The sequence below is a fragment of the Tiliqua scincoides genome, chromosome 2, assembly GCF_035046505.1.
Source record: "Tiliqua scincoides isolate rTilSci1 chromosome 2, rTilSci1.hap2, whole genome shotgun sequence".
Lineage (NCBI taxonomy): Eukaryota > Metazoa > Chordata > Lepidosauria > Squamata > Scincidae > Tiliqua > Tiliqua scincoides.
In genome coordinates this window covers 214,142,866-214,203,813 of record NC_089822.1, presented here as the reverse complement: position 1 = coordinate 214,203,813, position 60,948 = coordinate 214,142,866, and the positions used below count along the sequence as shown (strand labels likewise).

Sequence of the window (60,948 nt, the reverse complement as noted above, 5' to 3'; positions counted from 1 at the left end):
GTTTGGGGAGATCGGCCGCGGGGAAGGAACGGTAAGTGCCGGTTGCTCCGAGGACACCTTTCCCGTTGGAGACGGCTGATGTAGTGCAGCGTTTCTCAGCGTTTGTCCCCTGCTGGGCCACTTCACACGGTCCGCCTGTCTGAAGTCCCACTGGAAGGAACTGGTGATGACATCATCACCAGTTCCTTCTGGGGTGGGAGGCCAGATGTGACGTGACGAACACCAGTAAGAGGCTCAGGGGGGGCTTTTTGGAGCTCTGCCCGCCGGTCCGAGCCTCCTGCCGCTGCTTGCTGTATGGCGGTCCAGGCCTGGCTGCTGGGCAGCAGGTGCCCAGCGGTACCACAGAGACCCTTCAGGTAGCACTGGGGCAGTGCACGTAGGAGGCCAGACTCCCTCTCGGCCGGGGTGACTGCCCCCGGTCGTGAGCGGCCCCTTCTGCCTGCGGCCAGCAGGAGGTCAGAGCCACGCAGAGCAGAGCAGGGCCGGCCCGAGACGCGCCTCCACACCGCCGCCCCCGCCTTTCCTCCAGGGGGCGCCGGCGCTCGACCCGCACCGCGCAGTCCCGGCTCCGGCCAGCGGGGGCGCGCCTTCCCCCGGAGGCGGCCCACTGTGGCGTCATCGCGGCGCGCCGGCCGTGTGAGGGCGACGCCGAGGGACCCGCGGACGGCCATGAGTGGGCTCGCTGTGCTGCTCCGCCTGGGGCGCGCCGCTCTTCCCGCCGGGGTCCGGCAGCTGCGCACCGGCTGCTCGCGGCCCGCCTTCGCCAAGGAGCTCTTCTTGGGGAAGCTGCAGAAGGTGAGGCTGCGCGGGGGCTGCCGCTCTGCTGGGGCGGGCGGGCGGGGAGGCAGGTGAGGCAGAGCCTCCGCTGGAGTCCTTGGAAGGGCAGTGCCGCCGTGGGAGGCGCCGGCACCACAGCCCGCTCCCTCCCTCACCGCATGCCTTCGTGGGAAGGCACAATACTCAGCACGGGCGCGCAGTGGGTGGGGAGGCATGGGAGGCAGCTGAGGGCAGAGCCTCCCCTCCCCACCTTTGAAAAGCACCACCCTGTGAGGCACCCACAGCCCATGCGCTCTGCACTCCCTCCCTCCTCGTTCTGCGCATAGGTTGTGGGTGCCTCACATGGAAGCAGTGCTTTTCAAAGGACTGCAGTGGGGAGGCTCTGCCTCACCTGCCTCCCCGCCCACCACACGTCCCTGCACGCAGCCCTCTTCCTGACACGCCCTCAGAGTCGCCTGGCCGCTGGTTTTCACTTGTGCGATTGGTTGCTATAAATGTCAAAGGGACATTTTCCCCCTTCCAGTCTTTAAAGGTGTGCAGCCGTTACCTGGGAACAAATCCTATGTAGAACTCAGTAGGATTTGCTTCTGAGTAAATGCGCATAGAGTTGCACTGCACGGCTGGGAAACTACCTTTTGTCTCTTGCTCCTGAGATCATAACCTAGATTTTGAAGGTGACAAGACGTACTCTTTTTCCAGGATATGTACTCTTTTTTTTTTTTTAACCTCATGTCCTGGAAAAGAACTCAAATGTCCTTTAAGTTCTGGAACTGGAATGCAGAGGACTTGAAGAGACTTATTGAATGTTAACAGGAAGTGGGTACTTTCTGTTCCAATCTTTCAAATTACTCAGTAAAATAACAATAAAAATGTTATTGTACAAAAATAATAAAAATTTGTTAGAGTTGCATGATACTCATATCCCCTGGTTAGCATCCTTGCAAATGAAATGGGATTTGTCCTTTTTCCTTCTGTGCCCTTCTTAAGTGCACTAAGTTCCAAAGAAGGAATAGGTCAGGTACATTACTCTGGTAATATGTGTAAAGGCAGTCACAGCTGCTTTTAATATAATATTGTTTAGCTATGTAAATTGCTTTATAAACTATTTTTTGTTGAAAAGTTCTATATAAATATTCTTAATATAACTAATGAATATGCTAACTATTATCTAAAGTCTTTGTTAATATAATAATGATATAGTTAATATGGGAATAGAGTGAAATGTGGATATTGCATTAAAGTGATAGATTCTTGTGACTATACAGGTGGGGCCTCCATATCCGCAGATCCTGTATCCACAGATACGCAGATCCCGGACTTGCATTGAGCCAGACTTAGGCCCCACCTGGACCTTCCGACTTGGTCCCCCCCTTACAGCTTTCTGAAGCCCGCAGAGGCAGCGTTTGTCTGCCCACTTCCCTCCCCAAGGGAAACCAGAAATGCAATTTTTATGCCTTTTAAGACATTTTGAGGCCCAAAGTGGAGGGCTTTCCTGGGCCTCAGAATGCCTTAAAAGGTATAAAAACATCACTTCTGGTTTCCCTTGGGAAACCAGAAGTGGCATTTTTTTCACCTCCATGAGCCTTTCTGACGCCAACAGAGGCAGCAGGCAGACACGCGCTGCCTCTGTGGGTTTCAGAAAGCCCTCTGGAGCGGACCCGGTGTGCAGCTCCATAAGGGGCCCAAAATAGTGGGTTCACTTATCTGCAATTTTCTGTATCTGTGGCAGGTCTGATAATGGATCCTCCACAGATACAGAGGCCCCGCTTGTACGATACAAGCGGATACAGAGGATCCAGATACACTGATACAGAGGCCCCGCTCGTATTTTTTCTTAACATGAAAGCAATAAGTTTGTTCAGTTTTCCCTTTCTCTAAATGTGTTGCACAGTATTGTCTGCTTTTTCAGAGATCTGAAACATTAGAAACAGCTCCCCTGGAATCTGCATTAAAATAACTGAGATTTAATAGTGTGCCTCCCAAAAACCCCTATGGATTAAATTCAGTGCCAGAGCAAACCTGTTCAGAAAACAAACAGCAAGGGTCTATGTGAGAATCCTCTGAAAATCTGTCATTCTAGGAGGAGGTTTTCCCCTATCCTGAGATTAGCAATGAAGAATTGGAAGAAATCAACCAGTTTATTGGACCAGTAGAGAAATTCTTCAATGAAGAAGGTATCACTTATGTTCATTTCATATAGGTTTTTCTATAAAGCAGCAATCAAACAATAGGGAGTTTGGCCTGTTGCTATCTACATATGGTTGGGTTCCCAACATAGATTTAGCTGGCAAAAAGAGAGCAGCTGCATGTAGTGTAATTACACAAAAGTGGTTTACTGTTGAGTTTAAACAGAAATTTTTTTTTCTACTGTTCTATTATTGAGAATCATTGTGACACTAATGAATCCGTATTATATCCAAAACCTGGATGCCTTACAGTCACGGAAATAATTTGAAAAATGTGGCATCTTTGCAAAAGCAACATTTTATTTTGCTGTTGGGATGTGTATTTAGTCTTTCATTCCATGGAACTTAACTCAGTAACTTATTGGGGGGAGGGTATCTGCTATTCAGGTCCACATCTCATCTCTCCTATAGGGGGGAAAAATCACGTTTGCCATAGTAGTTTGAACTTGCTCCTGAATAGCAGCAACATGAAACATGAATTTTTTAGAATTGAACCCCCAATCAGGCTTTTGCTAGAATGGACTGAATGGGTCTGTACTGTCTTTGACCAGTAATTTTGCACATCAATAATTTTCAGTGGATTCTACAAAAATTGACCAAGATGCTAAAATTCCAGAAGAAACCCTTACTGGACTGAAGAACCTGGGGCTCTTTGGCATACAGATTCCAGAGGAATATGGTAAGTAAAAGTGTATGGAGATTAGGGCTTCACTGTTCATTCTTTTGGTATAAGACACCTTGAGGTATTGCATGTACTTCATTCATGTACTCAAACACAAGTCTGCTGCCTACCAGACAGATGAACAAATGTTAATTGTATCTCTCAGCCCAGCAAATTTTACGAATGATTTCATCGAAGAATTGAATGGACAGATTTCCTTGCACACAATTTATAGTGATGCTATTTTAAAGGGGGGGAGGAGAAATGAAGTCACTCATTCACTCACTCTCCCCTGCATTATAGTGAGGAATACTGACTCTGTCAGAAGGACTGAATAGCAGAACTTATCATAAGGTAATATTTCCTTTCTTGAATTGGCATGAGTCAGTGTATTGGGTACTTTTAGTAAGGAGAGAATTGAGTGATTGAGAAGTGGTTCTTTGGGGGGGGATTTAAAGATGGGCTCAGAAAAGTGATCTGAGAGCTTTAGAACTTTTCTGTGTTAAACATCTTCCAAAAATGTTTGCTCTGATCTGAGTGTGGGAGAGTTCATTCATGTCTCATAAAAATATTATCATAGATGCATTTGGCCTCTCCTGATTTGACAGAATATGAATTGATCTTAAAGGACTTGGGGGGGGGGGGCAGAGAGCAGGATTTTGAAGGAAGTATTGGCCATGACATTTGTCCTTGTGTGGTAGAAAGGTGTTTTAATGAACTTTATGTTGGTATCAGTCTGAACCAGATGTCAGTTCTTTTATTTTTTTCCCTACTTCACAAGGACCAACAGTTTCACATTCAAAATAGCAGAAGCTGTTTGTCAAATATTTAAACAGTTGTGTGTAAACATAGAGCATCAAGAACTGTCTGATGCTGGTGGCTACCTTAGCAGCATGTTTTTGATTTCTGATGGACAGCATGCTAACTCACACATTAGGTTCTTCCTCTGTAGGAGACTTGTCCCAATCAAGGCAGCCCTTCCTCAGAGGACTTGCAGAAACCTAGGCATATAATTTATGGTGCTTCCACCCATTCTCAATTTCTTTATATCAGTGCTTCTTCAAAGACATCCCTCCCCGTTTCATTTTTGACATCAAAATTCAGTCATAATCCAAAGATTTCAATGGAGAGAGAGAGAGAGAGAATGTGTGTGTAGAGAGTGTGTGTGTAGAGGTATTACAACAATGAAATGTTTGGTGACTATTTTTTTACAGGTGGCCTTGGACTTTCAAATACAACATATGCACGTTTAGGAGAAATTACTTCTCAAGATGGAGCTATTGCAGTTACGCTGGCAGCACACCAGGCTATAGGACTAAAGGTAATTTTCCCATTAGTGAAGTGCTGTTCATACTAAGAGTCTGCCGTTTTAGTATATGAAAGGTTGTTGCACATTTTTCCACTCACATACAAAGCAGTCTCCCTGCTGTAATAGGCAAAATATATAAAGAAGGTTAATAAGATGCTTGTGAAATAAAATGTTAGTGAAAGATGAGTAATAAAGGTCAGGATTGCCAGACCCATCTTAGAATCCTTTAAAAGAGAGGGCATTAATGAAAATTGGGTCTGAAGATTGATGGCATTAAAGCAAAAAATATATCTTTAATTCTCAGTCAGGATATGTTAAGCATCATAGTTCTGAAAAACAGAAAAAAACTTCATCCACTTACCTAGCTTGCTGAAGAATTAATATTGTGTGTGTGTGTTTGTTTATTTAACTCCATCTGTGTGGGGAGATTGATAACGTATGAACGGATGGATCTTTGCTCCAACAGGTTTCGATCTATTTATTGATACAAAGGAGAGGGTAAGGGAAGTGGAAATGGGGTAAATGGAGAAATCTTTTCAACATTTAATTCTGTCCTGTCCCCTATCTTTTTCTATGGGCTGTTCCTGCCCCCGGAAATTTCAGTAGTGACTTTAATTCTCAGTATCTAAGCGTTGAGTGAGGTTTACCCACCAGGTGCAGAATGGAAAGCACAAAGGAAGTCCATATGTAGGTTTTAATCAGTGGGTTGAATTGGGAGAAGCATGAATGGAGATCCTGTGTGTTGAGAATTTTTTTCCTGTTGTGGCTTGCTGAAGTGCTGAGGCCCTAGATACATGCATGAAGCAATTATCAGCATGAAACAATTTGATGCCAGCTTACTTGAACAGCCTAGTTCCTTTTTATTAAAGTCTAAATGCCTAAACCATAACCCTTCTCATTAACTTTTAAAGCAAGAAGTGTAGGAGAAGCTTTGCCTCTCCATATTAGGGGTGTTAGTAAATGGTCTGTTTTGTTGCTTTTTCCTTGGCAGGGGATTCTTATTGCAGGCAATGAGGAACAAAAAAAAAAGTATCTACCTAAACTGGCATCTGGGGAACATATTGCAGCATTTTGTCTGACTGAACCAGGAAGGTAATGTATTTACCTTTTAAGTCTTAAAAAACCTTGAACATCTCATGCAGTGACTGAGGTTGCAATCCTATATACACTTTCCTGAGAGCAAGTCCCATTGAACATGTGTAGGATTGCGCTGTGAGATACGAATTGGAGCCTCTCCTCTTATGTCTTGTGCTTTCCAGATGGCCTTATCCTATTCACTCTTAACTTATTGTCTGCAGTATAGGAATAATACTATCATATTGCATCTCTTGACATCAAATAATATATGAGACTGTTACCCACTAGTCCAGTGGTTCTCAAACTTTTAGCACTTTGACCCACTTTTTTAGAATGAGAATCTGTCCAGACCCACCAGAAGTGATATCATGTCCAGAAGTGACATCAAGCAGGAAATGTTTTGACAATCTAGGCTGCAGTCCTACCCACACTTACCCTGGAGCAAGTCCCATTTACTATCAATATTAAAAGCATATACAGGTGGAGCCGATTGATGCGCGTGAGTTCCGTTTCATGATCTGCCTCAATTAAGAAAAAATGTGTTGTGCTAAATTGCATAGAGTTATGCAAATACGCTGCAGCCTGACACTTGGGGATGGAAGGAAACTAAGGCAGCTGTTCTCAGTCGCCTCCCCCTCCACCACTCCATACTCAGCCCTCCTGGTTGCCAGCTGTCCCCGCTTCTTTCACAGGTGGGATGCTGAGCTTTTAAGAGTCCAGTCCTATGCATTGCTACTCAGAAGTAAGCCCCATTGTTGTCAATGGTGCTGACTCCCAGGAAAGTGTGGATTGGATTGTAGCCTGACAGCCCAGTCCGATACCTGTCTACTCAGAAGTAAGTCCCATTCTAGTCAATGGGACTTACTCCCAGGAAAGTGTGGATCGAATTGTAGCCTAAATCTCATGTTTTGCTTGCTGGGAAGACATGCTTGCTGGGCTGTTTTGTTTGTGTAGGCTGGAGAGCCTGCACCATCTCAGTCTGGGGGGGGGGAATTTGGCAAACACTCCCTGGTTTTTTAAAGCAACCCCCTCTGATACTACCGCACCTGCCCCTGTGTGTGTGTGAGCGAGAGCAAGAGCGCTCCACCATGCTGCACATGTTCTGGCTACAGAGGTTTTCGGCTCCCCCCCCCTTTCAGCCTCTTTGCTTCCTCAGGGGCTCCAGGAGTGTTACTGTTCCTTTGAAAGGGGAACCTCTTCCATGGCTCCAGGGCAATTTCCCTGCCTGTGCCAGGCGGAGCCTTTTTGCAGTGTTTTGGGCTGCCTTGAAATGGAGCAAGACGCCAGCGCAGGGCAAAGGAGGCAAAGGTGTGTGCGACTTTCAATTCCCCCCACCAGATTCATGTTGAATCAAATCCACAGATAAAAAATCTGTGGATAAATAGGTTGCACCTGTATGTAGTAGTCTGTTCAAAGTACAGATCTGTAACTTTTCCCCAAATGTAGTAACATACCATGGTGGCATCAAGTATAATATATTAAAATAAAATATTGAAATGAATGGGGACCCACTTGAAATTGCCTTGTGACGCACCTAGTGGGTCCCAACTCACAGTTTGAGAAACACTGCACTAATGCATTGTAACTTTAATTATGACTGAATGTTGGTCACAGCATAAATCATACAGTATCCCGTATATTAACATGAAGGTAAGTTTGCAAGCAATGTTGTATGTAGCATACCAATCAAATACACTGACATTCAAATTAATTTTTTTTAGTAGTTTGGTACAGTTGTTTGCTGCAGCAACTTAGGAAAAATGTTCAGAAAGTTAAATTGACATGTTGATTGACATGTTGATTGACATGTTTAGCTCTTCCTGGCAGAGATACCAAGTCTTCGTTTACTTTGAGGTATAGGGACTATCAGTTTCTGAATGAATTTCTTGGCTCAGAGCAGCTCTTTAGCTTTATATTGTCTTTAGTGCTTTTAGGACAGCCAGCTAGTATGTAAGGTTGGTGCGGTTGTGGGGGAAGTTCAGGTGCCATTTATACAGTGATGGGCAGAGGTAGATGCGATGGTGAGCGGAGGGTGGGGTAAAGTAGAGACAGTTATTAGCAGACTGTCTCTGTCCCTGGTCCCTAACCAGCACAGTCTGGGTGATTTTAATGATGGTTACACCACCTGAAACTGCAGCTTTTAAATATCAGGTTGGTCAGCAATCAAACAGCTGTTATCTGTGACATTATTCTGGGTGAAGTAGCCAACCTGGATTTTATTATTGAGACCTGATTGTATGGGGTGAATCTCTCTCATCTCAGTCCACCAGGTTTCAGTGTTGATAGAAAATAGGGAGGGTGCAGGGAGGACTACTCGCAGTGGTCTGTCATGACTACATCTGCATAGTTAAGTCTTCTCACCTGAGGTTGTCAGCTTTTCACGCTTCCTTATCTAAGGCTAGGAAGGCAGTACAGGATAGGGATTCTGCTGGTGTACCACCCATCCTGCTTACTATCCATCTTTGAACATACCGGAGTGGTCTCCGATGTGATATTGGCAGGGCAGATGGCTAGAGCAATGGTGGCAGAAGACTCTCAATGAAGGCAGTAGAACACAGTGTTCTGCAACCAGTAGGCTGCAGTTTAGGAACTACTCTGTGGCAGTGATAGAATCAAAGAAGTCTTACTACCTTGCCGCCAGTATGTCTGCGCAGAGTCCTTCAGTTACTCAGAACCTTGTTACATCTTCGTCTTTGGAAGGATGTGTTGGACTGCTTGGTAATCCACTGTGGCCAGTTTGTGAGATAAATGTTATTTGCAGACAGAATTGCTCAAATCTGTGGTGACTTAGACACTGATTTCAGTAATCCTATTACTGATTCCACTGCAACTGCTTGTCCTGTTTTGTATTCTTTTCAGCTTGTATAGCCTGAGGACAGGGTCAGGATCCTGGGAAGTGTCTAGTTGTCTGCACCTGCATGCAACTCTTGCCTATCCTGGCTGGTTAAAACATTCAGAGAGAACTGACAGAATGGGTGGGGAGGTTGGTCAATTGATCATTGTTTGAAAGAGTTGCCCTGAAGTTGACAGTGGTCCAGCCATCCTTTTGACCCAAACATATTTGAGAACAATAGGCTAGTCTCCAACCTTCCATTTCTGGGCAAGGTGTTCATAGCCCCAAAGACTCAGATTCTGGGATTCCTGGAAGAAACCAGTTTTCTGGATCCAGTTCAGTTTGGCTTCCGACCTGACTCTGAAAGTGAGATGGCTTTGGTCACCTTAGAGCAGGGGTCTCCAAACTTTTTGGCCAGAGGGCCGCATCAAATATCTGGCGTGGTGTGGAGGGCCGGAAAAAAAAATTTAAATATAAGATTTAAATAAATAAAGTAGAGATGGAACTTAGATGATTGAATAAATCAATGAATTGGCTCATTCATTCAACCTCTCTGGCCGTCAGAACACCCTCCAGACACAATCGGAGCAAAGTTCTGGTCACGTTCAGTTGAGTAGGCCAGAGGCTTTCAGGGGACAAGAGGTTGGCCGCAGGCCGGATAGAGGCTTGCTGTGGGTCGTATTTGGCCCCCGGGCTGGGGTTTGGAGACTCCTGCCTTAGAGGATGATCTGCACTGGGAACTGGACAGGGGATTGGCTCCCTGTTGGCTCATCTGAACCTTTTAACTTCAGGACTATTAACTGTCTTCTGGACTTACTTCCTGAGACATTGGAGCCTGGTTTCTTCCTGGGTAGTAGGTTGTAGCAGGTGATGCTGGGAAACCCCTCTTTGGCACAATGGCTTTTGCCTTTGATGTCCCTCAGGGCTTCATTCTGTCCCCCATGTTTTTCAACATGTGATCTATGAGGAAAGTCATCAGAAGTCTTGGATTGTTGCTAATATGTCAGTGATGCCCAGCTCTTTCTACTTTCCATTTTTGCTGAAAAAAGCAGTGTAGATCCTGAATAAGTACATGATGTAAGTAATGGACTGCATGAAAGTGAACAAGCTTAAATTAAAGATGGTGGTACTGCTAAATAAGAGACCAACTCATTGGGATATGGACCATCACCTCATTCTTGACAGGGCTGCACTCTCTTGAAGGAGCAAGTCTACGGTTTGGGGATGCTTCAGCTGGTTGGCCAACTTTGTCTTTGCCCAGATCAAGCAAATCTGGCTATGGCTACCAATACAGTGGAAAAATTGAGACTCAGCTGTTGTAATACATTCTTCTGAAGACTGCCTGGAAACTTCAACTAGTACAAAACGCACGTGTTGTCTCTTAGAAGATTAAAGGAATATGACCACAGTTGCTCTTGTAAACCCATCTTCATTGGTTGCTAGTTTGTTTCTGAGCACAATTGATGATGAAGTTTGTTTCTGAGCTGGTGATGATGACCTGGGACATTTAGGAACATCTCCTCCTGTGCCTGTCATATGAGGTCATTGCAGGCACAGATGGCCTTTTTGTTGTTGCCCTGTTGTCTATTTTCTTTTGATATTTGGCTAGCAGCAACCTTTGGCATAACCTTTTCTGTTGTGGCATCTAGCCTCTGGAGATCTCTCCCCCTCAAACTTGGGACTGGCCCTCTTTGCTGGCCTTTTGCACCAAGGCCTTTTTATTTTGTGCCACTTTTTATTAGGGTGGCGTATGTTTCTGTTGGCTGCTTTTATTGTATTTATTGGTCTTGTTTATAACATCTGTTTTATTATATAAGCTGCCTTGAACTTCTGGGAGAGTAGAAAGCAGGGTATAAAACTTTCAATTACATGCCTGTTTCTCATCATTTTATATTTCAGTGGAAGTGATGCTGCATCCATCCAGACAAGAGCTACATTGAGTGAAGATGGGAAAAGTTTCCTTTTAAATGGTTCAAAGGTACTTAGTCCTTAGAAAAACAAGATTCATGTTCTGCCAGCATAAATTATTGATTTTTAAAAAATATTTTTATACTGCCCTTCCTCCAAGGAGCTCAGGATAGTGTACACAGTTCCTTCCCTCCTTTTGCCCTCACAGCAACCCTGTGAGGTAGGTAGGCGAGGCTGAGAGATGGTGACTAGCCCAAGGTCACCCAGAAAGCTTCATGGCTGAGCAGGGATTAGAACCTGGATCTTCCAATACCAGAACCATTATACTGTCCTGGCTCTCCGCATATGTCTACTGAGAGTCCCATTGCATTCAATTGGACTTATCCAGGTAGATGTGTATAGGATTGTAGCTTAAATCAGTTGAGTGTCTTATGCATTGCATTCCTCTCTGATCCAGTTGTGCTTAAGGGAAAGTTAGCTAAACAAGATCCAAACCTAGTGAAAACTGGCTCTGTTAAAAATGCAGGGTGACCCAAAAGTAGGTGGAATAAATGTTATCATTTACTGTCCACCTACTTTTGTGTCACCCTGTATAAATGGTTTGCCTTGAACCCAGCCCTAACATGGCAGACACTCTCTTTTCGTTCACTGAAGTTTCACATTTAATGTTTGAGGATTGGCTCCGCAAGTAGGAATTGCTTCCCTCCCCCAACTGTGTTGAACCATGCCTGAAAATGTGCAAAAGGACTTCTTAAAGCCAAATGACCCATTCTAAGGCAGAGAGTTATCATTGGCAGGGAGAAGAAAAAAGCAAGAAGTCTGCTTGTTTGTTTATTTTCTGAACTCTGTATTATTCCCTTTCAAGCAGAACAAAAATGCTTCTTTCTTTTTCAATTACAGATATGGATATCAAATGGTGGCATTGCGGATATCTTCACAGTATTTGCAAGGACTGAGATTGTTGAGAAAGATGGTGCTGTAAAAGACAAAATTACTGCTTTCATTGTAGAAAGAGCTTTTGGTGGGGTCACTAATGGAAAGCCAGAAGATAAGCTGGGCATTCGTGGATCTAATAGTAAGAAATACGTGAACTAGGGTAAATGTAGAATTTATTAATCCTCTGGAACTTGAGAAGAAATCCAGATTATTGGAATTGGCTTTCTTTTCTCAAATTTCCAGAAAGGACCTCAGTTTTCATTAGAATAAAATAAATTCTGGTTAATATATTTTGCAAGTTTTGCATACAGGGGGCCCACGTTACTCACGGGTTTGGCATCAGCAGATTTCAGTTATCTGTGGGTGCCAAATTGCTGCCTCAAGCCTTCCTAGCCTGACTGGAGCACACTGGTAGAGCTTGAAAGCTCTCTGAGGCCTACAGAGGCCACGAACCACTGCTGCAGATCTCGGAATGGCCAAAAATATGGAAAAAACGCAACTTCTGGTTTTACAATAAAACAGGAAGTGACTTCCGCAAAACCGAAAGTGGAGCGCAATCATCTACTTTCACTTCGAACCAGCTGGGGAGCCCTGCAGGCACTTGTGCAGAGCTCCCCACACCCCCAGGACGATGCTGCAGGGACTGGTGAGTGCATCCCAGTCCCTGCAGCCTCCCTGAGCGGCACAATCCTGGGGATCACGTCGCTGCCTTCCCCCTGGCCCCGCTGCCTCCTCCCCCAAACCCGCAAGGACTTACTGTGCTTTTCAAACTCCTGGAGAGTTTGGAAACTGTAGGGATATCGGATTAGGAGAGTGTAATGGAGTCACATGTGGCTCTCTGATTTTAATTGCTTTGAGAATCTAGGCTTTTAGGATATACCTGGTTTCCTTTTAACATGGACTGGGGAGAGCCACAAATGGATAGAGTGGGGGGTGGGTGTCATGCCATAGAAGATTGGAAGAACTATGTGTGTTCTTGAAGCTGACCCCCAGACCCTAAACCCTGTAACTTCAGGCCTAGACATTATTATGTTATGTGAACAGTAGCTCCTTAAATACTGCGTAATGCACTCCTTGTTTTGTAGCTTGCGAAGTACATTTTGAAAATACAAAAGTTCCTATAGAGAATGTTATTGGAGAAGTTGGAGGAGGATTTAAGGTAAGACCTAGAAAGTAACTATTTACATTTAAGATATGAAACTTACAGCAGAATCCAGTGTCTGCCTGCTCAGAAGTTAGTCCCATAGTATTCTATTCAAGTTACTGCCACTGTTTAGGATCTTAGCCCTAAAAGATGAATATCTTGGTGGGAGGCAGGAAGTAGAATTAGTGGGAGTGATGGAATCTTAATAATAATCAAAGCACAAACAGTTTGGAGAGGATGATGCAGCTTCTCCCATTTTACCCAGAAGGATTTTGTTCCTCCTCTTTGCCACTCTCTGTATTCTGTCCTCCCAGCCCAAGCCTGATCCAACTGTGGAGATAGATGCCTATCTATCTGCCTACTTCTCACTTGCTGTCTTGGGAATCACAGGCCTAAATTAGGTGTGCATCAAAGTATGGATGCAATCTCTTGGCACTGCTTCAACAGAGCATGCACTTAGCATAATTCTCATAATTCTTATCAAGTCAGAGCTATACTTTTCTTTGCCGAGAGCAGTGTTTAGGGGTAGGCCTTGGTCCCTGCTAGCTTTGGAGGAAGCAAGATTTTCCTCCATACTTGTGGTGTTCCTTTCAGTCTGTAGATAGCCTCTTAAGACCTTCCTTGTCTCCCATTCTGACACCATGCTTATCTCGACAAAGAATATTATATTTCAGGGAGGGCGGGGGAGTGATGTACCTGAACATGGGTAAAAATACTGTGTGGGATTATCTGGGTGAGAATGTCATTATTTATTATAAATGTTTGTGTACTATCTTTCTGTCATAGCAAAATGATGCCCAGGGTAGCTAACAACAGATGGACCAACTGAGACCTAAAACAACCAAATCCTAAAAATAATCACCACTAAAATGCCAGTGGGAGAGGAGAAAAATCACAACAAAGGCATGAGAAAGGCAAAATCTTATTGGGAAGCTAACTGGGTTGTCCTTGGCAGTTACTGAGGAGCATGATGTATAGTAGATAAAAGGCTACAGATATCTGGCTAAACAGATGGTCTCCTATAAGGGAAAAGCTCTTGTTCATTAGGATAGGAGAAAACATCTTAAGTATGATTTCTTGAACAGAGGCTCCTTATCTTCATGACAGGTTGCTATGAATATCCTAAACAGTGGAAGATTTAGCATGGGCAGTGCATCAGCCGGAATGCTTAAGAAACTGATAGGTAAAACTAAGTTTGCTGTGCTACTGGGAAAAGTTTCTGTATTCATTCTGCTTCTATAGAATAGCCTTTTACTGTCTGTTCAATGGCTAGTGCCATCTCACATAGACAAGAAATAATGTGACCTGTTGAGGTTCCTTAATGTGACCTCAGTGCATGTTTAAAAAATTTCCATCTCCAACTCAGATTTCCTGGGTTTATCATTGCAAACCCCAAGTGTACAGGGTTGACTTAGCAGTGAGACTAGCTGAAATGATTGCTTTAAACTGGAAATTGAGGACAGGTGATACACACACTCCCTGCCACCATCCACTGAGTCATGGGGAGAGGATCAGGGCAGTGGCAGCCCACCCTCTAGTGCTGCTGGTGGGGAAAGAAAAGTACCACTGCTACCACCACCGCCACCACCATCTCCTCACCCACTAAGCAGTTGGGGTGGCCAAGGACCGGTGAAGCATTGACTCAGTGGAGTCTGTCCCCCTTCTTTGAGTTCTGGTGCCACCTCCTTTCTCCACTTTTCCTATCTGAAATAAACAGCATGCCATGCCTGTCTTGATTGGACAAGTGAGAGAAGAAAGTGGCACTGGAAATAGAAGTAAGGGGCTGGGGACTCTGCACACTACACTCTGACTCTCCTTGCATAGCCTCACCTCCCTGGGAAGGGAGATGGTGATGGGGTGTCTGTGTTCTAACACGCATGTGATTTGGGGAAAATGGTGGAATTTGCATTCCACGGCAGGTACTACTTTAGTTCAAATTGACCCTGCCAATGTACATGCAGCACACCAACTCCCATACAGTGTTGCTTATTGGATCTCCAGAAGTGAATGTTTAGGAATGAATTCTGTCTACCTACCTACTTTTATTATAACTTTTTAAATATTAATTTTTTTCTAGGAGAAATGCATTTAATCACCCATCTTATTTGTTATGCTTGATCTGTGCTTTTCTGGTGTACCACCAAATGCGAAGTTACCAGTGTCAGCGCTTGGTGATGTTTGGCCAAAGAAACTCTTATAGCCCAATCATAGGAGCTGCTGCATTAAAACACAGAGCTATTGCACAGTGTCACAAAATGTGTAGTTGATGTTGCAGAGATGATACAAGCATACTTAGGTAGATTCAAATGGGCTGTTATCTAGATCTGATGCAGCAGAGTTGCCCATCTTGCTGATGAGACCATGTGTTTCAGTTCATTAAAAATAGTTGTGTAGAAACTTGCCAAAAATTGACATTGGTTATTTAAGAAATATTACATTTTCACACTCCCTCAACAGTTATAGCCTGATTAATGTCTCTTTTCTTCTTTATTAAAGAAATGACAGCAGAGTATGCATGTACAAGAAAACAGTTTAATAAGAAGCTGAGTGAATTCGGTTTAATTCAGGTAAATGAGAACTTATATGGATTTTACCCATATTTTGTGGAAATAAGGTTAAAAATGGTAGGAAGGATATGCCTGTATGGAATTACCTTTTGGATCTGGTGAGAAAATATATTAGGGCTGTTTTGTGAACTCTTGTGTAAGTGCTAGTGGAACTTTTCTCCTAGTATAGTGCAACAGTATATCAAGAAACATGGCGAATGGAGAAGGTACATACTGTAACATAGAAATTCTAGCAGGCCATTCAAAAAAAACTTTGAAAAGGGCTTGCGCTAATGGAAGAATTTCTCTGCGTTTGGAAATCTTGCCATGTTACACTTTTTTGCTATATTGGAAACAGCCCTTCCATGAGTGGGAAAAACTAGCAGAAGAGCACCTCTGAATCAAAGTTAATATGGGCAGGGCTACTTGTGTTTGGTGGAAGCCTTGAATAAAGTACATTGCAGATTATACTTTGAGTTTGGGAAGAAAAATGCCCTAAGAGCCACACATCTGAGGTTTATGATAGCAATTTTTTTGTTAAGGGTTCTTAACAAAAGAAAGTATTGCATCGATTGCAGAGCTGCCATTTCATTTTCTCCAAAATAAAATCTGGTTAGCATCTCTTGTTGCTCACTTGTCAGGAGAAGTTTGCACTTATGGCTCGGAAAGCATATGTCATGGAGAGCATGGCCTACCTCACTGCAGGAATGATGGACAGACCAGGGGTTCCAGATTGTTCAGTTGAAGCAGCCATGGTTAAGGTAAGCTTTATTTTTGTTTGTAACTGCTGGTATCTGTATGTATAGCATTCAAAGTAAAATGTATTGGTATGATGGTTAAATGATGGGTGTCAGTAGATAAGTGCTTGGTTTTTCCTATGGAAACTAGTCCTATCTTTCTTATATTTGCACAAGTAGGTTTCCTGACCATTGTACACAGAGTAGTTGGCAACCTTCAGTCTCGAAAGACTATGGTATCGCGCTCTGAAAGGTGGTTCTGGAACAGCGTCTAGTGTGGCTGAAAAGTACACAAATTCTATAAAATTCTCCTAAAAACGTTATAGCTGTGTTATCTGTCTATGAAGGTATCTTGTTGAAGTGAAAGAAGAAGTTCATGAGTTTAAATCAGGGGTGCTCAATAGGTGGATCGCGATCTACCGGTAGATCGCGAGGCAAAATGAGTAGATCACGGAGCCCTGTCTCTCCAAACTGTTAATATGTCAGTTTCGTCTAGTGACTAGACGAAACTGACATATTTAGCTGACACTAAAACTGACACTTTAGCTGCTCTTCAGGCATGCAGCAACAAAACTGACGAAACTGACTAGACTCCAGCAGGGGCTCCATACATTAAAGGGGGTGTCTGTCAGACGCTTCCTTCCCCCCTGGTAGATCTCTGGGCCTTGCTGGGTTTCAAAGTAGCTCTCGAGCCAAAAAAGTGTGAGCACCCCTGGTTTAAATTATCTTCAGAAGAAATTGGTAGTTTTCAGAGTCATAAGAGTATTCCTTATTATAGCTTGACACTTGCAAGATGAAAGTAAAATGCCAGCAATAAGGAAGATCTAGAGAATGTTGCTTATATATGTTTCATCTAGTAAATAAATGGAAGTATCTTTTCAGATCAGTATCAGAAGTTGAGATGTATGTATTTTTATTTTGATTCCTAGCCCTCCTGAGCTGCATGCATTTTGTTTTTTGTTCTGGGAAACTTGCCATGCCCCTGCCTGCCAAGTTAGCTCTTCATAGCTCCAAATGGGCTCCATTTCTTGAACACACTAAGCACTTGGCTGGATCCCAGGAATGGCTCCTTTTAGATTCCCAACTTTAAGACAAAATGCTGTCTACTCGGGAAAGAATAACTGCGATTATTTCAATGTTGGAAGGTGTTTAGTTCTGAAGGTGCCTGGATATGTGTGAGTGAAGCTTTACAAATTCTTGGAGGCCTTGGCTACATGAAAGACTATCCGTATGAACGTTACCTTCGAGATTGCAGGATACTTCTGATTTTTGAAGTAAGTATGAACACTTCTGCCCTGTAAATTGCATCCAGTCACTAATGGTTAACTTTAAACTAGTGACTGGTACAGATGCAGTCCTGAGTCTGATATTTATTTTCTGATAAGTGTCACTGCCTTTCAGTATCTTTAGATATGTGGAAACATTTGTGGAAAGAATAACACTTTTTCTCCCAATCTGTTCAAATATTGGAGAGGAGTTCTTGTTTAAATTAATGGGTTTGAGAATATACTCTTATAATGGGTAGTGTAGTTCATTATTTTGCAAAGGTCCATCTTGAGTTCAGTATGTTTACAAGTCCATTTAGGATGGATTTGGCCCAGTGTGCAAAAAGTACTGAGATAACTTTGTGGTACAAATGAATAAAATATTGTGCTATGAATTCAAATTGTTAGTACAATAAATATTAAGGTAAAGCATAGCAGGCTTATTGTTTGATAGTAGCAGCCAGAATTTTGTATTCACAGTTCTGAAAACAACACAGAATACAATGTTCAAAAGGTATATAAAACTGGGATTATGCAATACGGTAGCATCAAAAATGTTTGGGTTAGATGGAAAGCAGGAATTAAATACATTTTACTCCAGATGGCCTGTGTTTGTTCTTTTTTAGAGTTCAGTATAGCTATATGTAATATTTAATATGCTTTTCTGATATGCTGTGTCTAAGATTCTGTGACAAATGTAGTTATCCAACCTTGCACATTTTAAATAAAAAATAAATGTGCTGTCATGACAAATAGAGCATGAAAGATGACTCTGTCTCACTTGGCGGGGATAGGATGCCAATGTAATGTAATGTCAATGTCCTGGATCCCAGGATTTGCCTCAGTATAGCAACCAGAACAAACCATTTGGACTGGTGTGCCTGGCATTTTTGAATTAGCATCTGTGGATTTCCCTCCAGGTCATCTGTCCTGACCTGGTCACTGGAAACATTCTGCCTTGTATGTCAGAAATATAAACACACTTTGTCATGGAGATCTGCTTCACTAGTTCAGTTGAATTGGTAGATGGTGAACAGAAATGAAAGCATTAAAAGAAATGCATGGTGTGAAAGACTGGATTTTTAAAAACTGCAAGCATGAGGTTCAAATTACAGAAGACAGTGAAAATGTGAGAAAATAACTGGGAAATGGCAGCATTTAGTTTGAGAAGAACTCAGTTCAGTTGTGAAGAAGTCTCGTACTTTGAATACCACCTTTGAAGGAGGCTAACAGCTCCTGAGTGGGGCCACTGGGTGCAGCGATGCCAAAATGGTGACTGCTGTATTCTGTGGCCCCATGGAGGCTGATGGAGGTCTCCTCGGGAGAAGGGAATGTTTATCCCTTTCTCATGAGTAAGGATGCAGTCCCCACAATGGGGCTACTTGAGTCTGCGCTGGCTGTTTTGGAGAACCTCCATGTCAGGCTTCGCAGCCCAACATAGAAGGTAGGATCCAGTGGAACAGAGCTCCACTGGTCCCATCCCCCACCTGGGCCAACCACCCCTTGCCCCAGAATGCCTCCCCGCACCCCATAAACCGCCACTGCCACCTAAGTGTTCCTGCGGTGTCTCCTCTCAGTGCTGGGCCTCAGCACTAACTGGACCCAGCACAGGTGGCCCTTCCTCCTTGGGTACTGCAGATGTGCCATATCGTACATTTGTGACAGCCATCACTAGTGCTGTGGCCCCTTAGGATTGGGCCCTAAAACTCCTTACACCTAAACACTGCTTTCAGTATATATTCATTACCATCTTATACCTATGGATTGTTCTATTGGTTTCTGAAAGGGGGAGTTTCTTATATGTTTGCTTCTTCCAGTGTTGCTAGTAATTTGATTCGTTCTGACTAGTTTCATTTGGAATCTCCACAAATCAGTATATAAACCTTTTGGGTTTTCACCTCCTTGATAGATAGCTTCAACAGATCATTCTTTGATGTCTCTACTCTAGTGGAGCCATGAATGCCAGTAAATACCATTTGCTTAAGAAAAGTATGCTATAAAGAATGGTATTTATAAGTATAACTAAGTTTGTAATGTGCATCTGTTTAACTTAGCAAACCCAGTCAATGTATGCAGTAATTTTAATTAGCTTGTTGTGTAGCCATCTGTTCATTTTGAAAGCTGAAATTGCTAAGTAGCACCTGCTAAAAGTGTGATGTAGTCTTAGTCTGTCAGCATTTTGTTATGTCTTTTAAGATATGTTTCATACACACTTTGAAATGTGGATGCTTTGCTTTCAGAATTTATACAGATGTCAAATTGTTCTTTCAGCTTCCAAAGAGGGTTGTACAATATTGTTGCCTGATTTACATTTAAATTATTTCCATTCTTGATGTGTATTGCAGAAAAAAGAGTCATTTTTTTAACTTTGCAAAAACTTACTGAGTTCTCACTTTTGTATGCCAAATTGTGAGGACTGTCAATGTGCGTTTGAACCTTCTTTGGGGATATTGCATGAAATGTCACTTAGTTCATCTGGTTACTCTGATGCTAGGTTTTTCAGATGCTTTTCTTTCTTGATTTATTATTTGCCACAGTGTATCTGGAAAAGTATGTTGTCGTTAGTTTGTACTAATCGTTTTGCTTACTGCTTTATGCTCTTTATGGTAGACATTCTCTCAACAACCTTGAGGGGCTATTTCTGTTTGTACATGTGACTACCAAGGCTTATGATGTTTGTCCAAAGTTATGTGAACTAGTTGTTGAGCTGAAACTTCAGGCTTTGGTGGCTCTCATAGAAATAGTTTGTTAAATATTATAGTGCAGTGGTTCTCAAACTTTTTAGCACCAGGTTCCACTTTTTAGAATGACTATCTGTCGGGATCCACCACTTCATAGCCAGAACTGACATCATCCATTTAGGCTTCAAATCTAAGCCATGATAGTCAAAGGGCCCAGTACACAGCGCATTTGTGCTGTTATTTTGCATAGCTCAGAATTCAAACATTCCAACTCAGAAGTCGAAGCAAAATGCAAACTTGGATCCTTCTCCAACCACACAGACCTCCCCCTTTTTCAGCATCCCCTCTCCCCACCTATGGCAAAGCACCATGTCTGTCTCACACCAGGAGCCCGTCCTGCCCAGCAGCTCTGTACCCTGTATTTTCAGCTCTGTATTTGTAATGGCAGCTGAGCTAGGAGCTATGTGATCCACCTGAAATTGTCTCACAACCTACCTAGCGAGAAACACAGTTTGAGAAACACTGCTGTAGTGTAAAAATATTCTGTAAACCACGTAATTGACCAGAAGGTAAATCAGAATCTACCACTTAGCAAATAGCTCAGCAAGGGGCTTCAGTATTGGTGTATATTTTTAAAACCATTATTTAAAAATAATAATATTAAAAACATGTTCACAATTATTAAAGTCACTATGTTCAGCATCTATAAAGTTGAAAATTAAAGTACACTTTCCCTTCATCTATAGGAATGTGGAAAATGAGTAGCAATAGCTTCACAGTTTACCAGGTTAACCTCAGTAATCCTCTCCAAAGCAATAATTACCTCTCCAAAGACAGTAATTTCAAATCTGGTTAGTCAATCGCACCTTTCGACGCTAGAAAAATAGTTATTATTATTATTATTATTATTATTATTATTATTATTATTATTATTAACAGTATTTATATACCGCTTTTCAACTAAAAGTTCACAAAGCGGTTTACAGAGAAAAATCAAATAACTAAATGGCTCCCTGTCCCAAAAGGGCTCACAATCTAAAAAGATGCAAAGAATACCAGCAGACAGCCACTAGAACAGACACTGCTGGGGTGAGATGGGCCAGTTACTCTCTTGCAGTTGCAGTCTGATCTTTAATATTGGGCAAGTCCCTTATTAGTTTCAAAATTTCTCTTGATTTGGAGTTTTAAATTACACAGATCTGTGCTGAGGATGTCCTAAATACAATGACTTGTTCTACTGGAGTTTTATGATGGTGTTCCTTCAGATATTGTGAGGCCATCGTTTGAACTCTCAACACCACAGGTATCTTATCACCACAGCTATTGACTTAGAGAAGGAATTTTAAAGTGACAGGACACTTTTAAAAGATGCAGATACTTGGAGCTCTGAATTTCCTCTAAATCTTGTAGGAAACATACACCCCATAACTTATTTTTGTGTTGATGATCTGATCAATGATCACCTTCTTAAGGGCTTGAGGTATTAAATCTAAGGCTAACAGTTTCTGTTTGCAGTTAGGTATGGAGTACTCCTTTCAGCTGTTCCTAAATAACATTGCTTAGAAATCCTATTGTTTTCATATTAAAAAGTTTAATACTGGGACAGAAGATATGAAATTTTGTAGGCATTATCTTACCTTTGATCCCCATACTGGTTGCTAGAGTGCCAATTTAAAAAAAAAAACCTCCTAAGAATTTAGAGAATTCAGATAGTTTTTTTTCCCCCAGCCAAACCCCAAATCTTGGCCCTTGTGAGAGCAGCTTTGTGAAGGGCTCCTCACTTTCCATTATTTAATAATCACAACAGCAAAAAGGTTCATCCCCTGTTGTGTGTGGTCTCCTCTTCAAAATATTAGGTGTTTAGAACCCCTGATCACGATGTGATAGATATAGATGTACAGTTGTATGTGTAAGCCATCACAGCACGACTCACAAAATAGGGAATTGACCCTGGCCTTGCCCTCCCTAACCACCTTTTTGCATCTGGCACCAGTTGATGAACCCTGGAAAAACCAAAGTAGATTACAAGCCTAAAGTCTGCCCTCCCCTGCACTAAGTTACATGACTAATAATGCACCAGGTATGAGTGGACAAATACCTTGATTTTAAAAGGAAAAAGAAAAATTCTTTAGCAGAGAATGTCTCAAACCTGAATTCTTGAGCCACTACAGTAAGTGAAATATATCTATACCTTAAACCTGAGGTATTCAATCTGTGCATCTCACCTCCCTAGGGAGGCGTGGCTAGCTGCCAGGGGCATCTCCACCCACCTCACCCTCATCGTGAGGCATCTCCAGGAGAGAGGTGGCCATGGCTGCAGGACCGAGTAGCTTAGTTGCTCAGCTCAGCTGCATCTGCCCCTCCTAGTTGTGCTTTTCTTCAGGTGGGGCAGCGTGAAGTGAGGTGGGTGGGGTGTGTGAAACATAGTGGGGGGAGGTGGGAGAGAAGGCTGGCTGGGCAGCGGTGCCCTATCTTATCAGCACAGGGCGTATTCCTGGCAGGCTTCAAACTGGGAGGGAAGAGCACAGAGTACAGCACAGAGTACAGCACTTTCCTCTGCTTGGGAAGGAGGGAGCCTAGCCTGCTCTTGGGGGGAGGGGGTGTCCAAATGCCCCAGCCTGCATTCCTCTGTCTTGCCTGGGGTAATAGGGGTGGCATCTGCACATTGGGGTGTATGTGTGTGAGCAGCCCCCATCTACTTTGGGGGCTTGAGTTGTAATCTTGCTCTTTGTGGCTGCAATCCTTTCCACACTTTCCTGGGAGTAAGCCCCATTGACTCAAATGGGGCTTACTTCTGAGTAGTCCTACATAGGCTTGGGCTCTGTGTCAGCTTAACCCAGGATCTTCACCTTTCTCTTCCCCCCTTCAAAACAGAAAAAAGCCACTCTTGATGACTTTGTCTCCAAAAATTGATTAAAAAATAAAAATATCCATTCCTTTTCAGCCATCCCCCTTTTTCCTCCTGCCTCCAGGGGAGGGGTACTTCCCATGTAGTTGTTAATATTATTATTATTAATATTATTATTATTGATAATAACAGTATTTATATACCGCTTTTCAACAAAAAGTTCCCAAAGCGGTTTACAGAAAAAAATCAAATAACTAATGGCTCCCTGTCGCAAAAGGGCTCACAATCTAAAAAGATGCAACACCAGCAGACAGCCACTAGAAAAGTCACTGCTGGGGGGAGGTGGGCCAGTTACTCTCCCCCCCACCCCCGCTAAATAAAAGAGGAGCACCCACTTGAAAAAGTGCCTCTTACCAGTTAGCAGGGGTTAACTGCTGTTGGCTGCTAAATGTTGGCTGCTATTGCAAGACAAAAGGCACAATCCTAGCTAGGTCTACTCAGAAGTAAGTCCTGTTGTGTTCAGTGGGACTTACTCCCAGGAAAATGAAGTTAGGATTGCAGCCAAACAGTCTCTGAGCCTCTGTTTGCATCAGTTTGCAATTAGCAGATACACACAAAACAAAGTCTTCCCCTCCTGCAAATTCATCACTTCCACTCTCCCTTTCCAAAACCCTCCAGGTGTGCTGCTAACAAACTCAGGGCAAAATCCTAAACAGGTCTACTCAGAAGTAAGTCCTATTTTGTTCAATGGGGCTTACTCTCAGGTAAGTGTGGTTAGGATTGCAGCCTCAGAGTGCTGGCAGCTGTTTTTCTGTTTCTAGTGTATAATTATAACACCTTCATCCCCATTTTGGGGGTAACTGTGGTGAGGTGTTGTAATGGGGAGCCGTGGCCAATGGCCACAAGGATCAGGGGAGCCACCGGCCAGAAAAGTTCAAGAACCACTGCCTTAAACTGTTGAGGCACATATACTTTATGTGTAAATTATGTCTGTTTGGCAAATCCATGTTTAAGTGATCTAAATGAAATGCTTCTGTCTTTTCAGGGAACAAATGAAATTCTGCGTATGTATATTGCTTTGACGGGCATGCAATATGCAGGCAAAATCTTAACAGACAAAATAAAGTACGTGCTTTTTGGAAGTAACCCTCTTAGATGCATTATTACTGACTACAAATTGAAAGTTGGTAGACAGGACCTGCCATAGAAGGAAGGATGAATCAGGATTTACATGTTCTCATAGTGCTTTCTTTTCTGCAACTGCAAGTTGGAAATAAGCCTGATTTCATTAAAGTGTAGTATAGACCCTAAATATAATCTTGAAATTGGCATGATTGCATTTACTATTGCGTGGCCTTTCCCTTTATTCTGATGCCAATTAATTGTTGCTGTTCCTGTTCTGTGTATTTTAATGGACCAATTAACTCTGCTAATTGGGCAAAGAGACACCTTTTAAAGTGGGAGCAGGGGGAGAGCAATTGTCCTTCTTCACTCCAGCCTGGTGGCTTTTTTGGCTGTTGCTGGCATCTCTTTTTCATCTCTTTTTAGACTGTGAGCCCTTTGGCGACAGGGAGTCATTCATTTTGCTATGTAAACCTCTTTACTTTTTTTGTTGAAAAGTGGGATATAAATATTAATAATGGGGTGCATGCAAACCCCACTGAAGTTAACATAGGTTACATAACAGCAGTAATTCTGGATGCTTTGGGACTTGACTGCCAGACCTTGGTAGGTACTGCCACCAAGTATGCTTGATAGGTCAGTTCAGTTCCTATTGCAAGATGTAAAAAAGGGTGCTGTAACCGCACAAGTCCAGTGGTCTGGGTAGCTGGGGTGAGGTGCTACCTGCTTTTGAAGAGTGGGAACCAGTATGAGAGGGATTCAAACCCTGTGTAAACAAAATATTCAGAGTAAATCATGTTCAACTTTGGGTAAAGATGGGCATCTCTTTCTAAGAAAAGAAAATACTATTTCCACAGAATGACATGAATGTTGGAGAGCTGGTCTAATGCTAAAGCAAGTCTATTCATCTTTAACCTTACAGGGAAATCAAGAAAGGAAACGTGGGCACAGCACTGGAGTTGTTTTTGAGCAAGTTCCGTGACAGCATTGGCCGAAAAGTAGATCTAGGACTAGTTGGTGAAAAGGGAGTGGTGCACCCCAGTCTAGAAGTAAGTACTCCATCTACCTAGAAGACTGTGCGCACACGCATACTCACTTACCTGCCCCTCAACTCCTGTAGAATTCTTAGTGCCAGCTCAGTGTGTCACATTCTTCCATGTGATCATATATATGGGAGCACTAGAATAGGCTGGACTGTTGGCTCCTCCCTCATGTACAGACAGTAAAAAAAACAGTTCCATCAGACTAGGTTGATCTAAATGGCAGCATTACCTCAAAAAGCTGAACAAGCAGGGAAAGGGGGAAAAGGGTATTGCATAGGGCCAGATCATATATCTTGTAGATTACAACTGCAGTTTAATAAGCCAGGATTACTCGTCTGATGATGATCAAGTCCTGGCTGCTTTTGTCCTGCTTCCATTCCTTAGTCCTCCATAAATTGGTCATTGCTGTCCCAAAAGCCGCATTTCACTAGCTACAATCTTCCCCCATTGGCTCTGAGAAGGAAGAGTGCGCATAAGCATGTATAGCCCCGGGCTTTAGTGATGTAGCTATTACTGCCATTGGTACTGCATGTATCCTATACTGCTGATTATGTTTGTTCTTAAACACACAACTTCAGTTTTTGTGAAATAATAGGAAGAAATGCCCCATGGGAAGGATGCTGAGACTTTCAAAGACAAGGTCAAATCCATTCTCAAATTTCTATATTTGTTAACTGTTCTTTATTCTCACACTGTTTAAAAACCAAAACTGCTTGCGGGAAATCACCTCAAAGTACAGTATGGAAATGAATCCTTTGTGCTATCAGCCTGAATTGGTTCAGTCTATATTATTCTATAGGTAGAATCACAATATTTAAGCAGCCATTTACACTATGTTTTAAGGTACTATGTAAACTGGAATCACTGTGAGTCATTATAGATCTTGCCACTGGAAGTCCCAGAGTGAAATTCCACTCCCTGAGGTATACCAGTTGGCATCCTCCTGGAGAATAGAGATTTTAAAATGTGTGGCTAGATTTTTGAGAATTCAAATATACTGAGTACCAGATCTTTCATTTGCAGGAAAGTGCCAAGAAACTTGAACAAAATGTATATTATTTTGGAGTTGCCGTAGAAGGCTTACTGAGGAGGTTTGGCAAGGTAAATCTGTGTTTTTTTTCTCCCTCTTTTTGTACACTTGACTGCTCTGACAGTGGCTTACATCCATATGTGACAATACACTAGGGCCCTCCTTATCTGGGGGTTCAGCATCCATGGATTTGACTCAACACAGGTGCTGACCTGCACTGGGGGGGGGGCCTCACATGACCAGAAGTGCCTTTTGGTTGCTTCTGGGAAGTGTTCTGAGGTGGGGAGAGACTGTATGTGACCTTCCTGTGCCTCAGAAGACCTGCTGGAGCCTTCTAAAAGGCACTTGGGTTTTTCCAGCTGGGCTTCTCCACAGATTCAATTATCTGCAGAAATCGGTATCCATGGGGGGGGGGGCAGGGGGGTGGAGGATTCCCCACACATACTGAGGGCCCACTGTACATCTTTTGCCTGCAGAATTACTATTCTGAAACAGGTAACTACATTTGTGTAACAACATTGCACAATATTTCCAGACATTCTGCTGGATGCCACCCAGTAAGTTTTTTTCTTACAATAACCTGGACTGCAAAGAAGTGTTTGATTTCAAGTTCTCTTCTAGTCCAATAATAACTTTCAGTGGTAACATGCATATTTAACAACTCTATGCTAAGAAGAGAGGCGGAATCAACGTTGTCAATACTTTATTCATTAGCTTTACTGGGTGGGCAAGGTTTAATACAGGCCTTATTTTTTTTTTTAAAACTTAACTATAGTCATTCTTAGCTCCTTTTATGTTTAAATATTGATTTTAATAGCTAATAAACTACTGAGCTTTTGAGCACTCTGTTTCTGTATTAGACTATTGTAGATGAGCAGCTGGTTCTTAAAAGAGTGGCCGACATCCTCATTAATCTATATGCAATGACAGCAGTTATTTCCAGAGCTAGCCGCTCAATCAACATTGGTTTGCGCAATCATGATCATGAGGTGAGTGCACAGATTTTTGTAGCTAATACACTAAGAAGAAAGGTAGAGAAATTTAGAACAGCATTTATGGTTCTAAGATTCTAAGATCAGTTGGAGACTGAAAGATATGTGGTTTGCCAAGGGGGGGGTAGGCTTTGTGGCATAAGGATAGTCTAAAAAGAAAAACTATACCTATATTTTTCTAGGGTGAAACTGTTGCTGTCATATGAATTGCATTGGCTTTAGTCACAGTCTCCACAATTTTGTCTATTAGTAGTTCTGAGCCATAATTGCTAAATTTCAAACCTTTGTTGTCAAAGGTAGTGTGCCACTGAGTAGCTGAGGGTGGTTGTTAGCATGATGCTATACTTTTGAGGCTGTTGAAAGATGGAGTGCTAGGTAAGATGGCCTCCCCATCTGAATCATCAATGTAATTGAGGTCTTTTCACAGCTGCATCTAGAACAATTTGGTGTAAACACTGCACCATGAATACTGATGATTGCATTCAAATTATTGTACAATGATATTATTGTACAACAGCCCAACTAAAAGTTTTTAAACTTGTGCAGTTTAGGGTTTTATAGTATGAAATGCATTGTAGGCACCAGTGCAAATTAAGGAGGCTCTTCATTCGGCTGTGTGGGGAATAGTTAGCTGTAGGTGAAAGGACAAAGACAATATGTTACTTGCCTGAGCAGAAGAAATTATTGAGAACAGAACACAAACTGAATGAGTTGATTTTTGCATGTTCTCTGCATTTGGGCTTCCATGCAGTATCTTGAGCTGATCATATTACATAGGGTTAAATTTTAGCAACATGTTTAAATATGAGACTATTTAAAACCATTCATGATTTATTTGATTTTCTAGGTGCTGCTTGCAAATATTTTCTGTACTGAAGCTGGTTTCAGGAATAATTATGCATTGGCAGAGTTAGAAAAATGTAAGTATTCCAAATTACTAACATTTTCTACTGCCTGCTTTGATACTAATAAATATTAATCTTTTATTTAAGCACTGTAGAAAAGCCATTCAGTACTACTGCCACCATCCATTTCTACTCAGAGGAGGCATCTTCACATTTACACTAAGAATCTAAATGCCAAAGCAGGCCTTGATACTTCCCATTATTCGCTCTTTCCTATAATTAGTGCTAATGTGACAGATGCTGCAACCAGCCAAACAGCTTGTGTTTACAGCCTTGAATTTTAAAAATTCTGCTTAGCTAATTTAGATGTTGTTCTAAAGAAACTGTTAATTCTCTTTCCATTATCTATAGTTGCTCCTGAAAACATGGATGACAGCATAAAAAAAGTGGCTAAGCAGGTGCTGGAAAAGAGAACCTATATCTGTTCCCATCCACTTGAAAGAACATTCTGATGCCTGGAAAATGATGACTAAATTGAAATCTGACTGTTGCTGCTCATCCTGTAGAATGGAGCCAAATACAAAGTGAATGTATGCAAACTATATAGTCATGATCTGTCTCACAGCTGTGAAAAAACAGAAGGGTGGACAGCATGATAACAAAATAGGTTTTCATAAGCTACTATGCAATCATTATAAAAGCAAAAATGTGTTCAGTTTTATTTGCCTCAACCCAAGTGACTGCATTACTAGACACCAGTTTTGGATTGGAGGAGCACAATGTATTTCAGAAACCGATTGGTAATCTACCAAATATGATTCCTAATGTCTCTTATTCATCTAGAAATCCTGAACAGAAGGCTATTTAAATACCTGGGAATACTAAAAGCATCACTGCATATCCTATTCACATTGAACCTAATACTATAACTAGGCAGAATTTGTTAGGAAAGCCCATCCTGGAGGGCTAGGATTCACTTGCAGATCCCGCTACAGCATTAACTGTGGTTCAAAAACCAATGGTAGCTGGTTACTCAGATAAGCATAAAAAATAATTCTTGCGTCACACACAAAACAAATACTCATAATGAAACTCTTATGAGCTGACATTCTTGATATAGTTTGCTTTGAAAACATACCTAGAAAAATCATTATTTTATATGAATATTTGTTTTGTTTTACTACTTGATTGTTTTACTACTATCAAAATTACTAATTTGCCTTGCATAGTGATATGAGGGATTGAGGTCCTTGATCCCCTATGATGCTACGGTGCTTAGAAAATATGCTATTTTCAACAGTACTACTGCTGTTATCAGTATTACTGTGAGAACTGGAAATTTGGGGGTTCCTCTTTCCCTTTATCACAGCATATTTATTTAATGAATTTATACCCCATCTCTCCTGACCAAAGTCACCCCAAGGCAACTAGCAAAGGAAGTGCCATGATGGATTTTTCACCTGCATAGTCATTCAAGAGACTGCATCACAAGTGGATATCTATTCCCAGATTACCTGTGTGTCATCTTTTATGATTTCTGGTATTTTATTTTTCAAAGGAAGGCAGAGGCAACCTCTTGTAACAAAATGAATGATGTGATGCAAATAATCTAGAAAACAGAAAGAAGCTGTTAAAATGGCAGACAAATTCCTGGCACTTGTGCCTAGGAGTGGCTAAGAAGGTGCATATTCATATGGGTGCTCACCCATTTGTCTTTAAACTTTTGAGGTACAGAGCCTGCGTGATGTATACTGTCGAAACCTTGGGAAGTGACACCTCTGAATATGCTCCAAAAATTGTTTACATGCACATCAATCTGCAGAATTTACTATAAACAAATCAGTGTTCACTTTTCCAGCCAGAAACACAAAGAGCTAAAGTAAACTTAATTTACACAGGGTACTAGAAACTATAGATCTGAGGCGTCTAGCCATGAAATTCAAGATTCAGGACAGAGGGGTTGAGTTGGAGTACATTATTTCCTTTAGACAAGGCAGAGAAATGGGTTTTGGAGTGTTCTGTTTAGCTTTGGTCCCCACTAAGTGCTCTGAATTCCAACACACTTTCCTGTTAAAAATCAATATAATGGAATAGCTATGAAAATCTACAAATGGCAAGCAACCAGGCTTAAGAGATTTTTCCCCCTATGTTGGAGCTATAGTAGTAACCAATATCTATTGGGAGTCGACTGGGGAAAATCAACTCTATCCCTATGCATGCCAGAGAGCCAGCTCTTGGGTAGGGCAACTGAGTCAGCCACTCTGGGCACATTCAGGACCAGTTTGTGACCATAATGAGGTGGGCCTACACATGACTCTGCATGCCAATACACTCTTCTAAATGTTTTGTTGCACAGCAGTTGGGGACCTTACCTGAAATCTGCTCCTTTCAGAGTTTTAAACAGGTTGTGTTGCCTGTCATGGCAGGGAATTGTATTTCCATTCCACTTCAAGCTGTGATTTGGTTCAGTGCCTGGAACAAATCCTTTGCAGATGCCTTCTTCTACCACATCATCTAAAACTCCTGTAATTGAGGTAGGCTAATAGAACAGAAGCAGTAGCTTTTACAATGTTGTTTCTTGTATTCAAACATGTTGTGTTTGTTTCCTAACAATGAGTTTTAGTCTAAACAGTTAAGACCATAAGAACAGTCCCACTGGATCAGGCATAGGCCCATCTAGTCCAGCTTCCTGTATCTCACAGCGGGCCCACCAAATGCCCCAGGGAGCACACCTGTTAACAAGAGACCTGCATCTTGGTGCCCTCCCTTACATCTGACAGCCTATTTCTAACATCAGGGGGTTGCACATACACATCATGGCTTGTAACCCATAATGGATTTTGCCTCCAGAAACTTGTCCAATCCCCTTTTAAAGGCATCTAAGAGAGATGCCGTCACCACATCCTGCAGCAAGGAGTTCCACAGACCAACCATACGCTGAGTAAAGAAATAATTTCTTTTGACTGTTCTAACTCTCCCAACACTCAATTTGAGTGGATGTCCCCTGGTTCTGGTGTTATGTGAGAGTGTAAAGAGCATCTCTATCCATTTCATCCTTCCCATGCATAATTTTGTATGTCTCAATCATGTCCCCCTCAGGCTTCTCTTTTCTAGGCTGAAGAGGCCCAAATGCCCTAGCCTTTCCTCATAAGAAAGGTGCCCCAGCCCAGCAATCATCTTAGTTGCCTTCTTTTGCACCTTTTCCATTTCCACTATATCCTTTTTGAGATCTGGCGACCAGAAATGGACACAATACTCCAGATGTGGCCTTACCATCGATTTGTACAACGGCATTATAATATTAGCTGTTTTGTTCTCAATACCTTTTCTAATGATCCCAAGCATAGAATTGGCCTTCTTTACTGCTGCCACACATTGAGTTGACGCTTTCATCGACCTGTCCACCACCACTCCAAGATCTCTCTCCTGATCTGTCACAGACAGCTCAGAACCCATCAGCCTATATGTGAAGTTTTGATTTTGCCCCAATGTGCATGACTTTACACTTACTTACATTGAAATTCACCTGCCATTTTGCTGCCCATTCTGCCAGTCTGGAGAGATCCTTCTGGAGCTCCTCACAATCATATCTGGTCTTCACTACTCGGAAAAGTTTGGTGTCATCTGCAAACTTAGCCACCTCACTGCTTAACCCTGTCTCTAGGTCATTTATGAAGAGGTTGAAGAGCACCGGTCCCAGGACAGATCCTTGGGGCACACTTTTTTTCACTTCTCTCCATTGGTGAAAATTGCCCATTTTCAGAACTGTTTCATTTATACCAAATACACTGAAATACCTCAGACTAGTAAACTTACCTGAAACAATAGTGAACTGAATAATTTCAAGAGTGATGTGTTGGCATACAAAGAATGGTGGTAAATGTTTGGCACTGCTGATGGCAAGTGTTAGACTGTTTACACTGGAAGTTTGAACCATTACTATTGAGAGGAGTTGAGTGCTTTGCAAAATATTTGAATTGAGTCATATTAAATTTCAGAAAGAACTGTGCTAGAGAAACTCTACCCCATAACAAGATTAGTGCCCATTCCCCATCTTATTCCAGCAAGCCCTGGTAGACTTCTTTTCAAGGGAATCCTACATAAGCTAGAGCACTATATTACAGATGTACAGTAAATACATTGTCTATGTATTTCACAACAAGTTCACTACTGACAATGATGTTGGACTTAAGAATAAAACAAGAAACAGATGTCTGGACCCTAACTGTAAGTAGGGGAATTTGGGTATAGTGTTGCAACCATTATCTTTCAGTTAATCTTTCAGATTATTCATTTGAGATTTTTGAGAATTCATTTGAGAATAATCTTTCAGATTATTCATTTGAGATTTTTAAGAGATAGAGTTTACCTGCAACTTTAAGGACAATTTGACTGGTTTATCCTTCAGGAGTCCTTGGAGACGTGCTACCTGGCAACTGGCTTTTGGTCCACTGGAGATGAGCTCTGTTGCTGGGGCACACCTATGAACTTTCAGGGTAGTATTGACACGCTGGTCTCTTTGGGGCTCTTTTGGTCAGGTATCCATTTAAAGTGAGACATGGAACAGAATTGCAAGAGAAACATCAGTTTAATTCTTAATGTCCTATGTCTTTATATCAAATGAATACTAATCATGAACTGTTAACTTCTTGGTCAGAAGATGTATCAAGCTGTATTTGTAAATTACAAGTGTTTAACCTTTCTTGCTGCTATAGTTGTTATTTTTGAGATTGCATGTTTGGAGGAAGAGATAATGATTTTACAAAAAAATTTCAGAAACCCTAATACGGGCATTGCAAGCTATGGCTCTCTTTACTGCATCGTTATGTGGTCCTTCATCTGACCGCATCAAAAATTAAGTGTGGTGTTGAAATGCTGACATCAAAACCACATATCCTACATGCCTGTAAAATCAACATAAGCCCCCTTTGTGATGCTGTATGAATTTAATGTCATGCCAGGCCTTATCAGAATTGTGTTTTCCAGAAATGTAGCAGGAAAGATCTAACAACAGCTGAAGTACCAATCAGCCCCACAAGTTTTATGCCCCTGATTTTATTAAGCCCATAGGACTTGGGCCTTGTCTGAAGGGGGAGAACACAGCAGTCTCAGAAGTTTCAGACCACTTCTGAAACTTAGGAGATTTGCCACACAGATGACAAATGTGACACTGTTTACTGTTCAAAGAAAAAAAAAGTTGAAACTATTACTGTTGAAGCTTCCGGAAAATTGAAAGGGTGTTTAAAAGTAGCTCTTTGGAGCCAGTCCAATAAATGTTTTCCTTATTCTTCTTTCAAACTTGCACTGGCAGAAATGAGTTCCTTAGTACTATTTTGGTAAAGAATATGGAAAGTATAAGTTACCTTCTCTAGATGTATCAGGGATCACGATGACTTCTGGTGGTTTTTTGTAAAGGTCAAAGTCAACATGTCGCTTGTCCCAGCGCCATCTGTCCCGGTCTAGCACTGGCCTCATACTTGCAGCATTAAGGAAGTTCTCCTGCCATTTCTAAATGAAAATTGCAACCTTTTATCAAGTATGCCAGCTTGAAATACAAGATTACTGAGTTGGTAGGTGGTGGTGACTCAGCTACATTTTATCTTTCTGCTTCTTGATTTTTGAGATTCTGAAATGAGGGGACCCTATTTCCAGGCATTGCTGCTCAATGTCCATAAACTGGCAATAGGGTCAAAGGGTCTTATTTAATACTCTCAAGAGCAACAGCTAATCAGCAGGATGTTAGGTTCTTAAAAAGGACCTCTGTGCATGCTGTGTTGCTTGCCCTAATTGTAGACAAACTATATAAAACTATATAGTAGTTATATTAATACAATGTGCAACATTTCTCTATAACCAGCTGCAACAGGTGAAAAACAGAGGCTTCATGTGACATTTGGCTACATAGGAGGAAAAACTATATATCCATGTGTGAAAACTGTGGAAGGCTTTTTGCCTTAAGTTCAAGTTTTTAGAAGATGCAGCTGCTTCCAAAAATGTGTGTGTTCCCAAATGGTATTTGCTTGATGTTTATAGATGACACCATACAACATGTTCACTCTTCCCCCTGCCTCCCTCCCCCACATAAGAAAAGAAATGGGAGCTGAGTTTCTGGGAGAAACCATTGACTATGGTTTCTCAGATATGAGTCCAGCCTGCAATTCTCACAAGATACATTTACTCTCAACCCCACTTTCCTTTTCCTTTCTGTGTAAGGATTCTTGAGCCAGCTGGCCAATGCACTTAGAAGCCAGCTATCCAGTTTTTTAGTCACACCTTATCCTGTGCTGGACAGCTGTTCTACCTTTCATCCCTCTTGTAAGAAGTGCAGGCAGCTGTATTGTACTGTTGTCCCTGCTACTGCCCCTACTGAGCTTAGAAGGATCTCAATATGCTACATAGGGAGACATATTAATCTGCCAGGAACAGAGAAGGCTGTAATTAACTTGTTTTTCAGTAACGAAACACTCTTCAAATGGCCATTACTTTGATCAGTGTTAAAGAATTTGTTTTATGATAAAACTATTTTGCATTCCCCAATTTAAAGATATGTGAAGTGAAGAAACATGATTTGTGGCCAGAGTCTTTGCATGATCCCTTCAGGTACCTGCATAACTTCACCTGCATGCAGTCAGGCATAAGAATCTGCATGTTTAGAACAACATCCAAATCAGTCCTCAGGTTCACTAACCAGCAGAGCATACTGTGGTGGCAAGACTGCTTGGACTTGGTTGGGGAAACTGGGTTCAATGTCACAAAACTCAAGGGGTGTGCTGGAGCAAGGCTCTTGTCTCTCTCAGCTTAATCTTCACTGCAGGATTAGTTGGGGAATAAAATGCCACTTTGAGCAGATTACAGATGTGAAAAGTAGAGAAAATGTATAGAAAGTTCAGTTACCTCCATTAGCTCCATCATTCGTGCCTCATCAGGCTGACAAGGGTGCATGTTGGATTCTACGCTGCTCTTAAATCCTGGATATACAAACCCTTTTGGTGTCAGCCACTTCTCCTTGGATTGCTCAAGGGTTTCTTTCAGAGCACTTTCCTCATCCACTGGGTCATACATGCTGGACAGATATTCATGACCATAAGCATACCTTCTTTCTGGCTCCTAAATAAAATTATTAAATATTTCTTTATTATGAAATATTTCTGTTGGCACAAGTTCTCACCCCCACCCACAGCATTAACCTATTAATTTAAAAGCTAAGGCACACAGTTATCGTTATACAATCTATGTATCATTACAATTAATAAATAGGCACAGTCCCAAATACAGAAACTCCCAGCAGGCACAGGAGCCTGGTGTCATATACCCATAGGCTGTCCAGTCCTTCCCACACAGCTGCTATGTTCCTATCTCAGAGCTACCCAGATAAGGCCTAATCATGCTGGATAATATGGGTATGATCTGAGTAGCTGACATGATCACTCCTAAGCATCCTCACCCAATGAGGGGCACACTTTTTATTTAGTTAATTAGATTTTGTCTGCTGGGGGGGGGGCTACAAATCTTTGACCCCAGGTAGCAGATAGATGCCACTGACGGGAGGGAGGCAGCAGAGCAATTAGGTGGCAAGCTGCTGGGGGGGGGTGAGTTCCTCCCAATTTTCACTTTTTAGAAAGCCTGGCCGTGATGGCACTTCTGGTTGTGATATCACTTCTGGGGCAACATTTTGAGCTTGGCACCGGGCTACGTGATCATTAGCTATGCCACTGCACTTACCAGGGGGTTGCTATGGCCCTCCAGAGGGTCAAGGGAGTCTGAGACCCCCTCTGCAGCTCCAAACAGATTTAAAAAAAAGGAAAAAAAAACCACTTCCTCTTATTGTCACAAAACGAAGTGGTGTTTTTTTTTCCCTTTTCCCAGTAGTTTGGAGGCTTGTGGAGGGCTGCAGAGGGGGTTGCAGGCTCTCTGGTCCATCCAGGGAGCCACAGTAACCCCCAGGTATGTGTAAAAAAACCCTTCCCTCCCTGGCAGCATTGTGATTGTTCTGATCACATTGCTGCCCCCTCCCGTGCAAATGTGTACCAGTTCCCAAACTCTCCGATACTGCAATATAACAAATAATGGTGGACTTCCAATATCCTGCTGACTTGCCAAATTCTCCGAGTTTGGGAACTGCTGATCGAGCTGAATGCAGATTGAGCTGACTCTGTGGTGGTGACAGCAGTAAAGGAACAATACTTATTTGCAATTTTTTATCCGGCCCTCATCTGCTGAACAGTGCTGTGGTGTTACTGTTGAAAGGGCAGCCCACGTGAAAATTGGTCACTCCTGTACCTTGAAATATGATCAAGATTTGCATATTTTCTTTTCTGTCATTTGCAGCTAATGAGTTCCTAAGTGAGGAAAAAGTGCTTATTTTTGGTTATGACCTGTTTAATGACATCAATTCCTGCCTAATGACATCACTTCCAGACCTCAGCAGGCATCATGAATGCTATTTGGCCCTTGGTATGAAACAAGTTCGACACCCCTGATTTAAAGGATGTAAATATTACTCAGATCCACCACATCTTGTGCTGGTCAGTCAAGGAAGGTGTTTCCAGTGCACTGACTGGTCTTGTGTGGTGGGAGAACCTCCTGCAACCTCCTGCTTTTAGACTACCTCAGAAATGCCAGATGCATGGTAGGGTACCAGGACACAGGTCTGTTATCTTGTGTGCTCCCTGAGGCATTTGGTGGGCCACTGTGAGATACAGGAAGCTGGTCTAGATGGGCCTTTCGCCTGATCCAGCAGGGCTCTTATATTCTTTTGAGAAGCATCAGTTAACTGCAGCCTTCTTAACTGGATAAAGTGCTTGGAGAACTGTGCCTTACAGTTCTTGGTGTATTACATTTAGCAGGAGAGTGGCCAGATAATGTATTATTAAGAGGGAGTGGGTCAGAGTGCCTTCAAAGAACCGGTTGACCTAGGAGCTGCAGGATACTCAAGCAAGTGCTTGCTAGGCAACTCCATGCACTTTCAAATGAAACAGATTGGCTCCAAAAACAATCTCACTCTGGTTTCAGGCCTGGTTTTGGCTTGGGAACTGTTTTTGGAGTGCTGATGGGATGAATTATGCTGCGAGAAAGGAAGAGGGAGAACAACCCTGCTAATTCTTCTGAACGCATTAGATGGCCAATTCCAGAAAGTAAAGCTGTAGAACTCTGCTCCTTGAATTCTCCTTGACAAAATTGGGTGAAGAAGCAGAACTTGGTAACTGGGATCAATAATTGCCTGGATGAAGTCAGTAAACTGAAACTCAATCCTCTAACAAAATCAATGAACCATTGTTGGTTGGTTCATCTTCCTAGTTAGGTAGTATTCAGACTGTGCTGAACAGCATTGCCCTTCCTCTAAAGCAGTGGTTCCCAAACTTACCTGGGTTATGACGCCCCCGCAGCCCCAGCTCAGTTAGGCTTCGTGAATTTTGAATTTCATGAAATCTTGTGAGATCCAAGACTGGGGTGTCCTAATCTCACAAGAAGTGGGGGGGGGGGGCTGTGAGTGTGCCACAACAACCCAAGGCATCACAACACACACTTTGGCAACTCATGTTCTACAGGATGCTGTTCACAGTCTGGTACACTCAGATCAACTTTGCCTCTGAATTTAACCTTTTACCAGCTGGCTGCAAGGTCAACTGCAATTGGACAATGATAGCCTAGTCATAATTATGTATGTTCTGGTAACATCCAGGTTAGGTTCCTGCAATGTGTTGTATGAAGAATAATGAGCATGCTGCATTAAGGTCTCAAATGTAGTGATGCTGCTTTTTTACCTGTGCCATCTCTCGCCGAAGTAGTTTATTTGCAATTTCTGCAGAATTCAAGGTCTGCACACTGTAATTAAAGATGGACTTTCTGTCTGAAGGACAAGCCCTGATGGTCTGAGGGGTCCCCTTTTTCACCATCTTGCCAAGCAGGTTCACATTTTCAATATTAATCTGGAAGAAAAGATAACTTGTGAAATAATCCTGGGTTTGTTAACTACCAGTAGAAAAAATGAATGCACTTCTGAAAATAGAATAAGACATGACACTTTCTCCGTGGTGGGGGACATCAACTAGCATGGCAGCTAAGACACAGTTACTACAGCAGTAACCAAAACCAAGTCTCAACTCATCTTCTGGAAACATATCTCCAAGTGTGCTCAGTAGAAGGATCTTAACAGCTACAAATGCCCCACAGCTAACTGAATCAGTACTGATGGGCCAGATGGCAGTTATCTGTGACAGTTTTTCTTGTAGACTGCCAGATGTCACTGACTTTTTAATGGAAATAGCTACACTTTGCTCTTCTTCAACTCTAAAATAAGGCTTTTTTCAGTAATTACGATGATATTGATACCAGGTAAGTAAAAGACCCTAAGTAATACTATATACAAAAATACTGACAATTTTCAGTGATCCCTGAACTGTGTTATAGAAGACAGTTGTCTAGGTGTCTTCCTGGTCTGTACCCCAATGATGCAACCAGCCAGAGGATATCTTCCCCATATGAGCTGGTGTGTTGTTTTTTAAACAAACCTTTGGGATGATTGTTGTCTTGCTGAAACAGGCCTGAATAGACTGAGAAATGATGGCTTCTGAAAGTGTGTTTCTTCCACACAAACTGAAACGTCAATGACTTGACATATTTCTAATATGAGTATATTTATGTATATATTTCTTGACATATATACATAATATATACAGGGTGTCTCTAATATTTGGCACTAATATATATAGTGCCAAATTTATTAATATACTGTATATGGTGGACACAGAAGCAGTTGCTTGACCCAGTTAGTTAATTAGTAAATTATATCAAGTGCTTAAAATGTTCCACACTGGAATCCATATACTGCTGGCACCGTGGACTAAGGGATCTGCAAGCATCCACCAAGCTGAGATGTATCCACACATCTTTTCAATTGCCTCCCTTATATTTTTGACTGCTGCAGGTTTTCTACAATGAAGTATGTATGAATTAGAGTTTACTAAAATGTGTGTAATAAAGACATGTTTTAAGACATCCTGTATAGTGGTGCATTTTGTTAATGCAAGGTGCATGATAATATGAGCCATCTGGATTGTCCTGAGCCCATTCCAATAGTACAGTGGTTCTTGAACTTTTCCAGCTCGCGCCTCTCCTGATCCTTGTAGCCATTGGCCACGGCTCCCCATTACAACACCTCACCTCAGTTACCCCCAAAATGGGGATGAAGATGTTATAATTATATACTAGAAACAAAAAAAAGCTGCCAGCACTCTGAAGCTGCAATCCTAACGACACTTACCTGAGAGTAAGCCCCCAGAGTAAGCCCCTGGAGGGTTCTGGAAAGGGAGGGGGGAAGTGATGAATTTGCAGGAGGGGAAGACTTTGTTTTGTGTGTATCTGCTAATTGCAAGCTGATGCAAACTGAGACCCAGAGACTGTTTGGCTGGAATCCTAACCCCACTTTCCTGGGAGTAAGTCCCATTGAACACAATAGGACTTACTTCTGAGTAGACCTAGCTAGGATTGTGCCTTTTGTCTTAACAATAGCAGCCAACAAAGTGCCTCCCCCCCTCCCCAAAAGGAGGCAGGAGAAAAAAGGGGACTGGCTAAAAAGGAATGGGGATTTTTATTTTTAATCAATTTTTGGAGACAAAGCCATCAAGAGTGGCTTTTTTTTCTTTTTTGAAGGGGGAAGAGAAAGGTGAAGATCCTGGGTTAAGCTGACACAGAGCCCAAGCCTATGTAGGTCTACTCAGAAGTAAGCCCCATTTGAGTCAATGGGGCTTACTCCCAGGAGAGTGTGGAAAGGATTGCAGTCACATATAGCAAGATTACAGCTCACCCCAAAGTAGACCGGGGGGGGGGGGCTGCTCACACACATACACGCAGCATGCAGATGCCACCCCGTTCCCCCAGGCAAGACAGAGAGATGCAGGCTGGGGCATTTGGCCCCCCCACTAGGAGCAGAGGAATGTGCTGCACTGCCTGTACGTACTCTTCCCTCCCAGTTTGAAGCCTGCCAGGAGCACCCCTGTGCTGATGAGATGCAGCATCTCCGCACTCTTCTCTCCTCCAGCCTTGACCAATCCTAAGATGCCCAGGGCAAGGGGCACACTGGGAAATGTAGTCTTTGGGGTGAGGTTGCACATGGAGAGAACTCCATGATGAGATGCGGCACCTGCATGCCCAGCCAGCCTTCTCTCCCACCTCCCCCCACCATGTTTCATACAGCCCCACCCACCTCGTTCTCAGGAGGCAGCCAGTGCAGCTGAACCGAGCAGAGCTCAGCACCAGAGCAGCTGCTGGCCACCTCTGCCCCCAAGATGCCTGGTGACGTCCCTGGAGGCTAGCCACGCCTCACGAGAGAGGTGGGACGCACAGATTGAATACCTCAGCAATAGTACGAAGAGCATTTGATATAGTTCTCTTGTAAGTCTGTACCGCTGTAATCCTATGAGGAAGATTTCTTTCTTTGAGTCTTTTCCTGGTGTGAACATTTTATACATGCCAGGATATTCTGATGCAAGACTACTTTCAAATGAACTATGCCGTGTATGTGCCCCTAAGAAGAACTGGTCCATAGGAGGACTACATAACATCACAAATAGGCACACTGGAAACAGCTCTGAGACTTTACCAGCTGCTGAATCTCACCTGGATGTGGTCTTGTGGTGGTTGTCTTTCCATTTCCCTTCTTCTAAGGATGTACTCTTCATTATGGTCATCCAAAGGGGAGCGCTTCCCTCTTTTCACTTCAAGATATTTGGATGGAAGCTCATACAGTTCTCCAGTCTCTGGGTACTGCTGAAGAACCAGGTCATTTATATTCAGGGGAACGCCAAACTCTTGACTCAACGTTGTTATCATTTCTGCTGAGGGCAACAGATTGCGATGGACCACATCTCTTAACTTTGTACTACGGCAGATGTAATCAAGCCTGAATAACACATGGAGAGGCTAGATTGGCCATGCATTGTCACAAAACTAACTCTCTCACAGCTTGTTGACATGATTTCCTTCAGTCTGAGCCTTGCAGAGGCAGCACGCAGACGTGTGCTGCCTCTGGGAGGCTCAGGCAACCCTCCAGAGGGGAGCAGAGCCTTTGCTAGACCTGATCCACCCCCATTCTGCCCTCCCCCACCCAGAAACGCCCCCTCCCTGCCACCCTCCCCACACCCCCCTGCTGACCAGCACAACCTTACCTGTGCCTTCTGGTCACATTGCTAGATGCAGTGTCAGCAGGGTGGCACAGGTCTCCCTGCTGGCACAACCTCCTCTTTAGGTGCCACAAATGTGATTTATGGCATTTATGGTGCAGCACTGCTGTACTGGCCAAGAGCGCTGTTAGGATAGCGCTCTGAGCTGTACTATACTATACATTATACTATATATACTATACATTTCACCCTTTTATTTGGTCTGTTCATTCCTCAGCATATTAAACTGCTTAGGGAAAAAATTCAACAAAATATTTAAATATATTTGGGCAGAAGGAGCCGCCGTTAAGCCTGAAGATAACATCTAAAGGTCGCCAGTTCACTAGAAGCTTTCACGTGCGGTGAGACCTTGAGAAGCTGACAAGTTGGACTGCTTGGGTGAGAGATAAGAAGTTGGCTGCAGCTGTTCATCAGTGTGAGAGTAACGTGGCCAGAATGATTTACCAGACAGAAAAAGATCCACCTGGAACGTAGTTCCTTCTTGAAAGACAGAACTTCTTTGTTTATTGTAAAAAAAATCCCTTGGGGGTTTAGAGAAAGCCTGCAAAATGCCTTGAATAAATTCAATTATCAGAAAGGCAGTATATAAATACCAGTATTATTATTATTATTTATTCTGCAGTAAACTCAAGAGAAATACAGTGGATGGAAGGGTCACTGAAGTAGGGCCAAAGTGAAATATTCTTGGGGGTTGGGGAGGTAATAACTTAATGCAGCAGTTTTCAAATTCTCAGGGAATTGAAAACGGCTGTAAATCCTTACGGGGGCGAGGGGAAGGCAAGGACGCGATCCCCAGGATCGCATTGCTCAGGGGGCCTGCAGGGACTGGGATGTACTCACCAGTCCCTGCAGCAGTGCCCTGGGGTTGCAGGGAGCCCTGCACAAGCATCTGCAGCCTGCAGAAAGTGAAACGTGGAGCGATCCACTTCCACAAAACCGAAAATCCTGGGGATGACATCGCTGTCTTCCCCCCTGCCCCCACCCCTTAAGGGGACAGAGGCTAGGGCCCTCAAGCTGGGGCATCGCAACACCCCAGTCTGAATACCACTGGCTTAATGAGTTTGGGAGAAATCTCTGCACTGCATGCAGTACTGGTACCAGCATGCTAGAGTGCCCTGGGAGTAGCCCCGCACTAGGCTACACAATGGTCCACCCATTCACCAGACCAAAGAAACACTGAAGGTTTAAAATAATTTAAGAGGCATCAAATAGAAATGTAAAGATTTTATCTGGAAGGGATCAACAAAGCCTCCACGTACATTTCTGAGGTTGCAATTCTATAAACTCACTTACCTGGGAGTAGCTGTCATTGAACTTACTTATGAGTAGACATGGATAGGTTTGGCTGTAAATTTACATGAAAGAACATGCTAAAAATCTGAGAAAAACCTCACTTGGCCAGAGCTTGGAAACATGCCGGAGGAACCATATCTCTGACATACAGCAAAGGTTGATTCATGATACTGGAGAGGGGCTTGCAGAGGCGGATATGAAAGAGGACAGCTTCAAGGTCCACATACAAGCGCTCATGGAAAGTCATAAGTGAGTTATATAATATTTGCAATCTTCCAGTTTTCATTTCCTGATTCCTATAACAGAAAATAGTTAACCAAATATTCCATCATTTCATATTTCCCGATGCTCCATATTACCTATACAGTTTCTGCCATCTTCTCTTGCTGATTATCTGTAATCCTTTTTTAAGGAAGATTAGAAATACAGTAGAATTAAAGTGAATACCATATTTTGAACACATTTTGAAGACTTCTTAATTTTTTAAACGATTACAAAGATTTTTTGCTTGGTTTACTATAAAATTTTCCATTATTTTTGAGTTTATTTCTGGATTGTAACCCTTTGGGGCTGGGACCTGTCCTTTCAATCTTATGTAAAGTGTAGCCCACACATATGTTTATAGTGATGCTTCTCTTGCCAGTCACAAAGGGAGAACCAACACTTTTCCTACATATGCCACTTTCAGACATTCGTTATCTACTTTCTTGGACTCTAAAGATTTACTTTTTCCATAGGGAAGGGCCATAGCTCAGTGACAGAGAAATTACTTTGCATGCAGAGGGTTCCAGTTTAAATCCCTGGCATCTCCAAGTAGGGCTGGAAAAGATCCCAGTCTGATACCCTAGTAAGTCACTGCCAGTCAGCACAAACAATACTGACCTAGAGAGACCCATGGTCCGATTCAATACAGCAATACAATAAACTACAGATGTTCAAGAGTTGCAATATTTAAGAAGAATTAACATTCTTAAATATATTTGCTCATCATGAATATTAAACTTATGTTTTAATCCAGCAGACTGAGTTTCTAGCTGGTAAACAATTATAAAGCTTAATAAAAAGGTAAATTTTTTAAATTTCATATTTCCAACATATTTCTCCCGAGTCGCAGTTTGGCAACCCCTGCTATATACAATAAAGCCCTACTTAAAAAACCAAGGATGACTGGTAAATTTCTTTTGCAAGGGGACGAAAATAGAGAAAAATAGAGTGAAAAGTAAAAGGGTTCTGATTACCGATCTATTTTTTTATTCCACATTCTCTTAAGTGCTTTATCCTTAAGGCCTTCTACAACAAGGAGATGAATGGATCCATCCAGTATGTGAAATCCAGTAATAATGTCCAATTTTGAAATATCTTCTCGAGAAAGCTTGTTACTCAGTTTTAATGTATTAAGAGATTGTTGAATTAAATGAGGGGAATAACAACTGAGCTCGAGAGCCACTGCATTAATTTCTGCAATTTCTTTTAACAAATAACTCAACAGTGATGTATTTTTATAGTCAAAAATATAGATGATGCAGCCATAGGGAGAATAGGCAGTTTCAGAGTCCTCTGTTTCATCTTCAGGATCTAATGGTACAGTTATTTCGACTCTCACTTTAAGATATGACTCTGACCATACATAATGACCCATTGGTAGCTGAAGTTGAGTGGTATCACATTCAGTGGCCTTCTGAGTGCCATTTCCCCCCATGCAGACATTTGTATCTTGAACTGAGCAGCAATGGATAGGTGCATAGAAATTCAAGTCCCTTTCACCTAGCAGTAAATCAGCCAAGCTGACTTTAGCTATCCCATATGGGTGCCATATTTCCTCTGTGCCTGTAATGGGATTCTGGACCATGTATCTGGAAGTGACAGTGCTCACATTACTCAGCCTGTGGTCTCCTGGTTCATCCCCAAACAATGAAGGGTATGTTAGAATAGGTTCCATTTTCTTGTCTCGATCATGAACTTCAATTTCCAAGGGTGGCCCTCTTAAATATTCACGCAATTCCCCAGGTTCAATTGTCCCTGCAAGAACCACATTGATATCCTTGAAGAAGACTTCGGTTCCATGATCTCGACCTCGAGTTTGATGGGGAGAAAGATTGTGGAATGTGTATTTGCAGTAAACAGGAACACATGAACTCTGTCAAAGAAAAGAGTTAAGAGTATACTTTTTGTGTCAATACTATTTCATTCCTACATATCGAGACCTACTTCAGACTGCCTTCTGGCCTGGTTTAGGAATTGAAGCTGTATTAAGTTGCTCAGGTTTACCACCTTGCCAGGAATGGGATGAAGAGTGCAACTATGCTGGAGCTCTCTGCTGGAGCTTTTAACATCATTGATATTGGTCAAGTTAGGCTGCAATCCTAACCACATTTTCCTGAGAGAAAGACCCATTGAACAAAATAGGACTTACTTCTGAGTAGACCTGGTTAGGATTGTGCCCTAAGATGAGTAAAGGGCATAGGCAGGAGTACATTACACAAAGATAGTAGAAAGTTAAGCAGAAAGCAAGGTCAGGGCTGTAGAAGGAGTTTGCGCCAGATTTTGGAATAGACAGGAGGAGGCATAGCCTAATTAGAACAACAAATGAGGTGAATGACTGGAGCCTGGAATCAGCAGAGTCTGGAGAGAGGCAGTGAACTTGAGGTGAGAAAACAGAAGGCCAGAGAGAAACCTGAAATCCATTTTTGAGGAAAGCGGTATATAAATACGGTCCTCTTAACCAGCAATATACAATGTAGACATGATTCAGGAGCTATGACATTTGGCCCACCCTGACAAGGCTACAGATTTTTCTATTACAGGGGTGCATCGCTTAACAATGGGAATATGTTCTCCCATCCCTATCCTTCAGCAATTCCATTGTTATATGAACACTTTATTACAAGCTAGTCAATTTCACTCCAATACATTACATAGACCCTATACTGCATTCATCCACTACATGGGGTTGAATGTAATGGAGTCATTCCGTTCCATTCAGCCCCATCCAGTGGCTGAAGGCAGTATAGCATCTAGCATCTATGTATAATGTAATGGAGTGAAATTGACTAGCTTGTAATACAGTAGGCCAATGGTTCTCAAACTTGTGGGTTCTGAGCCACCAGGAGAACCAGAAGAGAGTCATTCTCCCTTAGGGGGAATGGCCCAAAAATGGCTGCAGCGATGCTGGTGGTACAATCAAGGGGCTTGAAACATACTTGGGGGGGTAGCACTGGCCTCCTGGCAGGTGTGGTGGGCTCACAGTCACCTCTGCAGGCCTTTCTGCTACTCCAAACCGTGGCGATTGCAAAACCAGGAGATGATAGGCAAAAAAGGAGCAGTCTGGAGCAGCGGGAGGCCCACATAGGGGACTGCGAGGTCCCCACACCCCCCAGGAAGCCAGCACTAACCTTCCCCCAGGTATCTGCCCTCTTGATCACAGCAGCACCCACCCTTCCCCACAAGTACTTAATGTGGTCTCCAAGTCACAGCAATTAGTGGACTGCTGTCATAAACGTGATCAGTTCCTAAGCGGAACATCACTAAGAAACGCACACCTGAACTCTGCATACATATTATATGAAAGAATTTAATATGTTGGGCAGCCCAATCCTATGTGCCAGGTTCCAATGGAGGAATGCACGCTCTACTGGTGGAAGCACCAAGATCCAGGAGGAAGTGCCTAGATCTGTTGCACTCAGAGGTGGCAAAGAACCATACTCTGGTGCCAGGTAAGGCAATGGTGGGAGAAAGAGTGGAACGTCTGGGGGGGGGGTGTTTTGGGGCAGGAAGTGTGAAGGAACCAGGGCAGGAAGGAGGTAGTGGATCTGGTGGCACACACTGGATCCTATTCCTTCTTTTTAAAATCTCCCCACTACTTTCCTCTCCTCAGTCATAAGCCACCAAAATAGGTGGCATATATCTGAGGATACCCATTGGTGACTGGCAGACAAAATATTTTTGCTTAACTCTTGCAGTCTGTCAGATTGCCCCCCTCCCCCAGAACAGGATGCAGTGCTTGCCTTTTTTGACACAACTGTGTTGGCACTGGTGGAAGGGGATAGGATTGAGGCATAAACCTCACAATTGTTCTGCAAATGGCACATTAGAAACTCAAGGTGCAAAGTCACTCTTTAGAATTTTAATGTTTCCCCAAAGAACATAATACCCTGCAGTAATAAAAAATACTTTGAATTACCTGCAGCACTTCAATTGGAACAGGGGTGGGTGGTAGGCATCTTGCAGACTTAATCCTAATGATCAGTGGGTTTAATTCATGTTTCTGTCTTTCACTCAGTAGAGGCTTCTCCACAGAAAAGGTTAGGTATGCATCCAAAAGTTTAGGGGATTTCTCTCCCAGACAGCTGGCCAGATAACGTTCACCTAGAGATAGGATGGGGAGGGAACGAAATTATTTTTATCACAATTATAAAAGAAGCATTATTTTTGATACCATTGCTGACGGCACTCCAGGTGGACCACATCAAATCTTCCAGCACTTTTACCATTTAAGCAAACACCAGGATCTTGAAAAAGAGGGATGGAGGAAGTTATCGGGAAGCATAACAACATAAGAACAGCATCACTGGATCAGGCCATAGGCCCATCTAGTCCAGCTTCCTGTATCTCACAGCAGCCCACCAAATGCCCCAGGGAGCACACCAGATAACAAGAGAGCTCATCCTGGTGCCCTCCCTTGTATCTGGCATTCTGACATAGCCCATTTCTAAAATCAGGAGCTTGCACATACACATCATGGCTTGTAACCCGTAATTGATTTTTCCTCCAGAAACTTGTCCAATCCCCTTTGAAAGGCATCCAGGCCAGACACCATCACCACATCCTGTGGCAAGGAGTTCCACAGACCAACCACATGCTGAGTAAAGAAATATTTTCTAACTCTCCCAACAATGCAAGAAGTTCCTGCTTGTAGGCTTCCCCATAATATCTAGTTGGCTGCTGTAGAAGACAAGGACCTGGACTACAGAGGCCTTTGATCCAATTCTTCAGGCCTCTTCAGCTTTCTGATCACACCAGAATCGGTCACTGCCAACTGTGACCCATTCAAACACGCAAACACCTGCCCCAGTTTGAATGATATCAAAAACAGCTGTTTTAGAAAGACGAAGAGGTCATCCTCTTCTGTAAAATCACAGCACCTATACATGTTTACTCCAAAGTCACACTGGGTTCAAATGGGGCTTATTTTCAGGTAAGTGTGCAGAGGGTTGCAGACTTAGAGCAGCCTGGGGTATTGTATTGTTTTCAAGGCATAACTGTATGTCCCAGGGCTCATTAGAATTTTTCAGTTGAGAAAACATAATGAAAACAAAGAGAAAAATAATAGAAACACAAAATATGAAAATATTACAAAAATGAAAGCCAGTAAAAAAAGAAGCCCAGGTTAATAATTTTAAGGGAGGACTCAATGCTGAATTTTTCTTTGGGAGTTTACTGAAAATGAACAAGCAAGACAAGAGAGCCCATCTTTAATCATCACTTCCTCAGCAGGTTATTATAAGGGATAAAAGGGCACTTTGTCCTACCACTCTTCTTGTGGCAAGACAGATAACACCCCATCCCACATACCTAATCCCCTCATAGCTGGCAGAAACCAAAGGAATCTAAAGGAATTTTTTCTTTCACTGTGTTTATTATCTTCATTAATAAGCTGAACTTTCCTTCAAAGAGGTCAATGTGGCATCCATGATCACACCTCCACCCCCGTTTTATCCTTGCTGCCACCTGTGAAGTAGGTTCGGCTGAAAGACTGTGCTTGGCCCAGGGTCACCCAGTTAGTTTCATGGTTGACTGGAGAACTGAACTTAGACTTCTCTTACCTGTCTAACTGTAGTAACTGTATAGAAGATTGTCATTCATTTCACAAATGACAAGCTGCATCTGCTGAAATTCTCTCTGCTACACAACTGTTAAAGGTCCAGTATCCCTAAAGTTGAAAATTTGCCCACCCCTGCTCTAACCCACTGGTTTCCAAACTGTGCACCACTGCAAACTCATGGTAGTGCCGTGGGATGGCCCTGGCAGCCTCTTCCCAGCTCTCCCAGGAGCTGTCCCCTTGGATCATGCCCTGCAAAAGAAGGGCACTGTGACCATGGTAAGTTTGGGAACCACTGCTCTAACCTCCACACCACTCTGGGCTCTCTCTAATGAATAGTAGAAAATGAAAGTGGGGGTGGGTCTCGGATAAGCCTAATGGGACAGAGTCTAGTAAATTTCCAGAGACTCCTTCTCCCATACAAAAGGATGGGTTTCTTGCAACTCTGTTCCACCATGTGATCACAAAGGAATGTGTTGTCAATTGCCGGGGTGTTCCTTCCCCAAGGACTCCAACTTCTGACTAGTGTGCCCACTGCATGATAAAAAGCATGTGTGCATGTCTTACCCAACATACTTGCAAGGAGAGGCAATAGCCATGGTGTAGGCTTCCTCATGAGGAAGCTGCTTGAACCATTCACTAAAGAAGCTATGCAGTGTCTCCAAAACTAGATGTGATAGGGCAAAACGGATGCCATTTTTGGAATCAGCACCCCAAATATACCCAAGACGCGGTGTAATGTTTAACGAAGCAAAATGTGTGTTGGACTGTGTTATCAGATACAAGCAGTATCTGAATTTCGGTTTTTATGTATGGCACCAACATAACTACTTTAAAAAAGGAAACTAAGTTTGCACACATGAAGAAAAATCATAACTGTTAACCTCAATTTTACTGTTTGTTCATATGCACTTTGACAAGATTTTTAATTATGAAGCTCACTTTTACATCCATGTCACTGAGCACTGTATTTCTTGAATGAAAACGGACACACGGAAAAATGCACATGCAGCAAAACGCTAAGAAGCTACGGTAAAAGCAATAGCAAACTGTGAGAAAAGATTGAAATGTCTAGTATGTAGCCTGGCCACAGGTAATGCTGCAAATGAAACCAGGATTAGAAGAAATCTAAACAAGTGAAGAGAAACCCAAGCTAACAACATCAGGCTGTAGTGCTCATTTGAGGTCCAGTGTACCTCTTAGCCAAAGACTTCAGTGCTCCAAAAATAAGCCTCATGTTATTGAAATTTCAAACTTCTTCCATAACCATCACTTTGTAGCAGCTGCTCTGAAAAAAATGGGAGGAACTAAGCTAGGCTTCCCACAGGAAGTATGATGGAACTCAGCAGTGGCCATTTCAGAACTACCGCAGACACTCGCCTGCAAGTCAATCTCACAGAAGTCGAGGGCAGACTTTGAGCCAAAAACCATGGAATTTTCTTTGACCCTCGGATAAGTTGGGGATTAAACTTGGGGGGGGGGGTTGTGTCTGACTATAGCTTTGTCTGTTTTTACCTGAGGCCAGATCCTGAAAAATAACCTACCAGTAATTGTTACCCAAGAACTGTACAGTCTAATTCATTAAAAATATAGTAAAGGATCATAAGATACGTTTATTCTTTAACTTTTAAAATTTTGGTTTCACAACCTTTTTGTAAACACTATCAGAGTATATGCACTGTAAACATACCAGTAGAACAGTGGTTCCCAACCTGGGGTACATGTATCTCCAGGGGCACTCAACAGGACCTTTAAGGGTACTTGAAAAAAAATTGAATAATGGCAGAAAAAGGCAGGTAGTGCTCCAGAATGCCAGCAAGGCAGGAATGGAAGTAGCTAGTTGGCTGTGAAAGCTCCACCAATAGCTAGTTTTTGGTGATCAATTCATGTATGAATTAGTGATTGAAAACCAGCACAGTAAAAAGCTGAAACATACTATGGAAAGTGATCAATCACCATGAATTGCTCAGGACACTACTGGTGCAAAACAGTGACAATCCTTAGATACTCATAGTAAGTTAAATTTTTGCCAAGTAATCAAGCTTCAATTATCACTTCATCTTATCTCCAGGTCAAACAGAGGGCAGAGCCTTTCAACTCTGAAAAGTTTAGTTTCTTTCTCAAGAAGCAGGAAAGCACCGCTCATTATAAGCAATTTGTTTCTACAGCAACTTCACTTGGAAATTCCAGCCAAAGTTAACCTTTTATTCTCCTTCCTTCCTTCCCTTTTACAAATGCTGTTGCAGCCTGGTTCTGTTTTGCAAATGCTTGCAAAGCAGGTCTGTTTTTTGAAACACCAGGATGGGATCTTCCTGTCCATTTGAAGCAAAGTCCCAGGCTACAATTCAATGCACCCTTACTTAAGAACAACACCCATGGAAAGCAGTGGGTCTACTTCTGAGTAAAAAAGGTTGCAAATATATGCAGCTGCATCTCTCTGCTATAAATTGAATTGCACACTCCCAGTTACATGTTATGGGTTGTATGTTGTACATAGAGCTTCTGGCTTAACACACCAGACACCTTAAAGGTGGATTTGATTCCTGGTTCTCCTGCAGGGGTTCCCAACCTTCATCCTACAAGCCCTCATCTCCTCTATATGAAAACCCAGACTTCATGTATTGATCACAGTGTTTTCTCTTTTTATCTGTTTGAGGAACAGAAGACTCTGCCTTTGCACTGTTTTGCACCAGAAGTGTGCTGAGAAATTCTAGGCGATTGATCACTTTCCATATTACGTTTCAGCGTTTTTACTGTGCTGGTTTTCAATCACTGGTTCACACATGAATTGATGACCCAAAACTAGCTATTGGTGGGGCTTTCACAGCCAACTAGCTACCTCCCTCCCTGCCTTGCTGGTCCTTGCAAGGCATTCTGAAGCAGGACCTGCCTTTTTCTGCCATTATTCCATTCTTTTTCAAGTACCCCTAAAGGTCCTGTCCCTGGGAGTACATGAATACCAGGTTGGGAACCACTATTTTACTGGTATGTTGTTTACAGTGCACTTACTCTGATAGTGCTTACAAAAAGGTGGTGAAGACCAGAATTTAAAAAGAATAAAAATGTATTTTATGATCTTTTACTATGTTTTTAATAAATTCAAGACTACAGTTCTTAGGTAACGATTAGTGGTGGGTTATTTTTCAGGATCTGGTCTTCAGTAAAATCAGACAAAACTATAGTCAGACACCCCCCTAAGTTTAACCCCTGACTTATCCAAGGTCATAGAAAATTCCATGATTGTTGGCTCCAAACCTACCCTCAACTTATCTGTGGGCGCGACTTATAGGCGAGTGGCTGCAGTAGTCTTCAGCAGATGGCAAAAATTGCATTAAAGCAAATCCATTTAAAAAACAATGTCCATTTGCGAGATTTAAAAACAGCCTTGCTGACTTTTGTGATATAAGACAGTGTCATTAGGCAGGCAATCCACCAATCAGTCTCTCTCCAGGCGCTTTGAAAGGCTTCACTCTGAGCCAATGACCCCTCCCTTCACCAATGCAAAGTGATTATCTGTCTTTCATATGCTCAGGGGGAAGGGAGGAGTCGCTTGCCTCCAAGTGAAGCTGTTCTAAGCTGTTCTAACTGCCTGGAAAGAGAATGATTGATGGATTGTCAGTTGGCTGCCGTCTCTCGAATAAATGAGGCTATTGTTGAATGACTTTTTTCATTTAACTTAAAGGCCCCTTCTCATTGCATTGAGATGAAACAGCAGGTAAAAAATTCATGGATAATTAGGTTATACCTGTACATTTCTAACCTGGTAATGTTGAGCGTGGGGTTGGGGAGGAAATACCTGACAGAAGAGGCATGAGGTCCAGCTGTATAAATGCTATTCCAAACTTCCTTGCTTGTGCTGAAGCTTGTGCCTCTCTGGATGATCTCTGCCTTTTTTCTGAAGGCGTACTCAAGCTCTTTCGTGGGCTTCTCTTCTTTTCTGGAAAAGACAGTCATAATTAAGAAAAAGTTAAACATGCAAAGACAACTGGAATAAATTCAATCCTACCTGGATCCAATAGAGCTCTGCCAGAAGCCCCAAGGCAGAGTCTCTCAAGTCTATGCCAGCAAAGTAGTCAGCACAGACTTGAAAAACCCCCGCTGAGGGGCTTGGGGCTTTCCCCAAAGAGACCTCTGGGGGTTGCTATGGGGCTGCAGGATGTAGCAGTAGCCACTTTTTCACCACTGCCTTTAGGTTTGGGCTACTTGGCCAACAGAGCAGACCTTCTACTTGCTGCTCTTTCAGCTCAAGCTATAGATCTCAGGAATCTGAGCCGGGAGACCTAGACTAAAAGATGACCACTCTCTCAAACAACAAACAAGGATTCACCTGTTTTTACAAATGTGTGAGGCCTCCCTGTGGGGGGGGGGAGGGCCCGCCCAGCCATTCCGAAGGAGACCCCCTTGTGGAGGCCTCAGACTGGTTCATCAGAAGAAATGGGGGGTTGTGTCACCCAGCTCCTCTTCTTTGGGTTGGCAGCACTTGCCAGTCAGGATCAGGGACTGCTGTCAGCAGATCCTCCTGTCATAAGAACAGCCCCACTGGATCAGGCCATAGGCCCATCTAGTCCAACTTCCTGTATCTCACAGTGGCCCCACCAGATGCCCCACGGAGCACACCAGGTAACAAGAGAGCTCATCCTGGTGCCCTCCCTTGCATCTGGCATTCTGACATAGCCCATTTCTAAAATCAGGAGCTTGCACATACACATCATGCCTTGTAACCCGTAATTGATTTTTCTTCCAGAAACTTGTCTGATCCCCTTTGAAAGGCATCCAGGCCAGACACCATCACCACATCCTGTGGCAAGGAGTTCCACAGACCAACCACACGCTGAATAAAAACTGCTTTACTCTTCTAACTGTCTAAACTAAACTAACTAAAGACTGTCTGCTCTTCTAACTCCCAACTGCCTTGTCATCCCTGGCCTCCAGGTTTATGTAGGGCATGAAGGAAATAATCAGGGGACCTTACCCAGACCTTACCCTTTGTGCTTACGTGACAAAGGCCAGTGAGCACACTCACCCCCTCGGGGCACGCTCCGGGGTGACGCCTGGGTCACAGGGCAGACTGGGTGAGGTCTGAGTCAGGAAGCAGACTAGGTGATGCCCGAGCTCCTGTCTGGGTGATGCCTGAGTTCAGAAGTAGCCTGAGTAAACAGGCTGAATCCACAAAATGCCAAATCCCTTGAGGAACTTGCATTGTTCCCGACTGACTAGGCTAGAATGTAGCTGAGGAACAGTGTGTACCTAATTAACTTTGTACTGGGCTGAGAGGGAGGTGAATAAAAGAAGGTGAGGAGGCTGGCTGTGTGTGTGAGTGCAACTCCCTTTTGTGAGCTCGCTCTCCCTGAAGCCTGCCAGTCTGTCTTGCTCCCTTCATGAACCCTAAACATGTGAGTGTGTCTTGATTGCTTCATTGCTTCAGGGCAGACCTGTCCCCTTTGGCCCCTCCCCTTCCCTCACACGGATGGTACAAAAAGGGCCTGTCCCAGGGACTGCCCTTCCCTAGAATTACCACAACTCCTCCCCTTCCTCTCTCTGTCTCCCTCCCACCTCCTCTCACCTGGAGCTGCCAGGGTTGTTCCTGAGAGGGCTGGGAAGGCTGCTGCCTCTGCTCTGGTCTCTGCCTTTGGGGGATGGGCTGACCCTGCCCACCTGGGTCCTGTAGCTCTGCAGACAACATTGGGAGGTCCAGCTGGGGGCTCCTGATGTCATAGCCAGGTGCCCTGCCCGGCACGACAGGTCCCGGCTAGTTGGGCGAGGGAGTGCTCCCCATCTCCCCCGAGGTGGGGGAGGGGCAGCTGCCCAGCAGCTGAATAGCATGCGTCCCGTCTCCCCCTTCCCTTCTCCAAGGCGGAGGGAGAACCGGGGGGGGGGGGTTTGACACACAGTGTTCCTCTGTTGCACTCTGCCGCCCACAGGAGTGCCCAGGCAGCGTATGGGGAGGTGCCCCATGTTCCACCGGCTTCCTCCCTGATCCTCTAGCCCAGAAGTCTTCTCCCTGGGTAAGTTGGGGACCTGTGGGAGGAGGGGAACCCCGACAAAATGAATATTCTTCCTCAGAGAAGCTATCAAAATGCATTGGGAACTTCTTGTGTGTGGTCACAACACCCTGCATGGCCCTGACAGAAGCCAGTGTTAAAAAGATCCACAGCTACAATCCTAAACACACTTACCTGGGAATAAACCCAATTGAATTCAATGACTTACAGCCCAATCCTATCAGTGCTGGCCTGCTGCACAGCCCACACTGTATCCAGCACTAGAATTAAGCAAACTGGAGGTTTCTTCAGGGTCAGGGAAATTTTTTCCGTTACCCCATGTACAGTCCTAGCCTGCCCACTGGGGTTATTTGGATTTGCACCAGCTAAATCACTGGTACAAATTCAAGAAGCCCCATGTAGGGCTTCCACACAAAGGAACTGGGTTCGAATACACTAGAGGCCTCCTTTGCCAACCCCACCCAATCCTGGGCCTGATCCACCCCCATTCTGCCCTCCACTCACCTAGAAACACCCCTCCCCGCCTCTGTTCTGCCCTCCCTCCATCCCTTTGCTGCTCAGCTTATTAATGCTGGCATTAGTGGATCTGAATTCAGTACCAGTGTGACAGCAGAGGCCTTCCCATGACACTCCTTACTCTTCATCGCAAGAGTGCTTTATGACACTCTTTTGCCATAAAGAGTTTGCGCTGGCGCCAGAGTGACCAGACATCTTCTTTTTCCAGGACACGTCCTCTTTTTTAGCCTTGTGTCCTGGAAAAAAATTAAATCTCCTTTTCCCTGTGAGTGGCCTCTGCAGGAGCGCATAGCCCTCTTGTAATTAATGTTTCATGTAATACATTAAATGTAATATAATTTAAAATTTAATAATAAATAATATAGTGTTTAAATTAACCACATGAAATCAATATATGAGTGTTTTCAGCTTTCATTTTGTCATGTCCTACATTTTTCTTGGATGTCCTACATTTTGGAGTGCCTTGTCATCTTTTGCGGTTATGACATCTAGTTACCCTGGCCGGTGCTAGCCTAAATAGGACTGCAGTGTCCGTTCTGGGTAATGAATAGAATTGTACTGTAAATGTTCTGCTGCATACATTCAAGTTCTTGCATGCACTTGACCTTTTGGATGTCAGCCCTACTTAGCACCCAACTTGACCTAAGTCTATAATAATAATAATAATAATAATAATAATAATAATAAACAACTTTATTTCTATCCCGCCCTTCTCCCTAAAGGGACCCAGGCTTACAACATATTAAAAACCAAATTAAAACATAATTTAGCAACAGATAAAAACATATTAAAAACACATTAACAGAAACCATAAAAACAGTAGTCAGATAAAAGTCAGAATAAAAAAGAGCATAAAACAGCAGTTCATGGAGGAATCAGGCCTGTAAAAAAGCAACTAAAAGATGTATAAAAGATGTTAAAAAGGCCATGAAGTCAGAAGGCTTGTTTAAACAGCAAGGTCTTCAGGCCTCGCTGAAAAGTCTCAAGAGAGGGAGCCATTCTCAAGTCAAGGGGAAGGGAGTTCCATAATGCTGGTGCCACTACTGAGAAGGCCCTGTTTCTTGCCGCCGCCCCACATACCTCCTTAGGCGGCGGCACTTGTAAGAAGGCCTTCTCTGATGACCTGAGAGGGTGAGCTGGATTGTACGGGAGTAGGCGGTCTCTAAGATATCCTGGCCCAGAGCAGTATAGGGCTTTAAAGGTCAAGACCAGCCAGTTGAATTGGGCCCGGAAACAAATGGGCAGGCAATGTAGCCCTCGGAGAAGCGGACTGACAGAGTCAAACCGCCTAGCTCCAGTGACCACACGGGCCGCCGCATTCTGCACTAATTGCAGTTTCCGAACTGTCTTCAGGGGCCGCCCCACATAAAGCGCGTTACAATAATCTAATCTCGATGTCACCATAGCATGGTTCACTGTGGCCAGGTCTGCACGATCCAAGTACAGCCGCAGCTGGCGCACCAGCCGAAGCTGAGCGAAGGCCCCCCTAGCCACAGCCACCACCTGGGAATCCAGGAGCAGCTGCAAGTCCAGGTTGACCCCCAAGCTGTAGACCTGCTCCTTCAGAGCAGTCTATATTAAATCTCATTCCCAGCTTTTAATCTCATTCCCAGCTAAATAAGTCTATATTAAATCTGATTCCCAGCTTTTTGGCTTGCAGAGAGTTTCTCTTTGTGAGAGGAGGATGTCTTTCCTCTTCTCTTTTCGGTACTGCATTTTATGTAGCTACCGCAAGATTGCTATCTGATGAGAAAGAAGAGTCCTTCTTAACTTGGCAGAATGCTACAGAACCTTAAGACCCAATCCTATCCAATTTTCCAGTGCCGGTGCAGCTGTGCCAGTGGGGTGTGCACTGCATCCTTTGGTGGGGAGGCAGTCACAGAGGCCTCTTCAAGATAAGGGAATATTTGTTTCCTTACCTTGGGACTGCATTGTGACTGCACCGGTGCTGAAAAGTTGGATAGGACTGGCCGTCACTAAGCACACTAATAGTTCTTTTTTATTTGTATTAGCAGGACCCAGAAGTGCATATTTCCTTTGACTAAGCAATAGGTTAATCCAACACTGCTAGTTCAGATTAAGAATCACACAAATGCAAATTATTAATCTTCTCTTTTTTTTAATATAGAAAAAATGTCAAGGAATAATTACAGCACAGTTTGCACCTCTGGGAGAAAGAAATCCAATCATGTCTCAACAGGCTTAAATTATAACTAGCAGGCAAGACTCCCTAGAAAGTATGTAAGTGCTTATCAAAATTACAAAGAAAAAGCAAGCCTCCAACTGCCTGCGTTGTAAAGAAAATAATAGTTTAGAGATTATGATACAATGCGGGGAACTGATCTCATAAGTCACGGGTCTCTGGAGTCATGGGAAAGAGGGGCTTAAACAGAGTAATAAAACGAACAGGGCAGGCCCTGCAAAGAGTTAAGCTCCACAAGCAGATCTATTCCTTTGCTACAAGCAGAGATGCTTGGTCCTAATCTGTATGCATGAAAGCAGTCTATTAAAGTATCCCTATTCTCCCTTGCTTTTGGTTACAGAAAAATACCTACCCACAGCAACTTTCTTAAAAGTCAGCAGGATTCAACACCAACTTTGGGGTGCAGGAATCAAGGGCAAAATTAAGTCCTTGAAGAGAACAGCAAATACCAGAAGAGCACACAGAAACAACTGCACAAAGTATTCAATAAGACATTCACAGGGACAGATCTCCAGACTATGCAGGAAACGCACTCCTAATGTACAATTAATTTCAGGTAAATAAAAGAAAAGCAGCTTCTATGTACATGAGGATTAGAAATTTTCAACATTAAAAGGTAAGCACAAATTGTGAAAATAAATTATTCCAGACAGCATATTAATTTCACCCACCTCTGTGCTCCTACATCATTAATGGCTTCAGCTCCATTATTCTTTCCCTGCACCAGTGGCCCAAGAAAAACCTTAAGCAGTGATTCTCAAAATTTTAGCACTGGGACCCACTTTTCAGAATGAGAATCTGTCAGTACCCACCAGAAGTGATGTCATGACCAGAAGTGACATCATCAAGCAGGAAGATTTTTTACAATCCTAGGCTGCAATCCTACCCACACATACCCAGGAGTAAGCCCCACTGACTACCTTTGTTAAAAGCATAAACACAGTAGCCTGTTAAAAAAACAGATCTGTAACATTTCCCCAAATGCAGTCACATGCCATAGTAGCATCAAGTCTAATACATTAAAAATAAAATATTGAAATGAATGGGGACCCACCTGAAATTGGCTTGTGAGCCACAGTTTGAGAAACACTGACCTAAAGCAAACAACACTTTTTTGTCATCAAAACAAAGCATGCAAATAATGCATTCAAAAATATTTCTACCCTACCTTTCCCATCTAAAAAAAAGAAGCACTCAAGGTGGTTTATAATATTTAAAAACAAAAACAGTATTTAAAAATACAACCACCAATAATTTTTAAAAAACATACACCAATACAACCTGTAGCAGAAAGGGATCAAAAATTTAAATACAAACATTACAGTATAGCAAAAAAAGCCAGAGCCGAACAAAATAGCCTTTGGCCCCTGCTGGAATTCTGAGTAGGGGTCAGTCTCAACTCAAGAGGGAGAGAGTTCCACAATTGTGGCACCACTATGGAAACACCACCCCTCCATCTCACCACTAAATAAACCAGGTAACAGCAGTACTCAAGGAAAGACTCCTCCAGATGACCTGATGAGGCAGGCCATTTCATAGATAAACATAATATATGCAAAATCAAAGATGGAGGTTGCTGCTGAAGAACTGAAATTCCTCACAAAACACTGAGTTCTTATTAGCGACCCCAGCACTTATTAAAACACTTTTTAAACATTTAAAACATTATTAAAACACTTATTAGCAACCTCACCATCTAAATACCGCAAATTGAAAAAAAAACTGTTATCATTGCTATGGATTCTTACCATTTTGGAAGGGATTTTCTTTCATTAAATATCACATAGATACTCACCTCCACTTGCCGATGACTCTCTCTTGTCTGATGATTCCAGAAGTTTTCCAGAATTAAGCTTCTGCACAGTTGACTGTTTGCTACTGGGTTTCATTGAACTGCGTCTGTGCTTTAACATTTTGGCCTCCTGGATTGTTTTTTCTTTAAGAGAAGAAGGGATGCTTCCAGAAAGACTGATTAAACTTAAAGAAACAACAACAAAATTTTTTTAAAAATATAATAGAGAGATAAACAGGTGGGCAGCCCAATCCTGAGCTGCCCGCAGCGCCCAGGCTCGGCGGCTCTGAGGAGGACTGCCGCCAAACCCTGCGCCTCCCGCGCTACCTCAGGAGGCACCTCAGGAGAAGGGGACATTCATCCCCTTCCCCCAAGTAAGATAAGCAGCGTCACAATGGGGCTATTATCTTTAGTGCTGTCCAAAAGGTCGGCACTAAAGTAAAGGCACTCATGTAGGGCACACAGCCCTACACGAGCGCCCTGGATCCTGCGGAGCACAGCTCCGGGGATCCGCCTCTCTCCCACCCCCTGGCATGCCTCCCCCCTGTCTCCACCTCCCATTCCACAGCCTGGTGGTCTGGGAGACCACCAAGCCGCAGAACCTGGGCCACCGCCTGGTGCTAGCCAAGCACCGGCTGCACTGGGCTAGCACCAGTGGGAGCCTGGGGGTGAGCCCCACAAACGTGCCTTATGGCACATTTGTGACTGTGGTCCGCAGCACGGAGGCATGCCATGGACCACAGGCTTGGGCTCTGAGTCTCACTATTTGAAAGGTTCCATTCCCAGAACTCACTTGGATAGCAAAAACTGCATTAAAGCAAAACCATTTAAAAATCAATGTCCCTTTGCTCAGTGATTAAAAAATAGCCTTGCTGACCTTTGTGATGTAAGACAGAGTCATTAAGCAGAAAATCCATCAATAAGTCTCTCCAGGTGCTTAGAAAGGTTTCACTCTGAGCCAGAGACCCCTCCCTTCATCAATGCAAAGTGATTATCTTTCTTTTATGTGCTCAGGGGGAAGGGAGGGATCTTGCAGCTGTTCTAAGTGCCTAGAGAGAAAATGATTGATGGATTGTCAGCCAGTTGCCCTCTCTCACATTTATAAGGCTATTGTTAAACAATTGTTTTCCTTTAATTTAAAGGGCCCTTTTCATTATGTTGAGATAGAAAAACTCGCCATGGGTGAAAAAATCCATGAATAGGTTATACTTTTAATCGCTTGCATGACTGTCTCTCTACAATAGCAAGCAAAGCAGTTTTTTAAACTGTGATTTTAAAAGGATGCATTTTTCCTATTCTCCAGGGATCAGCACATTCCTTCTCATTTGTTGAGTCAAATTCATGTATAAAAAAAATCAGTATAACAAGGTTGGACCTGTACATATAAGCAAGATTTGAATCATAAAAGCAACAAGGCACTGAAGAAGACAAGTATGTTCTGGATCCCAGAAGGATGCTCTCAAACATAAAAGCATAAAATTACATAAACAAGTGAATGACAAACAGATTTCTGTATTTGTAGGGGGGAGGGGAGTTCCAGAACAGAACCCCATGGATGACAAATCCCACTGTATGTACACCCTCCTGAGCTCCTTGGAGAAAGGGCAGCATAAAAATGTGAAATTAAAAAATACTTCCGTATTTTGCCCTGGCTAGTTTTGATTCTGATCACACTTCCCTTTTTACTTTAAAAAATGCATACAACTTCAATTGAAGGACAATGGAAGGAGCTTTTTTAAAACTAAAATTAGCAGGGAGAGGATCAATCAGGATCAAAACCATGACGGGATGAAGTATGAAAGTCCACCTACCCCCCTCATTGTGTTTTGCAGCATCCCCACATTTAAAAAATCCACTCTCTTGATTTATGTTGTGCATTTAGGCACATGTCTAATTTGGCTGCATGTTAATCCTTCTGCATTGCAGCTCTGCTGAGAATTCTATCATCCTCAGTATTCTTCAACTACTGTCATTTCTACTTTCAGCATTGATTTAAAGCACAGAGAAGGCAGAAGCTTTGATTTAAAAAAGTGTTAATCTCTATGTTTACAGCACAGACTATGCACAGCAATACTATACTTTTTTATTGCTTTCACACAACATGTAGGTGCCTCTTTAAAACTCCATGCGGGATGTACACTGTAAAAAACATCAATTCTAAAGCATGCTTCTTTTCCATTGCTGACAGAAGGTTGATCCTAAC

The 60,948-nt window shown here is 42.9% G+C and overlaps 1 protein-coding gene across 1 annotated transcript; it reads left to right on the top strand.

The window, feature by feature from the left end:
- The first annotated feature begins 637 nt into the window (after window positions 1-637).
- ACAD9 (acyl-CoA dehydrogenase family member 9) lies at window positions 638-38,938 on the top strand. The gene is made up of 18 exons (XM_066613532.1): window positions 638-795; window positions 2,858-2,951; window positions 3,541-3,642; window positions 4,839-4,945; window positions 5,925-6,025; window positions 10,743-10,821; window positions 11,652-11,826; window positions 12,773-12,846; window positions 13,939-14,014; window positions 15,328-15,398; window positions 16,019-16,138; window positions 17,260-17,388; window positions 23,954-24,033; window positions 24,953-25,079; window positions 26,097-26,174; window positions 26,964-27,092; window positions 27,943-28,015; window positions 28,352-38,938. The coding sequence occupies exons 1-18, from the start codon at window positions 670-672 to the stop codon at window positions 28,450-28,452; spliced, it is 1,842 nt and encodes a 613-aa protein (XP_066469629.1). The 5' UTR covers window positions 638-669; the 3' UTR covers window positions 28,453-38,938.
- Window positions 38,939-60,948: the final 22,010 nt, after the last annotated feature.

What these genes read in the sequence shown, in the direction of transcription:
- ACAD9 (XM_066613532.1), top strand. Translation starts at nt 670, where the DNA reads ATGAGTGGGCTCGCTGTGCTGCTCCGCCTGGGGCGCGCCGCTCTTCCC. An exon ending in ACAGATTCCAGAGGAATATG is followed by an intron (nt 3,643 to 4,838) that starts GTAAGTAAAAGT and finishes ATTTTTTTACAG; the next exon opens with GTGGCCTTGGACTTTCAAAT. An exon ending in TTGAAGCAGCCATGGTTAAG is followed by an intron (nt 16,139 to 17,259) that starts GTAAGCTTTATT and finishes CAATGTTGGAAG; the next exon opens with GTGTTTAGTTCTGAAGGTGC.